The sequence below is a fragment of the Prosopis cineraria genome, unplaced genomic scaffold (assembly GCF_029017545.1).
Source record: "Prosopis cineraria cultivar Desert tree isolate PC_DT_omini unplaced genomic scaffold, ASM2901754v1 PC12, whole genome shotgun sequence".
Lineage (NCBI taxonomy): Eukaryota > Viridiplantae > Streptophyta > Magnoliopsida > Fabales > Fabaceae > Prosopis > Prosopis cineraria.
In genome coordinates this window covers 35,900,289-35,971,683 of record NW_026555343.1, presented here as the reverse complement: position 1 = coordinate 35,971,683, position 71,395 = coordinate 35,900,289, and the positions used below count along the sequence as shown (strand labels likewise).

The 71,395-nt window shown below is 32.0% G+C and overlaps 6 protein-coding genes and 1 long non-coding RNA gene across 9 annotated transcripts in view; 5 read left to right on the top strand and 2 right to left on the bottom strand.

Annotated features, from left to right (window-relative positions):
* The first annotated feature begins 3,603 nt into the window (after nt 1-3,603).
* LOC129288900 (uncharacterized) lies at nt 3,604-9,864 on the top strand. The gene is made up of 5 exons (XM_054925712.1): nt 3,604-4,015; nt 5,457-5,589; nt 6,464-6,684; nt 8,656-8,829; nt 9,592-9,864. The coding sequence occupies exons 1-5, from the start codon at nt 3,848-3,850 to the stop codon at nt 9,676-9,678; spliced, it is 783 nt and encodes a 260-aa protein (XP_054781687.1). The 5' UTR covers nt 3,604-3,847; the 3' UTR covers nt 9,679-9,864.
* A 15,443-nt stretch (nt 9,865-25,307) lies between these two features.
* On the top strand, nt 25,308-33,536 carry LOC129287500 (uncharacterized). Of its 2 annotated transcripts, none has more exons than XM_054923685.1 (11): nt 25,308-25,931; nt 26,470-26,538; nt 27,383-27,475; nt 28,313-28,434; nt 29,212-29,407; nt 29,994-30,169; nt 30,612-30,741; nt 31,633-31,793; nt 31,885-31,979; nt 32,831-32,951; nt 33,089-33,536. In XM_054923685.1, exons 1-11 carry the CDS (start codon nt 25,653-25,655, stop codon nt 33,114-33,116), a joined length of 1,470 nt encoding a protein of 489 aa, XP_054779660.1. In that variant the 5' UTR covers nt 25,308-25,652; the 3' UTR covers nt 33,117-33,536. The 2 variants fall into 2 exon arrangements, with proteins under 2 accessions (XP_054779660.1, XP_054779659.1); XM_054923684.1 differs by having other exon boundaries at nt 25,330-25,931; nt 33,078-33,536.
* A 139-nt stretch (nt 33,537-33,675) lies between these two features.
* Nucleotides 33,676-35,122, bottom strand: LOC129289546 (uncharacterized). The gene is made up of 2 exons (XM_054926323.1): nt 34,856-35,122; nt 33,676-34,150 (listed from the first exon to the last, which is right to left on the bottom strand). The coding sequence occupies exons 1-2, from the start codon at nt 35,084-35,086 to the stop codon at nt 33,956-33,958; spliced, it is 426 nt and encodes a 141-aa protein (XP_054782298.1). The 5' UTR covers nt 35,087-35,122; the 3' UTR covers nt 33,676-33,955.
* Nucleotides 35,123-40,608: 5,486 nt separating this feature from the next.
* On the top strand, nt 40,609-47,028 carry LOC129287855 (uncharacterized). Of its 2 annotated transcripts, none has more exons than XR_008587826.1 (3): nt 40,609-40,804; nt 40,890-41,005; nt 46,699-47,028. It is a non-coding gene; the product is annotated as an uncharacterized LOC129287855 (long non-coding RNA). The 2 variants fall into 2 exon arrangements; XR_008587827.1 differs by lacking the exon at nt 46,699-47,028 and adding an exon at nt 41,155-41,430.
* A 2,033-nt stretch (nt 47,029-49,061) lies between these two features.
* On the top strand, nt 49,062-55,999 carry LOC129287854 (signal recognition particle subunit SRP54 2). The gene is made up of 9 exons (XM_054924101.1): nt 49,062-49,421; nt 50,359-50,458; nt 50,713-50,866; nt 53,454-53,604; nt 53,696-53,844; nt 54,546-54,646; nt 54,823-54,980; nt 55,091-55,205; nt 55,333-55,999. The coding sequence occupies exons 1-9, from the start codon at nt 49,191-49,193 to the stop codon at nt 55,659-55,661; spliced, it is 1,488 nt and encodes a 495-aa protein (XP_054780076.1). The 5' UTR covers nt 49,062-49,190; the 3' UTR covers nt 55,662-55,999.
* A 432-nt stretch (nt 56,000-56,431) lies between these two features.
* LOC129287853 (PX domain-containing protein EREX) lies at nt 56,432-63,056 on the bottom strand. The gene is made up of 10 exons (XM_054924100.1): nt 62,601-63,056; nt 62,315-62,425; nt 61,193-61,291; nt 61,009-61,095; nt 60,763-60,871; nt 59,889-60,532; nt 58,851-59,015; nt 58,524-58,766; nt 57,960-58,175; nt 56,432-56,863 (listed from the first exon to the last, which is right to left on the bottom strand). Exons 1-10 carry the CDS (start codon nt 62,874-62,876, stop codon nt 56,585-56,587), a joined length of 2,229 nt encoding a protein of 742 aa, XP_054780075.1. The 5' UTR covers nt 62,877-63,056; the 3' UTR covers nt 56,432-56,584.
* A 7,492-nt stretch (nt 63,057-70,548) lies between these two features.
* The window catches only part of LOC129287782 (zinc finger BED domain-containing protein DAYSLEEPER-like), a 5,092-nt gene continuing 4,245 nt past the window's right edge, over nt 70,549-71,395 (top strand). The window contains exon 1 of the mRNA XM_054924028.1: nt 70,549-70,718. The gene's annotated coding sequence lies outside the window, so the exon portion shown is untranslated. The remainder of the gene's footprint in view (nt 70,719-71,395) is intronic.

The window sequence follows — 71,395 nt, the reverse complement described above, 5'->3', positions numbered from 1 at the left end:
CAATTCTAAGTTAAAATAGACATAATAAAAAGAAGAAGAGAGAGTTTATTGCTCAGAGGCTGAGTTAAAAGCAACTCCCTCAACAAGCATTACAACAGCGTCATCGTTGAACTCTTTGGTGTGGTCATCTTGGATTCCACATGCTATCTCTTTTAGTACTCTCACAGATGGCCCTGGGCCTAAATTATTAGGTTTGACTTTAGGGTTGGAAATTTTCACCCCTGAAGATAATTTGAACCCTCTCTTGGACGTCTCTAGATTTGGGGGTTTGGGTTGGATATCTTTTTGCTATATAGAGACGGGTTGGAGAATAATATCAGATCGGTGGGTTTATGACGAGTGAAGACCCGAAGTTGTGGGTTTGCTTGGTAGGATTCTTGCATCTTGAATAATGATAGCCTGATTGTGGTTTCGGTCTAGAGTCATTTGGGCTTGATAGGCCTGGTAGCTAAGGGTATTAAAGAGACAATCCTGGGTGATTTCCTTTGCTTTATACGCTGGTTCTACCCTCTTCTAATGTCGTACCTCTTTCCCTGTGTGTTTCATGGTATTGGCAGTACCATTAGTGGTCGGCTTGGCATTTCTGATAGTGTCATATACTGCTTGTTACTGCTGCTCATGCAGGTCTTCTACGTCCTTGAGTACGGCAAATCGTGAGGTCGTTGCAATACTCTTGTTGACATGAGTGACCTCTTTTCTACTTCCTTTCACATATTTGTGTTTGTACTGAGGTAGTGGGTGCATCCATGATCCGTACCTTGCTTGTGTACGTGTGTTAGGTCTGTTAGGTAAAGTGACCTCCAAAGGTGATTGTAGGTGTTGATTTGCATCGGTCACCGTGGACAGCATTTTTTTCGGGCAATGATCTTCTAAATGTCCATATCGGCTGCAGTGGAAACAAATTGTGGGGAGGTTTTCATATTCTATATAAATGGTTTCACCATCAACCTGAACTTTAAAAGTAAGAGGCTTAGAGAGATCAATGATGATAGTTAACCGGGCAAACTTGCCTCTTTCGCCTGAATCTGTGTTGTAGTCAACTCTTATAACATTACCGAAAATGCTTCCGATAGAGTGAATAATACTCTTGTGATAATAACGAGCCGGTAATCCAGGGAGTTGCACCTATCCCACCACATGGTTGATGATGTGGTCTTGTGGTTTAAAAGAAGGTGTCCAAGGCTATATCGTTAGGTAACGACCAAAAACGAACCAGGGGCTGTAAGTTAGCGCTCTCTGAAAATCTTCCTCTTCTTTGAACTTAACAATAAAGTATTCTTCATCAAGGTCAGTGAGCTGAAATTGGCCAATGGTCTGCCAAATAAGTTGAAGTTTTGTCTAAAGTTGCCTGTAGCTTATAGTTCTCCCTAGAAGTTTCACAACAATAGCATAGCCCATTCTTTTGTTCAGGATGTTCAGTACTTGAGTAGAGAAGTTGATTGTTGGGATGCCATCATTAATACCGATGATAACATCTCCTTCGCTAAGTTTGATATCGCCTTCTTCTTCTGTGTGATTACTATCATTGTTGAGTAGCTTATCCTTGAAGGATGGGAGCTTGGGTTTCAACTGGACCTCATTAGTGGGCATGGGTTGGATCTCGTTAGTGAACATCGCCACATCTATTTCTTCTTGTGTTTCAGGGACCATATCAGGAGAAGCATAAATGTGAGGTTCCTCCTCAAAAGACGAGGTGTGGTAATCGGCGTCATGGCTTCATCATCAACTTTTGGTTCCTCACGTAGTTTCACCTTCTTGGTAGACCGGTCAAAATCTGGTGGTGGAGGCGATTCTCCCTTATGGTAGCTTTCAAAAGATTTTGTTTTTTTTTTGAGGGGCCTATTCTTATTTACTTTTTAATGTATATGTTGTTGCCTTTACTAGCTTAGAATCCTCAACCCCACCACTAAGGGAAAAAATGTTTTTGACCATAACTAGAATATCCACTCACTGTCATGGGTAACAATCAATTATTAACAACTTGATTTGTTGATCTCAAGGCCCTAACAAAAAGAACAAATAACTTGTTTCCATTAAAAAAGAAAAAGAATTTTAAAGAAAAAATGAAAAATTAATATCTCAAAAATAAAAAAAAATGATAATTTGATTTTGAAAAATATGATAATGCCTTTTAAGTTTAAAGGATTTTATTATCATTAAACTTTTTAATGTAATGATAAAAATGCCCCTTAATTAAAAGAAGTACAACAATTTTTTTTCATTCACAACTTTAATTTTAAAATTCACAACTCTAATTCAACAAATGATTAAAATTGTTTAAATATTTATAATTTTCTCTCACCATTTGTTTTTCAATCAGCAATGTGCAATAATTTTTTTTTTTTTACAACTTTGATTTTAGAATTTATAAATTTAATTTAATAAAGGTGTGCTTGGTTCAAGGGAAGGGGAGGGCTTTTAATGGAAGGGAGGGTTGGGGTTTTAATAGAAAGAAGGGGAGAGGTTTGATGTTATTTTCATTTTATTTGTATTCAGATATTGAAAAAATATATCTATATTTTTTAAACTTATAATGGAGGGCATATTAGTTAAGGTATGAAAAATTTTATCCCTTAATCCTCCCAATTTGGAGGGGAGACAAAGGGAGGGGGCAAAATTCCTCTCCTTCTCTCCAACCAAACACCTCTCAAATAATTAAAGTAATTTAGGTATTTATAACTTTTTCTCATCATTTTTCTTCATTTTTTAAGTTAAAGGATTTTCTTACCATTTCATAAAAAACTTTAATAACAATTAATTCCTTTGGGACTTCAAAGATATTATCACATTTTATGGGACAAAATTATCATTTCTCTATTTTAAAAGGGTTTGGTTATTATTTTTCCAATTTTAAATACAATATTGTCTCTGGCACAAAAATATTAATAAATTTCATGTTATACCATGATGGTAAATGAATATCAATTGATATATTATAGTTATAATATTACTATAATAATATTAATATTCATAATTTAATATGAATTCGATATAAAATTTTAAAATAGAAGAGAGCTGCCTTGCTCATAACCCTGCCTTGCTCATAACCCTTGCAACTCTAATGCATGATAATTATTGAAACCATCAATATAATGTAATCAATAAATTGCAATCAATTTCACTATAAATTTAGTATTATTCATCATTTTTTAACTTAAATTAAATCAAACTTTTAATATTAATGAATAAAATACATGCATCAATTTTTTTTTTAGAAATGCGTCAAAATTAAATCTGGTATTGATTGGGTCTAGGACCTAGCAAACAGACTTAATCACTCACAATATAAAAAAAAAATTTAAATATTTATTTGAAAAAGTATTCACATTCAATATTTGAATATGCTATTACCTTTAATTAGAAAAGCACACACATTTTTTTTGTCTAAATATTAGAAAAACACATATGAGTACTCCAAAAAATATAAATCCTGAGCATATTATTATTTTAACTTTTTAAGATTGTATTCTATAAAAAAATTAATTTAAGATTCCATAAATAAATAAAAAACTAAATAGTTAAGTTTTTAAAAACACATTTATTGGTTTCTTTTTGCACAATTCAGAGACATTCTCTTTGGCCCAAAAAAAAAAAAACAATTCAGGGACATCCGTTTGCTTTGGTGAACGCTCTGATCCCTAAAATCAGTTTATAAGAGAGATTGTGGTAGATCAATTTTTCAAGTACTTCAAACTTCGCTGCTCCTCCTTTCTTGGACCCCAAAATTGTCTATCCTCAACCCTAATCCTAGCCCTTTCCTACTCTTTGTATCATCGGATTGAATTGGCATTCCGGAATCGGGGTCGGAGTAACCGTTAGAGGCACCGAACGGCTTATTGCTTCAACCATGTCTGCTGCAGTGTGTGGGAGCAAGAGATCTTTCTTTGAAGACCTTCCTCCATCACCTCCAGTATCCAAGAAGCTACGTTGTTCATCTTCAACTTCGCCTGTCCGTTTGTCGGCTCCCAGTCTCATCCATCAGCTTCGGGCTGTATTTCCTCACATGGATGACCAGGTATTTTTAAAGAAAAGAAAAGGAAGTAAAGATTGAAATTGTTGAGTATTTTTTTTTGGTAGTTATCAGTTCCTAGGACTTGGAACGGCTGAAGGGTTTCTCTCTATTTCCTGCTTTCTTCGTGGATGAAGCATGTAACTTTTGGCTGATAATGGTTTATTCATATATAACACAATGTAATTTTAACAATCAATGGTTTTGCAACGTTTCTATTAATGTGTGCACTTAACTTCAGTAGAAGACGTGATAATTTCTGTAACCTTATATATTATTTTCGGTTTATATGTTTTAATATGATTATTCAGTACTTGTATTCAGTGACACCAATGGCGGCAATGCCCTATTCATGATCAGCGCCTGTCACTCCTTGAGAGTCACTGTCTTTGATCAGGCACCACAAGGCCAGCTCCTTTGGAGCCTCTGTTTGCCAGCTAGAGAAGGGTAAACTTATAAGCCCAACCCGTGAATATTGAAAATAGTAATAATATAAAACAGAACACTATAGAATCTAATCCTAGAAGTCCAACCCAGCGTTAGATTTAAGAGAATAAGGTAGAAGTTAATCCTATTCTTTGTGCAAAATTTATGTCAAATTCAATTTCAAATTTACATGTTAATTTTTTGGTTTATATTTATATAATATATATATATATATATATGCTTCTTGTATAACATGCAGTGTTCCTTTCTTGTGCCTCCTGCCTAGAGCATTTTGAGAGGTCTAGCTTTGAATGCGTTGCTTGTATGGTTACGTAGGTCCTTGTCAGAAAAGGATTTCATGATTTATAGCGTGGGTGGCACTGCGGTGAGCGTGTATTCAGACTGCTAGTCCAATCTTAGAAGCTCATCCCAGTCATAGACATTTAAGAATAGGATAAAATAGGTTATCATATTATTTAGGCTACTTGTTTTCCAGAATTTTTTAGCTAATGCATAAAAACAGAGCCATCCACAAGGGACTACAGCCACATGCATTTGTTGACTTCATAAGTGCACTTAATGCTATCAATTATGACTTAATAATTATTTACTCGATTAATGATATTGTTGGCTTGATTAGTACATTTGATAATTATTACGTTTGAATAGCTAATTACATGTCAAATGTTGTTTAAATTTTATCTATTTTTTGTTCGCCTAGTAGGATAAGTTTTGTTGTTTTTTGTATTGCATATCTGTTGCATACTTGAACTCATTGCTTTATTGTGCACGTACTTTTTTAGTGCATCTCACTTATCGCATTTGAGAAGTCTGGTGCCACTTTCCTTTGACTAGTTGGCACTCTTCTTTTACCTACAAGGATCTTTTTTCATTAGATAGTTTACATTTTAGGTCCTTGAGGGAGCACTCGAAGAATGTGGTAATGGTATAGATGCTGCCATTAAGAACTTGCATGAACTTTGCTTGGGATCCTCAAATGACAATTCTGTTTACATTTTAGGTCCTTGAGAGAGCACTCCAAGAATGTGGCAATGACATAGATGCTGCCATTAAGAGCTTGCATGAACTTTGCTTGGGATCTGCAAATGACAATTCTGCTACTGCTGAAGATTCAAAAGTTAATGTGGAGACAGGTATAGTTGATATCTACTTATTAATGTTAAATGAGAAATTACTAGTCTTCAGACTTAAATGAATCTTAGGATGAAGTGAAATGAATTAAATTGTGCAGGAGTAGAAAATTTTATTTTCCATATTTTCTAATGGAAATTCTTACTTGCTATTCACTGTATGCTGTACAAACTACCATTCTTCAATTATTTTTTGTTTGAGGGCTCACAGATATGGAACTTAACTGCATAAATTGTCTTGGAGAAGTTTTATTTTAATATGACTGCTTATTTTGAAGCAAAATCTAAAACCAGCGTTTGTTAGTTTCCAAGTATTCTTAGCTGTAAGCATGGTTTTTTTAACGTATGTTTCTATTTAAGTTGGATGCACTTTTAGAATGGTGTCTGCCATTCAACATGATATTCTATCTTTGGCTGAATTTGCATTTATTTTGCTAATTATACTGCTTGAAAAGAAGAGTGTTGTAGGAAGTGTTCAATTTTCTGATCTATAGTTCTAAAATGAAATTAGGAACGGCAAGTGTTTTAGTATCCTTTCTTGGAAGTCTTGGTTGTTTAATGAATGAAATTGTGTGGATGGTTTAGCTACACCGGCATGTTTTATGCAACATACATAATATTATGAAGTACTTTCTAGCATAATTTCCTGTCCTCTTATATTTATTCTGTCTAGATGCGCATACAATCTGCTAAGAAATTGTATGGAAGACAGTACAATTTAAGTTGCCATGTATATAGCTTACCTTAAAAGAAGAGAGTTTCAAATTAACATCACTTCTTCATGCTTTCTTGCTATAGCTATATGCTTCAATTTATTTTTAATGAAATTTAGTATCTCTTATTTACGAGGCATTGATAACTTTTGAAAGACTTGCAGGTAAAGTGGAGTATGATTTTGATGCTTCTGCTTCTGAGAGTGAGACAGCTTCGAACAACCTTCCTGCTGATGGAGCTGAGTGGGTTGACCTTTTTGTGAGAGAAATGGCAGGTGCTACTAGTATTGATGATGCTAAAGCCCGTGCTGCTAGAATTCTGGAGGTTCTAGAAAAATCAATCTGTGAACGTACTCATGTGGGGGCAACTCATGTTAATCAGAAGGTATATAGTTCATGGTAGATAATAAATGATACCTGCACATAACTGTTAGAGTTGAGTCTGGAAAATTTTGGGAAGCAATTATTTGTAGGGTCTTAAAAACCAATTGAGATACTGGTTTAAGGGTTATTGGTTCAACTGGAGTTGAGCCGGAGTCAAACAGATCATAATTAAATTAATATATTTTTGTTTTTAGGCTAGATATTTTAAATAAGAAAGGCTAAAAATGATATAAAATTCCAATGTATTATTTAAAATAAAAGTCAGTCCAAGCAAAAAAATAATAATAATAATAATATAATTTCAAAACCTAGTACTTATTTCAAAAAATAATTTCCAGTATTGGTGGTGAAAAGATGTAAAAGTGGCTGCTGGATTTGTATTGATTAGCGTGATGTATGGGAAGATGAGAATATCCTCAAGTTTCCCACCAACCATTACAGAGGTAGCTTCTATCTTGCAGGGTCTTAATCTTTGTTGGAACAAAGGCTTTAGACGAATTAGAGTCTTTACTGATCATGTGGAAGCAATTAATCTCCTACTGAGAAGTGGGACTGACTTTCATCCTTATAGTGACTTTTATCAAGTTAGATTGCTTTAGAATTAATGTATAGGGAAGCCAATAGTTGTGCTCACTACATGGTTATGAACGCGTCTGATAGGATTGTGATCTCCACACTTTTGATCAACCACCACTTCTTTGGTAGGAAAGTGGTGGATGATGAGAAGCTGTTGAGTTAAATCTAGCTTTTTATTTGTTATCTCTATTTTGAGTTCTGAATCACTTTTTCATTCAAAAAAAGAATAACCTCAGGTTAGAAGTTGCATAGAGAGGACAGAGGATAGAGCAGGTTAGAAGTTGTATAGAGAGGACAGAGGAGAGAGTGGGAGCAGGCAATGACAGTGTTGGTTTAAAAAAAAAAAAGAAGAAGAGAGAATAATGGCAACGGCTCTTCTGGCAATGGCAATGCTTCATCCCTTGCACTTTCTAACTTCCCAATCAGCTTTGTTCAATGATTGTCTTCTTTCTCATGCTATTCACTGTTTTCTTCTTTTCTTTGTTTTCATTGTTCTTCATCCATTCTGTTCTTTGATGTGATTCTTCCTTCTTCCTCAATGTTTCTTTTCCTTTCATTCTTGGCATTTTTTAGACCGGCCAAACTGCACGAACCATTTGCTTCACTTGTTAATACCAAGTTGACCTGTCTACCATGAGTTGCTATAACACCGGTTCAAGCATCATTCTAGATCAGTCACATGACCTGTTCAATTGTTTGCCGGCTGGACTGGTCGGTTTTTCATGCAATGATTATTTGATTAACAAACTTGTGGATACAATTGAGAATGCTAACACCTTGCTATCTACCTCAAGATTCATGTTGATAATAATATTCTTGTCCCCTTATTGTAGCTAAATAAATGCCATCTTCTCATATGGGGGGGTAGCTTGGTTGAATGCTTTATGTTCTGTGCACGGGATCATTGAAGTAAAGTTGTGAGATACTTGTTGTTTGAAGACTTTTTATGTCATACAATCGTGTACCCTTTTTTAGTTTTCAGGCTTATATTGAAAGCAACATTGTGTTTGGGGTGAAGAGATTTGCTAAACTTGCTCACCTGATCAGACATTGTTTTATGATGATCTTCTATAGTAGGCATGCCAACTATATTGAGGGCATTGGAACCTGTTAATCCCTGGCCGATATGATTGGGTAATGTTTGCTAAGTTGAATAGGAGGTAGGAGCATAATGCTTAGAAACGCATCTTCCATCATTACTGTGCATAAATATGTTTTTTTTTTAATTGTTAAAATGCCAGGTTTTAGCTTTCACGTAGTTTTTGTGCTGTGCAAACAGTCGACTTCTATTCATGATACACATCAGTCAAATGATTTATAAATGGTAACCTAGCATTTGATTCTTTACGTTTGGTTGGGCTTGCATGATGATTGTTTTAAGATGTTTTGTTTTCAGGAAAATTTGGTGCTGAAGCAGCAAATTGAAGTGTTGATTAAGGAGAATAATATTCTTAAACAAGCGGTGAAAATCCAACATGAGCGACTTGCTGATTATGATAACAAGGTTCTAGAGTGTCAACATTTGAAGCAGGCGTTATCTCACAGCCAGGAGCAGTTGAGATCTCTTGAGGTCAGAATGAGCTTTGTCTCTGTTCTCTTGAAATGTTTTAGTAATTCTCATAATCGGTTCTAAAGCTTTTGAAAATGTTTGGTAACTCAGTTATTTTCTGCACACAATATGAAACCTTGAAAATGGAAAAGAGGTGATAAATTGAACACATGCTAGAAATGACTTAAGCTGAAAATAGGGACAGAACAGAAACAGTAGAAGAGTAAGGGGGGTTGGGGCCTTTAATATGCCCCTTGTAATGCCCTATCTTCTCAATTTTGTTTTTCTTTTCCTTTTATCATTAGCTTCTAGATAAAATGAAAGACATTCTAGTATCTAGTAGTGATGAAACAATGCAGTTTTATTTTTTTAAAAGGATTTTCAAAGAAAATGAAAAAAAAAAAACAAGAAGATAGTATTTTATTGTAGGGGAGGGGGAGGCTACGAACTGAGCTGGGATAACGGTCCAGGAAAATTTGATAGCTCCGGAATATGGGGGAGATGGGATTTATATCGAGGATGTTCATCATCCACCCTTTAACATGGAGGGCTATGCCTGTGCTTTGAGTTGTGCCTATTGGTAAACATGATGTCTGTTGCATCGTAACATACAAAATCGTTGAACATCAAATTCTTTGTATTTTTTTAATAAACAAGAATTGGCAGGCAAATGATGAAGGAAAGTCAGATTTTTAATGATTTTACTTTTCTGTGGATAAGGCTGCTTCTTGTAGTAATGATTTTATTTTTGTTGGAATCCTGCATGGATGGGCTTATTTGCAGGTGAAAAACTATACATTACTAATGCATTTGAAGCAAGCTCAACAGTGCAACACCTTTCCTGGGCGGTTCCCTCCTGATGTTTTCTAATTACAATCAGTATGGGGAATATAATAATATTGGCAGGCAGCAAAATGGCTTCTTCTGGTTTAACTCTGTCCCCTCGTGTCAAAGTTTGGGATAGCATTATATATATATATATATATATATATATATATAACAATGTGGTTGCTATTTTTGATAGTGTTCTATTTCATCGGTTGTCAATTAATTTAATCATGGTCTATATTCTTTCTTTTTACCATAAGGTTTTCATTTATTTAGTTGGCAACCTTAATTGTAGTAATTTTATTTCCTAAAAAAAGAGCTTTTTTTTTTGTGATAATCAATTTTACGTGTTTTAACTTTTAATATATAGGTTAAAATGTATAAAACTTATCTAAACGTTGAGGCAGTTGTATATGAATTCTCTTACTTTTAAAAGTTTTAAAATTAACTCTTAGGTAATTTTGTTTTTCAATGCCTTCTATTGTTAATTATATTATTTTTTTATAATAGTTAAAATGTTGTTTAGTTAAAAATGTTATTACATAAAATATTACATTGTAAAATTATGGCTAATTAAATTTTTTTATTTTTTGGTTAGTTGAGGCATTGATAGCAAAAGAAAATGTTATTGATATTGTATAAAATTTTAGATATATTTTTGTGATCAATGATGTATAGTTTTTTTGTATTAAAGGATCAATTAATCTAACTTGGTAATGTTTAAAATTTGAAATATTTTAATTATGTGCATTACATTAATCTAACCTAAAAATATAAATAAAAATTATTCTTTAAAATAATAAAATTATGCATCATTGACAACAACAAAAATGAATAAAATTAATATAAAAGTAAATATTTAAAATTTTATAGAATGATAATTTTTATGGCTATCAATGTTTTAAGTATTTAAAAAAATATAAAAAATTAATTATAAATAGTTTTACAACATAATATTTGTTTAATAATATTTTTTTAGTGAAATAATATTGTAACCTTTATGAAAAAAATAATATAATTAATAAGTGTTTTAAAAAATTAAATTAAATATTAAGGGGGTTAATTTTAAATTTTTAATAGATAAATCACATGCAAGTATCTTAAAATTTAAGAAAGTTTTATGTATTTTAACCTAATAAATTTATAATCCAAAGAATTAAATGACCACTGTTAATACTTTGGTGGTTTAATTTTTTTTTTGGGAATAAAAAATGGCAAGTACTGGTTTTGGAGCTGGCGATTTGGATTAGCTCAAATGAATTCAAAGTTTTTTAAGTGTTGGGGTTTTGATAATTCCGAATTTTTAAGCTCAAATAATATAATTAATAAGTGTTTTAAAAAATTAAATTAAATATTAAGGGGGTTAATTTTAAATTTTTAATAGATAAATCACATGCAAGTATCTTAAAATTTAAGAAAGTTTTATGTATTTTAACCTAATAAATTTATAATCCAAAGAATTAAATGACCACTGTTAATACTTTGGTGGTTTAATTTTTTTTTTGGGAATAAAAAATGGCAAGTACTGGTTTTGGAGCTGGCGATTTGGATTAGCTCAAATGAATTCAAAGTTTTTTAAGTGTTGGGGTTTTGATAATTCCGAATTTCATACGTTCGATCCTATTTGGGATGATGGGAATAGGTCTCAAACAAATTGGCTTACGTGCAATCGGGTTTAGGTGAATACTCAAATCTTTTTTTTTTTTATAAAAAAATTATAGATAATATATATATATATATGAAGTACAGTAGTATTTATTAATTTCTCACAACTTAGAACAGTTTTAACGGTCATATGTATACTTCAATATTATTATATATATTTTAAAATAATTTAGAAGATTTATTTGTTATATTTCTATCATTTTTATTCTATAAAATGCTTTAAAATAATCTTATTTTAATAATTATTTTAAAATTTGAGTCTTTAATACTTTTTAAGTGTCTCAAAAGATATTATTAAATTTAGTTTATTAGAATTATTAAAATAAGAACATTTATAATATTTTTTAAAATTAATTAGAATTTATTTTTATTTCCTTATTATCATTTTTTTAGAATTATTTTAGATTTTATTTATTTTTAATAAATACGATATCTATATCTGTGAAATTAGATTAGGATTTAGTGAGGGGGAAAAAAGAAACTAGATTAACATTTAAAATATTATTATTTAAATATTTGTAGGCTTTATAAATAGCCACTAGTTTCATATTTCCATTTCCTCTTCCATCCAGGAGGCTTCGTTGTTCTTCTTCAACTTTTCCCGTTCGTTTATTGGTTCTCACTCGCATCCATCAGCTTTGGGCTGTATTTCCTCAGATGGACGACCAGGTATTTTTTTTGGAAAAATAACAGTAAATCGTTGGAGAAAATTTATATCTATAAAAAATTAATTATTATTAAAATTTAAATGAAAAAAAATTTGAATGGACTGTTATTAATTTAAAATAAATTATTGTTAAAATTTGAATGGATACTTGTTAATAAAAGACTAACTTAAATCAATAAAAATCTATTCAAGTTTTAACAATAAATAATCATTAACTGATATAAATTTCTTCAATCACTCATTGATTAATATTTTCCCTATTTTTTATAAGAAATAAAGATATAAATTGTTCATATATCACCCAATATAATTATAAAGATAAATAAATGATTTTGCAACCTTTCTATTATGATGTGCTCTACATATTATATACTCCTTTTATTTAAAAATGTAAGACATTTTTAATTAAATTTTATCCCATTAAAGTAGTTAATTATTTTTAAACTAAGCCTATTTTTTATATTTATTTCTATTTAATAAAATGTTTCATCCTAAAAAAATATAAAGTAATCTGTTCAATAGGGGCATTTAAAAAAAAGATAATGATTACACTTTAAAAAACTCAAAATACTTTACACTTTTCAACATTTAACCCCTAAAAAATACCTTAAATTTTTTAATTGAGAGAGTATATATATATATATATATATATTCAAACTTCCTTGCTTCGTCCCCCCTTAGTAAAGAATATAAAGAGAAATACTTAGGTAGACTGAGTGCACCATATTATTTATGATCTATCCAATAAAAATATAACATTTAAATAGCATTAAATATAAATTAATTTTGATATTAATGATAGTATAAAGAGAAAAAAGTAATAATCAAATGTGCATTCTTTTATAAAAATAAAATTAATTTAAAAAATGTCATAGAAGATTTTATTTAAATTACTTGAAATATTTAATTGGATAGATCACAAATAACGTGGTGTGCCCGGGCTACTTAAATATTTCTTTGAATATATGATACCTATTATATATATTCATGGTTTTGTTAAAAATATTTATTGATTAACATTAACTTTTAATTAATAAAAAAGGACTGATAATTAATATTTGTATATACATGTTGGTCTATTTTTCTTTTCTTTTCAAATCAAATCATTTAAAATAACTCATATCAGTTTTATGATTATGCCAAACATTTTTTTTAAAATATAGGACACACGCACATTGATTTAATTTGTATAAACTTTGAAGACTTATCCCATCCTCTCTCCTCAAATCCTAACATTCAATATCATCTAATTTTACATAATTTATTATAAAAAAATTCGTGGAAAAAATTATTTTTAAAAACTTAGTTACTTAAATATATAAACATATTTAATGTATTTTTTCATTCAAATAAGAATGATTTGATTTTAGGGTTAAAAGTCATTTTTTAATTGAATACAAAAGGTCATAAATGCCTTCAAACTTAATTATTGGTCAATTTTATTCTTTAACTTTAAAAATCTTCTTTGTTATCATCCCATCATTTTTTCATCATTAGTTGACAGTTAGTGGGCCTCATAGTATATTTTGTGATATTTTTTATTATAAAATATTAGAGTTGAGGGCCAAAATTGATCTTTAATATGATAAAAAAATATTAAAAATAGTAGGCCACTGATGACTAATAGGCGTTAAATATTTTTAACGTCAAGGTGATGATAGAGGAATTTTTTAAAGTTAAAAGATATAATTAATTTATAGTTAAGTTAAGGAACATTTGTAACCTGTCATGTATAGTTCGGGAAAAAAATGATCCTCAACCTTTGATTTTATATCTATAAACAACCAAAAATATAATTAGCATGAGATATAGAGTAAGTGATGGCTTAAAAATTGATCTGATTTTATTAAAAAATATATTCTATATATAAGTTTAAATATTTAAAATTTTCTTTATCATCATCATCTATTTATTAAGTTTTTAAAAATTTAAATTAATAATATATATTAATTTCATAGAATTTGTCCCCTAAATATAAAGGTTAGTTCGGCTCCTATGGAAGACATAATAATTTATGTAACCTTATATGTTATTTTTGGTTAAAAGTCACATCCACAAGCAGTGGTGGATTTATGTATTGGTGACGGTGTACAAATGTCCCCACACACGTACACCACGTCAGTTATATTTTATCTAATAATTATTTGCTTGAATAATGAAATTCGTGACTTTAGTATATTTGATAATTATTACTTTTGAACAGCTACTTGCATGTCAAATGTTGTTCCAATTTTTTTTGTTTTTATTGCATATAAGGTGCCTACTTTAACTCATGGCTTTATTTGTGGTTGCAACTTTTTAGTGCATTGTCACACCTTATCTCAGGAAATAAAATGAATACAACAAAATATGGGAAATTCTTCTGGTATTAATCAGTAAATTGCATTGCGAAGTTCATCAAAAAACAATACAGCAGAAGTGTGGTTCAGAAAAGGAAACGATAACAGAACAGAATTACCAGAGAAAGGAGGAGGAATAACAGAAAGGAGAGAGAGACCAATTACAATCACACACTGTTTTCCACTCATTGCATGCACATGCATTTTATCCCTCTTGCCCCTCTCGTAACTTCCACGTGAGTGTTCTTGGACGAGTGCTTCTACGCAAAACAGCCAAATCCGTGTGACCGTCATTGGGTATCGCCACGTCATGGTTCAGCTCACCAATCATTTGCTGACTCGATATAGTGGACGTGACATGCATCTCACTTAAGCATTTGAGAAGTCTAGTGCGTTTTGCCTTTGACTACCTTGATTTATAGTTGGCACTCTTCTTTTACCTACAAGGATCATTTTTTCAATAGATAATTTTTCATTTTAGGTCCTTGACAGAGCACTCCAACAACGTAGCAATGATGCAGATGCTGTCATTAAGAGCCTGCATGAACTTTGCTTGGGATCTGCAAGTCATTAATGTGGAGACAAGTATAGTTGATATCTGCTTATTGATGTTGAATGAGAAATTATTAGTCTTCATCCTTAAATGCATCTTAGGATAAAGTAGAAGATTTTCTTTTCCATATTTTTTTTTTAATGACATTTAGTATATCTCATTCATGAGGCATTGATGATAATTAACTTTAGAAGAACTTGCAGCTGCAGATAAAGTGGGAGATGACTTTGATGCTTCTGCTTCTGTGAGCAAGACAGCTATGAACAACCTTCATCGAGCAGAGTGGGATGAGCTCTTTGTGACAGAAATGGCTGGTGCCACAAGTATTGATAATGCCAAGGCTCGTGCTTATAGAATTCTGGAGGTTTTAGAAAAATAAATCTGTGAACGTACTCATGTGGAGGCAACTCATAATGTTGATCAAAAGGTATAGTTCATGGTAGAATAATAAATTCTCGAAGACTCTTGCATTTCCCCCAAGATATGTTTGTATTTGATGGTAGCTTAGTTGAATGCTCTATGTTTTGTGCACTAGATCATTGAAGTCGAATTTGTGACTGTTAGGATATATTATTTTCAAAGATTTATTTTGTTTAGATTTGTCATTTATTAAGATTTATCCTGTTTAGATTTAGAAAATATTTTCTATTCATTAAATATTCTTAGATATTCATTCATTATTATTAGGTTCATCTATATATTGCGAGCTCTTTAAATTAATAAAGAATGACACTTTTCTTAGTTTCCTTTATTTTTCCTCTGACTTCTTTCATGGTAATAGACCCTGACATTTAATGAATAGAAAATATTTCCTGAATTTAAATAAAATAAATCTTCATAAGTAATATATCCTAATAGTGACATGCCTATTTTTTGTCTGAATACTTTTTATGTCATGCTATTAAGTTGTCTAAGTGTTAGTGAATTTAAATTGAAGTAAAAAGTCTCAAATCAAATAAAGTTAGATTTAATAATTAATATAAAATAAAGAAAAACGAACCATAACCTTAAGTTTAAAAATTGAGTAAAGATGTGATGTCTTTTCGTGATTTGATTGTTTTTCTTCTCTCCATTTCCAAGTGATCACTCCCTGTTCCCAACCTACACAATTGTTCTATGACTATCTTCTTCTGCAGTAGGCATCCCAACTATATTGAGGGCATTGCTCAATGTTTCCCTGGCCAAGTATGATTGGGTAATGTTTGCTAAATTGAATAAGAAGTAGGAGTATAATCCTTAAACCATGTAGAAATATGTTTTTTTTTTTTTTAAACCGCCAGGTTTTAGCTTGCACGTGGTTTTTGTTATGTGCAAACAGTTGACTTCTGTGCATGTCTAATGTCTATGCACATTAGTCAAATGTTTTGTGAATGGTAACTTACTATTTAATTCTTTATGTTTGGTTGGGCTTGCATGTTGATTGTTTTAAGATGTTTTGTCTTCAGGAAAATTTGGTGCTGAAATAGAAAATTGAAGTGTTGATTAAGGAGAATCATATTTTAAAACAAGCAGTGAAAATCCCACGTGAAGGACCTGCTGATTGTGATAATAAGGTTGTAGGGTGCAGCATTTGAAGCAGGCGTTGTCTCATAGCCAGGAGCTATTGAGATCTCGAGGTTATAATTAGCTATCTCTATGTTCTCTTCAAATGTTTTAAATGTTTGGTAACTTAGTCATTCTCTACACACAATATAAATTATTTTTGTCATTTAAAATGGACAAAGCGGTGATAAATTGAATTAAAAACTAAGATTTAAAAAAAAAAAAACAGACTAAAAGGAGCAAGTCAAGAAAGTAAGACTAAGAGAGAGCTAAAAATAGAGACTGAAGAACAAAATGGATAGTAGAAGACCAGAGTAATACAAAATCATTGAGCATTAAATTCTTTGCCTTGCTAACTTAATACAAAAGAACTGGCTGGCAAATGATGAATGGAAGTCAAAAAATTTAAGGATTGTTTAATAACCTGTTTTAGAAATAATTTTCTATTCTTCGAAAAAAAACAAAATCTGTTTAATAATATGTGTTTTTTTTAATAAAAAATGATAACATAATAAAATTAGATTGCATAAGGTTTCTGTTGTTGAGCATATCTTTTTCCCTTTCATCCTTCCCTACTAATCAAGGTGGAGAAAAGTTAAAGACATTACACTAATTACCCGCATCATGGGCATATCTAGCTAGAGCATTAACTATGCTAACAAATTCTCTATGCCTAAAGTTAATGCTTACAGACCAATTCCTAATCAATAAATTACGAGCTTCTTGAATAATATTTTGGAATGGGTGTTTTTGAAAAAAAAAAAAAACTACTCCCCTGTTAAAAATTATAAAGCTTATTTGTAGGTAAAAAACTATACATTAGTGATGCATTTGAAGCAAGCTCAACAGGGCAATTCCCTCCCGATGTTTTCTAATTACAATCATTGTGGGAATTTAGTAATTTTTCTTGAGAAACAAAGCCTCAATATAATCAATATTGTTGGACTTTTCTCGAGAAAATCCTTGCTGTTTAGATGGAAGATACCCAAGGTCTTTCTGAAAGCCAAGAAGCCATTTGCCTCCAGCTTCCCTAATGAGTTACTTAATGCTTTTTGATTTTCACCGGGGATCATTAAGGAACATTAACTATTGATCTTGACTAATTTTATTTTGATGTTATTTTTTGAGTCATTGTGAAACTACTGATATAATATGATAGTGAATATTATTGGGCATTGGAGAGACAATTAAAGTAAAAAAAGGTTGTCGCTAAAAATGTGTGATCATATAAGAAAAATCCAGTTTCAATGTTGGACAACTAAAATAATGCATTAATATGAGTCTCTCGTAACCATCTAATTGCAGTACAGTTCTAAATAAATTTTTAGAACAATAAATTCAAATGTGAAATGATCATAATATCTTTATTTAAAATATAAAACAAAATTCCTTTCTTCAACAGCTGTCGAAGCCACCATTGATGCTTAAGCTCTGGTTGTCAGTCACTTCTTGCTGACACTGGCAACCAAAGCTCCCATCAATTGGGGAGAGGGGTCCTCTTTTTATTTTCTCACATTTTTCCTCATTTTTCCTATTCCTACTATTGATTTAATTTTATTTAATAAATTAATTTTAATTACAAATTTGATTAATAGTAAGAATTGGGAAAAGGAGGGAAAATGAGAGAAAAGAAAGGGAGGAACCCTCTCCCCATCAATTGGTGAGTCATTGAAAATTAAAGGAGCGACTGTGATGAAAGTTGATCCTACAAAATTCTTTTTTTTTTTTGATGAGCCAGTAATATGAGACAAAATATTATATAATAATAATAATCAAGCTTCGTCATAAGAATAACAACTTTTGTCTTTTTCCTTGAAAAAAAAAAAAGAAAACCTTCTAACTTAGAAAGTGTCGAGTGACTTCATAAATTAATAATTGCTCCATGAAAGAAAATATAAAATTAAATAATTCAATACTGCGTGTATGGAATCCCACAGTCAAAACTGCGAGATGTCTTGAAGTTTTTTTCCCCCTTAAAAAAATATCGTCTTTTAAAAAAATGTAAATATTACATGTATTACAGCTGTAGAATAGTAAATGCAATAAATAAATAAATAAATAAATAACTTAAAGGCAAGAAATCTATTTAGAACAGTTAATATTTGTGATATATCTAATAGGCATGCTCTATTTCTTTTTTCAATAAAGCCAAATGACTTTAAAAAAAAAAACCCAAATCCCAATATTAACCAATAGATTTTTACTGGAAAAAAAGAAGAAGAAAAGAGAGGTGTTTTAGAATACCTCTATCATTTGATGCGATGGTTTAGGGTTTGGATGAAGAGCGAACACCTGCAGTCGAACCCGTGCCTTCGGAGTTTCAATACGACCACAGAACCACAGAGACACAGCAGCAGGTATGATGGCGACATAAAAATTTGGCATAGGGCCACATTAACATACTAATTTATTCTAACAGTTAACAATTAATTATTTTGAATACATATATGATATAATATGGGATAAAATATAATTACATTTTGTAACACCCTCAAAAAATATAAACCAATTTTTCACAAATTATTAATTCAACAAATCATTTTTTTGAACCCTAATTATGGTAAAAAAATTTCTATCATGATACATCCAAGACAATATATCACAAGTCTTAAAATATCTCAAAAAAACAATTAGAACCATAAGGGACAGACATGATCCTCACAGCATGTTATTTAAATCAGGTCATGAATCAAAAGGGACATATAATCCTCTTGGACATATAAATGCATTTAATAAAAAGAATTAGAGTTTACATGCTCCACAAAGAAGATATGTCCTAAGTTGACACAAGATACATTGTATAATTTAAAATAAGAGGCAACGTAAAAGATGGTGTCTCATACACCACAGTTACACCTCTGGTGCTTTCTCGGCCGGACTCACTCCTGTAAAAATATTAACCACAGGGAATGAGACTTAAAAGTACTAGTAACCAAATATTAATATGTAATGATGCATGCGGATGTAACTAATCATGCGATTGCTAAGTGGGCACATAAAACATTTAACCGAACAATATTTTCAAACAAACCGAACAAGTATTTAATTTGCATGATTGCACCTTATATCCTCCTTTCGCCATGCTCGGACGCCAAATCACCCAGCCAAAAGTGAGTTGAACTAAGCAACACACCACTCATTGGGTCTAATGAGGGCTTACCACGTGGTAATAATTAACCGAACAGAAATTTTCATTGACACCATATATTAAAATACCCTGACAAGCCATGCATCATTCAAATATCTAAACAGGAATATATCCGAACAATAATATCTCATCATGATAAATAAAAATAAATTTTTGACCCACTTGGCAATAATTTCAAACAAGTATATACAATATTTATTTTTAATAATTCATATGTTTTTCCAAACAATAAAAACAACATATAACCATTCACAAACACACCCATCACAACACATTAATAATGGTTACCTTGTATCTTGAATAACAAGTTCTCCTTCACAACTCCTTTTTCACCACTATCTTTGTCAATATAATCTACATAATTATTTCACAATACTATATACTAATTTTACATTAAAATAAATAACTCTAATTTAAAGAGTTAGAAAGTCTTAGATCTATAATCTATATTAACACTAATTTAAGATTTATGCCTCATTTAACTTCTCAAATTCTTTTCTAAAATTCTCATACTCTAATAAACTATTTTTTTATCCTCAAATCACTTCTAGTATCACAATTTCATTCTTCTATATTTTAAAAAAAATTTGTTCAAAAATAAATTAAAAATTTTAGAATTATCCTCAAGCCTCAAATCACCTTTCTATATCCTCAAAAATACCTATTCATACTTAAATAAATATTTAATAATCTGAGGTTCATCCCTACATCTCAGATTCGACATAAATTTAACCATATAGATCTAGAGTTTAATTTAAAAATTCTTAAACATGAGTTTCAACCTCAAGAAAATATTCTATAATATTTATTATATTATATCCCTTAAGAGCTTTAACCTATATTTTTAATCTATCAAATTATCAGATTAACTATCCTATAAAAAATTTTAATCAAAATATTTACTTTATCCTACAAAATAATCATATCACTTGAAAGCTAATACTATTAGAAAATAAATATAAAATTAATTTTATAATTAAATAATTTTTTAAATGCTAATCTAAATAGGAAAGTTAGAAAATACCTAAAGAAAAAGAAAATAATCCCCCCTTGCAAGAAGACGTCGAGCAACGTGAGAGGAAGAGAGAAAAATAATATAAAAATAGAATTGTGGGTCTCAAAATTATATTAAAAAAAACTATAGATCTGAATTTAATTATTCAAACCTTTGGGCCATTACTTACAATTTTCTCTAAATTGCACCTTGGGCCCTTAGTTGCAATTTTCACAAATTGCATTAACTTTCTTTTTGCCTTTCTCTGCACGCTCTCACATTCTTTTATACATGAGGAATCCTTTTCTCATCTCACATCTAACCAATGTGGGACTTCTACACCCCCCTTTCAATTTTTTTTTTTCTTTTCTTTTTTTAACTCATACACACATAATTTTTTTTTAAATCTTAAAATTATATCTTAATAAAATATTTCTTATAAAATTTTAAACCTAATTTTTTAATTCATAATTAAATTTCTAACCATATTATTATTTCTGAATAATCTCAAATAATATAAATTTATATTATTATTATTTATTTATTTTTTTAAATAAAAACTTAAATTTCACAATAATTTTTTTTTCTAAAAAAATCAGGATGTTACACATTTAATTTAAAATATTAGGGTTCTTCAATAAGAATATTTATATAAGGATATTGATCCATTAGATTAACTTTGATTATTTATTTTATTGTTATCTTAGATATCAGTATCTTTAAGATTATATTCAGATTTAAGATTTGGGATTTGACTTTAAATTATTATTATTTTAGAGCTCTATGAGTAAAATTAGGTTTTTTATTTGTATTTAACTTTAAGTATTATTGAAGTAGAGTTTTGGAGAGTTTCAGCCTTCCTTCTCCTCCTTTCTCTCTCCTCTTCCTTCTTTCTCTCTCCTCATCCTTTCTTTTTATCTTTCTTCCCCCTCTCCCTTCTTGTTTTATATCAATTTGATATCAAAGCTAGGTTTTTATAACACTTTTTTTGCCAATCTCACTTAGAAAGTACAACTTTTTCATTGAAATTCGGAAGTCCAAATAAGATATAACGAACTCACTATTCAACGCTACTAACTGAAGTGCCTTCATCACATCTCACAAGTTTGCTTGCATTTGGCTCTTTGAAGTTTGCAATTTCTTCATACGTTTGCGGCATTTTGAGTAATTTTTTTATTTTTTATTGATATGAATTTTTGTATTCAAAATAAAAAGAGAAAAAAGGGAAAATAAGAAAAAAAATTAGTTATGATGCTTAGTTGCCAATATGAGCTGCAACATACACACACAATTAGATTATCGATATGAATATGCCAATCTACCACTATATGCTCAACAACGAAAGGATTATGCACAACGGTATACCTATTCATCACAAGATACTTATAGGCAAGAGAGCTATTGGTATGGTTATGAAGAGAAATAATGAGTACAAAAGCCGTCAACAATATGAATACACTTATTGTGACAATTATAAGCATCGCTATCTCCAGTCAGAGTATGCTAATCATAAGCGATATGAGTACAAAGACTAATACCAATATGAGTATATTGAGTAATGACAATATGAGCATCTTAATAGCTATCAACATAATTATGTTTATCAATACGAGGATAATATCCATTGTCATTATGAATATGCTGACTTTCAAAAGGATATAAACAAAATTATAGTTAAACTTTCAACGAGAACATAATTGTTATTTTGATAAGTTTAGGAGGAATTGTGATGAAGTTAAGAAGGCAAAATATAGAATTAGGAGGATGGTCAATCAATTTAGGAAACAATGGCAGAAGCTCCTTCCTTACTAATAGAAATTCTTTAAACAATGATCAAGTTGTCCACTATACATTAATACAAGTGGCTCCTTCTCAAATTATTTCTAGCAAGGATCAATCTCATCATGCTATAGTTGTTATTTGTTTGCAGGCTACATCTCCCAAGGTCAATCCATTACTTAGTGGTCAAATCCAACAATCCTCTATCTATTTGAAATGTTTTCTAAAGATTTTGTAGGGTCAAACTACTCATTCTTGCCAAAGTTTTTTTGTTACCTAACTTATTGGAAGGGATCCTCAAATACTGGTCTATATCAAGTTACTTGCTCTTGCCAGAGCTTGTTTTTTCGATATCTCACATATTGAAAGGGCTTCTAAATTTGAACATTCTGCTAAAATTTATCCCGTCCTCCCTTCTTGGATTTATTCCTTAATTTTAACTCATTAGGAGCTGAGTTATTTAAACAGGAGAGAAATGGTGTAATATGAGATAAAATATAATTAGGTTTAATTTAGGATATTAGGATTATCCAATAGAAATATTTAAATAAGAATATCGATCCATTAGATTAGTTTTGATTATTGATTTTATTATTATCTTAGATATTAGTATCTTTAAGATTATATTTAGATTTAGGATTTGAGATTTGAATTTAAATTATTATTTTATTATTTTAGAGATTCATAAATAAAGTTAGATTTTTCATTTGTATTTAGTTTTCAGTATTATTGAAGAAGAGTTTTCGAGAGTTTCAGCATTCTTTCTCCTTTTTTCTCTCTCCTCCTCCTTTCTCTTTATCTCTCTCCCCGTCTCCTTTCTTGTTTTACATCAATATGCACCTATAACAAATATTATTTATATTAACAGTAAAAAAATTTAGTCCTTTTTTGCTACTTTTTTATTAACCAAATATTAAAATTAATTTTTATTAATAACAGAGGACATATTAACTATTTTAAAAGTTGAGAGAATAATTTGTGTAATATATGAATTTAAGATTTATGATGTCACTGGATCTATAGTTAGGGGGTTATTTATTCATTTATCTTTTAATTTTTTATTAAAATATTGAAACTAGAAAAGATATATTGAAGATACTCCTTTTGATTTTAAATTTAAGAGTGAGATAACTAATTCTTAAACATTACAAAAACTTAGTTAATTTAATTATCTTAGTATCTTAGTAACATTATTATCATGCCTTGTGGTTGTAATAAGCTAGCAAATGGTTATGTAGTTTAAGTTCAGGGTTAATGGTGACAACAATGTCTTTGCTTTACAAGTTATTAAAGCAATTTAAATTTAAATGTGTTGCTATAACTACGAAAAAGGGTTAAAAATTATTTTTGTCACTGAATTGTACATAAAATATTACATGCCTCTAAATTTTACTATGGGTCAGTTATTTTCTTCAGCTTTAAATATTTCTTCTGTTATTATCCTAACATTAAAAATACTTAACATCCATTAATCATCAGTGTTTCTCATTATTTTAATATTTTTATCAAGTTAAAGGTCATTTTTTCCCCTCAATTTTTATTTGAAAGGTCATTTTTTTCCTTAACTCAAATATTTTACAATAAAAAATATTAAAAATATAATATAGGGTTCACTAACTGTGAGAAAATGATAGGGTGATGAGAAAAGAAATATTTAAAGTTAAAAGATAAAATTAATCTATAGTTGAGTTTAAAAATATACGTAACTTTTTGTGTATAGTTTAAAAATAAAAATGACCTTTAAGCTCTATGAAAAATGTTGGCTTTATCTATAAGGACTACAACATTACTTATTGTCTAAAGCAATCGTTTTTCTAAATCATGTCTAAGGCAGCATTAGGTGTACTAAATATGATTACTTCTTTTAACAAGATTCAAATATTGTTTTGCAATATTGTGAAAGAATAGTCCAGTCCATTATATCCAAATCTGATCTGGTTGATTAGTATTTAACACTTTTTTTTTGGTATACTAATTTTTAACACATTTAATTATTAACAACTATAAGTTTAAAATTAACAATTACTTAACATAAATTAGCAAGTACTATATTATAAGAAATAGTAACTTTTCATTCCATTATTAATAAGTACAAATTTAAATTTAACAACTACTTCCCACAAAAATCAATTTTAAATTAGACCTTTTGAGGAATATTCTCTTTAGTGTTTATTATCGGACATCTTTTAAAAAAAAATCAATTATCTTCAATATAAAGTATTTGGTAAGGTATTAATTTTATTTTTTCAATATTACCTTATTTAAACTACTAATTTAATCCTTATTAAATGTTAAAAAGATTATTAAATGCTATAACATTTTAAATTTAAAGCATGCAAATTTAATGAGAATAAAGTTAAAAATTTGTTGAATTTTTAAACCAAATTAGTGAAGTTTAATATTTTTCTTGATTCAGATAAAATATGATAGAAATAACTTATAAATAATACTAGAGAGAGTAATAACTATAATAGAAAATGTAATATATATTTAAAATTTTTTTATTTAAATATTAGTAAAATCGGAAGTTTATTTTTTTGATATAAAATTAAAAACTTAACCATCTTACTTTACTATTTTTCCTTGGTTTTGTGAGATGGTAAGATGTTTAAAGCAAAGGTGCCTTATCATGAAAATTGGAGCGGTTATTTTTTAACTTATTGTTATTAATAATTGAAAGTAAAGTTGTTATCCTCCCCAGAGTCATCGTGTATTTATCATTTAGTTTCAGGCTTTCGGCTTACTCATAGATACCAACTCAATTTTTGAAATTATTTTTTTTTAAAAAGTTTTAGTTTTTAATAATTTAAAAAATTGTTGTTCCTTAAAGTACGTAGGAGTAGATTTCTGGAACACCTTTGAAAGAATACCTTTGCCTCTCAAACTTCATGATTTTAAAGACGCGTTCCAAAATATATGTCTCTCTAAAATTTCTTGGACAAATTACAGAGTCTGCGATTTTCCTCATGAATTTGGCGTTTTCTTCCTTCTGTTTTGTTTCCCCAACTCTGGTCAGCGAGACCTTTGCTGTTTGATTCTCGTAGACGTGCATTTTCAGCCACCACAACTTTCACTTCTTGGGTCCCATTCTCGACTGGTGCGTGTCATCCTCGCTGCTAGGCTAATCCAGTAATCCTCTCATATCGTTCCAATTTTATCGGATTTAGGGACTGGGTCCCATTCATTCTTCGCTTCTGCTCTTGCTTTCATGCCCTGCAACTGCAAATCACAATGAAAAGCGATCGTTTCCAACATTTCCAGTAGCAGATCGTTTAGCAAAATCGAGCCCTATATATATATATATATTGTAGCTTCATATTCCACATTTAATGGCCATTACATCTCTCACTTTGTCTTCTCTGCTTCGACCCTCCACTTCTTCTATTTCTTGTTCTTCTTCTTCTTACTTCCTCGGTGGGGTCCATCTCCGTTCCCATGGAAGCTTCATCTCTATCCATTCGCTTTATTCGATGTCAAATACGGAGGCCCCTTCTAGGCGCCTGCGAATAGTGGCTGTTGCTTCTGGCGACTATTATGCTGCTCTTGGAGTCCCCAAATCCGCCACAAGCAAGGAAATTAAAGCGGCCTATCGAAGGTTAGCTCGCCAGGTATCGAGTTTTCCTTCGGGGAATTGGGATTCTTTATTTCATATGGAAGTAATTAAGGCTAGGCCTGTGGTGCTAGTACTGTGTCTTTTAGCTATAAGACACGCCCGTCTTCAAATTGTCCTTAAAATGTTTGAGCATTAATCTCAACAAAATACTTTCAAAATCATTATTTTAAGGATCATTAAAATTTACGCTTCTTAAAATTATCATTTGATTGATTGATTTTCATTATGTTACAAAATTATTGTTACCTGTAGATTAAAAACACTCTTTAAAAGATCATGCCATCATAAGTATTAGTGTTGTTTCATGAAGCTCAGTTAAAATAAAAGTTATGAACCATAACCTTTTTCTTTAGTTTCTTTAGAGAATTTTTTTAAATTATTAATAATAAGCCGTAGCTTCTTAATTGTCATTTTTCTATATTTAATTGGGCGACCTTCTCAATATTGAGGTGTCATTGGTTGTTGTAACTAAAAGTGATCTCCTGGAGTAATTTTTTCTTGGTCTAATTTTGCATGTATTTTTTCCTCCCTAGTACCATCCTGATGTGAACAAGGAGCCTGGAGCAACTGAAAAGTTCAAAGAGATTAGTGCTGCATATGAGGTATGCACAAAAAAGTGTGAAGCACTCGTTACTGGGCCACTACCTTGGCTGATTTTTAAAAGTAATAACTGTTTTATTGAGATAGAATTCGATTAAAAATATTTTATATTTTTTAACAAAGAGGGTATTAGTTTTTGAATATTCTTTTGATGACGAAAACTAATAATTTATTAGATATTTATGATATAAAGATATAATTTCTGACAAAGGGACTATCATATTAGTCTTTCATTCGATTGAATTATATATTATAGTACCTCTATATGTAATTTCCTTTGATCAATTTGATTTTCATACAGCTGTTGCTATTCTCTTCTCTTTGATTCATATAACAATGCAATGTATACTCTGACAACATGGGGTTTTTTTTAGGTTATCCATTATTTGGTTGCTTAAAATGCGAGCATAAGTAGGATGAAATATCAAGTGTCCGTGATATTTGATATTATTATAGTTCCTCTTTCAATATATTAAATGATAGATATTTTTAAAATTTTATATTTTTATTTGAGAAAGATAAAGTTGTTAAGTGTATTTAATGAAGTTTATTAGTATGTAAGATTTTGTTTAAAAGTGTCTTATAATTTAGAATAGAGAGAGTAGTAATTTGTAGATGATGGATTTTTATTAGATGATTGTATGCCTCATTTGCCATGCTAATTCTCAAAGCAATTTGTTATCTTTACTTGAATACAACAACTACCTTATTTCACTTGATGGGTTCGATTATATGGATCACATTCACATGGCGTCACTGTGGTCTATCCAAAACCACCTTTTCTAATAAAGTATTAAATGGTGTTCATGATTTTATCTTTTGAATTCTCAAGCACAACACTGTCAGGTACTATCGGATGATAAAAAGAGGGCTTTATATGATCAATATGGAGAGGCTGCAGTCAACGGCACAATGGGAGGAGCATCTAGTGCTTATGCGGTATTCTTTATTATTTAATGTTTAATATTTACTTTTCTGATTAACATTTAACCGGGATGCCGCTCGATTTCTTTTTCTATATTTTTTTAATAAATTCATCAATAGATGCTCATCAATGCTCCTTCCGTTCTTATTTACTTTTTAAAAGTAATTTTTAATTTAAAATATAGGACATTTTATAATATTTAAATTACTTTTTTTAATTTTATCTTTTCTTAATTAACTTAAAGGTATTTAATATAGTTATATCATTATTAAAAGTTAAGGGTAAAAAAGAAAATATGTATTCATTTTTTATAACATTAAGAAAAAACTGATTTTTTTTTTAAAGATTTGTGAAATGATTGAAGTGTTTTACAATAACGACTAGAAGGAGCATATGCTTTGAAGAAGTTGAAAAAAAAATTACCTTTCAGATGGTATTACGTGGGTTTTGAATTATATTAATGGTGGTTTGAAACGATTTATTCTTTGTTGTGAATTTGTAAGAATAGATTTCTTGTAAATAAGTTTCAACTTGAGATAAACTTATTCATTTTGGAAACCTTCTGGGCAAATGGGTCTGGGTCCGGAGATTCAATGGCAACGAGAGATTTTATACCAGATAAATACGGGTTTAGGATTGAGAATTATAGTACCCTACCTGTGATCATCTCTGTCTCTGCATGTAACTTTTAAATTTGAAAGGATGATATAATTCTCTTGTCAGGAATCATTGGTTATATGTATTGTATTTTGTTTCTTGGGATGCAAGTTTAAATTCATGCTGACTGGAGTTGTCTATTCCTATTTCTCTATGGTGAACTTAGTTAAATGTGACAATCTTTTTTCTTACAGACTAATCCATTTGATTTATTCGAGACATTTTTTGGGCCAAATATGGGTGGTTTCCCTGGAATGGATCCAGCTGGATTTGGAACACGTCGTCGCAGCACTGTTACTAAGGGAGAAGATATCCGGTGAGTTATGTTATCGTTTCTGTTAAGGAAGTAAACATTACCACTTGTTGTACCAGAAATAAGATACTTCGGTTTTTACTTATCTATATCATCAATCTGTTGCTCGGTCTGATGCTTGAACTGTATGACATTTTTCTATATGTAAACAGAGTATGCTTTTGCATATTTATTGCATTTAGGGTACACAGATGCTATTGTGATTCCCCCTTTAACTGTTGGTTCATTGCATGGGCAGGGGGAGAGGTTAAGAGGGGTGGTTCAACGTGAGGCAATAGGCTCAGACATGATTACTTTTTATATCAATTTTTTTCACAATATGACAACGCAATGGAAGTAAGAGCTTTTTGTCCGGAAGATACTTCATGCGGCATTCCATGTCTCTGGACATTTCAGTTTGATTGATAGACCTTAGTGTTGGAATTGAAGTTTGATGGAGAAGGATAGCAATTTTTTCATTCACAAAAATATCTGAAAGGACAAATTTTTCCAGCAAAGTTCATGATTAGCTGCACTTATTGGTGTGTTTTGTATTTTGTCCTAGAACAAGCAAAAGAAAATGTACGTGGTTATGATGAATATTGAATATTTTCTCCAAGCTCATCCAGAAAGAATTATTCGAGTCAAACTCTTTAGTTGTAGAATTATGTTTTACTAATACTTTAATCAGAAGATGTTGCTTAACAGTTGGCATTTCTAGATTTAAAACCTTGCAGTCTACAAACTTCTTATTCGAGTTTGATGGAATTTGGAGTTGACTTTTAATTCCTATGTCAACAGTTATGACATGTCCTTGGAATTTTCTGAGGTAATTTCTGGAGCAGAGAAAGAATTTGATCTTTCTCATTTGGAAACGTGTGAAGTTTGTGTTGGTACTGGAGCAAAGATAGGTTCCAAGATGAGAGTATGCTCAACTTGTGGTGGTCGGGGTCAGGTGATGAGGACTGAACAAACACCTTTTGGAATGTTCTCACAGGTAGGGTTTAGTTCTTTTCCGGATGAATGAGAGTATTGTCACTCTTAAGTCTCAATCTTGCGTTCTCTGCTTAAGTGAAGAAAAAGAAACAACTCTTCATAAGTTGGGAAGTTCTTGGTACTTGGCACATCTCTCTGTAAGTGAGTCATAAAATGCACAATTCAATGAGGTTTCTCCTGCGTGGCTAGAGGAGGAGCACGATATGAATACTTTTCTTGAGAAATTAGTATTGAACCGATCAATTAGAAAAGTTCTGTTTGCCATTAGAGACTTCATGGTGCCATTCAGAGAGCACAGAACAACAATGAAAGTAGTTAGTGTTGTCAAGAAAAATGATATTGCTTTGGTTAAAAAAAAAATGAAAAAATTTGCATGTGTTGTTATTGTCACGACTTGTGTACATTTCCATGTTATTACTGCTGGGAATTGGTCGACTTTAATTAACTGCATATGCAAATAGTCCTTCATTTTATTTTGTGCCTGGAATTATTACATGAGGTGCTTATGGAATTCTAGACAGTTTAAACTTGACAAGATATTTCCATTTCTCATTTACTACATGCTATTATCTCTGTTGCAAAATTAGGTTTCGGTATGTTCAAACTGTGGAGGGGATGGCGAAGTCATATCTCAATACTGTGGTACATGCAGCGGGAAAGGACGTCTACGAGTTAAGAAGAAAATTAAAGTCCAAGTCCCACCTGGGGTTAGTTCAGGCAGTGTATTGAGAGTTGCTGGGGAGGGTGATGCTGGACCAAGAGGGTATGCCTTTCTCATAATTTTATTGCCTGTGCAAAATAAAATTACCCGTTTCTATCCGTAAATTTCCCCCCACTTTGATGATAAAAGAAGATTTATTAGAAATAAAGAAGGAATACAACTGAAGAGGAGTTCCATACAAATATCTTACGATCTTGAAACTTTGAAATGAAATAACGAAAAACATCACAGATGAGTAACCGCCCACATTATCTCTCTTAATTATTATGTCCTTGCTATTTAATAATGAATATTTAAATGTTAAATTTTAAATCGATACACGTGTGCGCACACATTCAACTTCTTCCCCAACAAAATTTCTTGTTATATTAATGGTTTACATGTAGTCTAGTATCAAAGTAGCACGTTTGTGCATGTGAATTTTGACAATTTTGTTGCTTTGTGCATGTTTAACAAGCAGCTATTGATCTTCTTATTTTAGCAGGGGTCCTCCAGGAGATCTTTACGTATACCTTGATGTGAAAGAAATACCAGGAATTGAAAGAGATGGTATTAATCTCTGTTCGACAATCACAATCGGTTACCTAGATGCCATACTTGGAACCATTGTCAAGGTAAATTCTTTTAGAGCATTTGTGCTCATAGCTTGAGTTTCACCCCCAATTAAATTCAATAGAGTATTTCAGTGGAGGGGACTTATCACCTACCTGCACATTCGAATAAAGTGAGAGCTCAGAACGGTGTTCCTATTGCAAGTAGATCTCATGCACAGACTGAGATGCAGTTAAAATCCTACCTGGTAAATAGTGACCTATTATCTGGTAAAGAGTGACCTATTCCCTGTAGGGGACTTGTGCAATGGTTGGAACAAAGACACTTCCATTATGAAATCAAATGTGACATGTGACAGATAGAACAATTTTAGCAAACTGCTGTTGAAAGTTCCTTTAAGACATATCGGACCAAAAGAAAAAAGAAAAAGACATCCCTTAAGGCGCAAAAAATAATATATTTCATTATTGTTATTTACAATTGACTTTTAATATGTTTAACTGAAATAAAAAAAAACTTTAAAATTTATTAATTCTATCTAAAAATTTAACAAGTTGTTAACTTTATTCATATTAAATATACATACTTTAATAATATATTTTCTCTCCATAACATTAAATAGAGGGTAAAAGAGGAAATTTGTGTTGAAAATTTAATAAGATGGTTTATAAATAAGATTAGAAAAAATTCTCTCCCTCTGTCTTATAAATAAGATTAGAGGGAGTAACTCTAGTGTGAATGTGATTGTTCATTGAAAGGTCACCTAGTGCAGTCTAAGCTACGGATTTTATCGCACATCTTTCAGTAGTTGGTTTGAGGGTCCCAATTTACACATCTGCAGTAGTTGGTTTAAGAGTGCCCGATATTGAAATTTTTAAGAATTATGGCTCTGTGTCAATGTTGATGTTATTATTTTATACTATTAATCATTTAATTCTTTAGCACCTGAACAGGTGAAGACAGTTGAAGGCATTTTCGAACTGCAGATACCCCCTGGTACCCAACCTGAAGATGTCCTTGTTCTTGCCAGAAAAGGCGCACCAAAATTAAACAAACCATCAGTACGTGGTGATCATTTGTTTACTGTCAAGGTTACAATACCAAAACGTATCAGGTAATGACTCAATTTGGAATTTTGATTTCTAGTTAAATCTCCCTTTATACTGGTAGTTTGAAGTGAATTTGCCTCTTCCTTGCATCTTCAGTATGAAGGAACGTGAGCTTCTTGAAGAACTTGCTTTGCTGGGCAACAACACTACAAGCAACCGATCAAAATCCCGTCCTAAAACTCAATTTGCTGGTAGGCGGTTTCTTTATGTTTGCAGCTTTATTGCATGGTCTCTCCAACAATGTACAGAATTAACTAGTTATTTGATAACTTCTTGAATGCTTGAATAAGTGAAAATAGATGCCATTTGAGATGGTCTTACTTTTACCACATTTGCAAAGTTTAGGAGGCTTATAAGTCAATTATATTTGAGTGGTGAACTGATACATGAGAATTAAGAATATAAAGTTAGTTTGGGTATCTGGCAATATTTTCAATAAATAGGGTATTACGGATGGAATGGGGTTCTTGTAAATGAAATTAGAGAAAAATTATTTGATCCTTGTAGTTTTAACTTAGTTATGACTCAATTCATGAAGTTTTGACTCAATTATAAATCAGTTCCTGAACTTTGCTTCTTACAATTTAGTTCCTGAAGTTTTAATTTTTTAAATATTGGTCCCCATATTTTAAAAAAGATAAAATTATAAAGATTCAAAATATTTTAAAATTTATTACTAATATTTTAAATTATTTAACATTAAAAGTTTAAAATATTTTTAATTTTCATAATTTTATTTTTTAAAATATGTATTTAAAAGGTTGAAAGTTGAAACTTCAGAGACTAAATTGTAAGAAGCAAAGTTCAGGTATTGATTTATAACCACGTCAAAACTTTAGAACCGAATTATAATAAGTTAAAATTGAAGGATTGAGTTATAATTGGGTCAAAACTACACTAATGAAATAATTAATTTTTTCATGAAATTATTATCTCCCCCCTCTTTTTCTATCTCTATCAAAGGTATTATATTCTTAATTCTCCTAATTACCCCTCTTATTCCTAATCTCCCCGTATCATAAACCATGTGTACCTTCTGCAGCAAGCAGTACAGAAGGGCCATCATCTCAAAAAGCTGAAAGTCCGGCAGCAACGGTTGCAGAAAAAGCTGAACAATCAGAAGATCAAAATGACGTATGGAAAAAGTTAAAGGATCTTGCTAGGTAATAGCTTTCTCTCCTTTGATATTCGGTTTTTTGTGTGCAAGTTTCCTCGTTGATCAGCTTATTCATAGTGCCTCACTGCCTGCATTGAGTTGACTTGGAAGTATTTCTGAACTGAACTTGTAGACCTCTCACAGATGGAGCATTGAAGTGGCTAAAAGATAATCTCTAGTTCAATGGCTTCTTTATATAAAGTCGTCCCAAGTCTCGAGGATGCATTTTATCTTGTTGAGTTAGATCTTTATGATTCCAGAAACCACTAAAATCAAAAGGGCTATGCAGACATTTTAATCACATGCTTGAAGTGAAAATTGTCGGCATTCTACAGCAAAATCAAGCATGAAGTCTTGCATATTTCTTTACTCTCTGTGATTGTATATTTAGGCAATAGGCAGTTTATACAGGATCAATTGTTCAAGGATTCATGGTGTATTCCATTAGCAATTGACTCTAGGAAAAGATGTTGTATGTTTGATAGGAAGTTTAGGCTCTATTTAAGAGAATCACCGAAAACTAACTGGAATTATATAACCTTGTGATTACTCTGTAAATATATATATATATATATATATATATTCTTGCACACATTTTATGCAAGCCAGTTCTGTTGTTGACAACATTTTTTACGTTGGACTAATGCAAAACATTTCATCACTCATTATGTTAAAAATAAGATGCTCAAGAAGATATAAATATTACATTCCTTTACATATCATACGCGTGGTTTTGGCTTTACAAAGTCGAGTTTCAATGGATATCAACATATCACGTTTCTTACATATTAATAAAGAAAGAATGTGCCTTTCAAAGCAGAGTACAGAAGATCATTTGTAATCCGTAGTGCGATCTCTATGATAATCTGAAGATTTTATTAATGAATGAAGAGAAAGAAAATGCTAATAATCAATTATCACAAATTGGCACAACAGGAACCACTTTCTTTCAGGGTTTATACTAAAAACTTGTGTAGAAGCAGGACTCATGACTAGCACAGCAAAAGCTTCCTAATCTTCTTCTCTATCTAAACTACTTTCCTTGATCAAAAGGAAAACAGCTACAAGAACAGGAATTACTATCATAATCAAAGCCTGCACAATGTTGGGTCTGGTTATCACAGGGTAAACTGCACTTCCATACTTGATTGCAGCAGCACCCAGAACAGAACCCGCCAGCAATTTTGCCAGATACCCCCAATCCTCCTATTTACAACATAGAATAACTTAACTCAGCAAAATCTACAATGACAAGCTCATCTCAGAACCTTTTACATTTTTGGGAAATTATAACTTAACCCCACAAAAATAGTGGGATCCGGATTCAATGAGTATTCGAATCCTTTCTCACCTAGTAAGTGTCCCACGTGTTGCTAAGAAATCGTCGATTCTATCGAATGGTTGTCGGAAATGTTAATACATAGAAGATACTGAGAGAACACCAATCTACCTTTTTTATGTCCTATATTTTAATCTAACTGCAGAGAAATGGTTAAAATGCATCTCATAAATTTACAGGTCAAGGATGAATTTTTAAGCATGAATGAAATCTTAGTGCTACGTTGTGGACACTCCTTAGGGGAGAGAATTTGAAAACTCGTAGTGTCCAAATCCAAAGTAATGTACATGCTTTAAAATCTAAACAAAGACACTCCTTTGAACTAAAATAACAAATTTAAATCTCATTTAACCTGCCATGGAAATTCAAATTTTGTTCTTGCTTCTAATTTTGATTATGTAAATATATTGTTATATCGGATATTGTTGGACATCACTTCAGTGCAAGGGGTGAAGCAGAGTTTCCTTAATTTCGAGCCTTTCACTTCAAAATCAAAACTCGAGGATGACATTAGCGTCTGAAAAGAAAACCCGATTGAAATCGAGAAGAGAAAGAGAGAGGAATGTATGTACCGAAGAAAGGAAAGTGCCGGAACTGTTTCTGGAGTTTTCTTCTGCTTCATTACTTCCTCTCTGGGGATCGAGAGCTCGAACAACAAAGAACCTCACCGACCTCGTCGCTGAGAATTGAATTGGGTTTTGGTAAGTGTAGTTTGCAATTCCTGAAAGCTTCTTCCTGGGGCTAACCCTCTCTGAAAAACGGAAGCACCAAGCTGCGACGGTGGAAACAGCTGAGACTGCCATATCCGTCGACCACAATCTCCCACCGTTGAAAAGAAATGTAAAAAATAAAAAAAAGCAGGATCAATCACTACTAAGACGTCGTCGTTTTTGAAAGCACGAAATCAAAACACAAAACATAAAAATAAAAATTGTAATTTAAATAGTTTTAAAGAAATTATTTTCTTAATAATTATTTGATTGATAAGGAAAAATAGGTATAATGAAAATTTTAATATCTCAAGTTTGTCTCAATTATCAATTTTATCCTTTAAGTTCAACTTTTATTGATTTGGTCTTTCATATTTTTTAAAATTATCATGTGAGTCTAATCAATCACATATTTTATATACCTTTTTTTTTAACATTAGTAATCATATTTCATTAGTTTGGACCCTTATATGCATGCTTTTAATATTGAATTTGGTTATTGATTCATTTGCATTGAATTTTAGTATTTGGAGCATTTTGATCATTTTACATATTTTATTAGAATTAATAATTGTTTTTAATATGAAATTTTAATTTCTTAATATATTTTATTATTTAAGTAATTTTTATTTTTATTTTTAAGACGTAGATTTAATTTTGTTGCTTTATGTTTTTAAGGATTAATGGGGCAATTCTCTCATTTTTTTAAATTAGTATTTGACTTTTCAAAGAGGAGGGACCCAGAATTGAAAACGAAAGAAAAGCTCAAACTCGACCATTCACGAAGTCGCTCATCTTCATCACTTCTTCAAGGGTCCGAGTTCGATCACCATCGTATATTCATCTCCTTTAGCTTCGAGTTCGCCACACGCCACCGCTCACATCTCTCCTAAGTGTTCAATCATCATACATCTCCTTTGGTTCTTCTCTTTCCTGAGGATTCATGCCATCGCTCATCTATCTGGGAGCTCACACGCACAGGATTGGTTATTTCCTCTAAGGTTTTAGATCATCACATGCTTGGACGCTCATCTTTCTTCGGTTCAGCTGGTTGCACTTCATCGCAGCTCCTCTTTTCAGTTCTCTCTCTCTCTCCCCTCATTCTTGTCGGTTACAAAGTTCAGTCATAGCATTCATTCATTCATAGATTCTTCGAGTAATTGTCTATTGGCAGCTTCTTGTGAATCTTTTCTTCAGTCAGTAGCTATAGAGAGTGAGATGAGAGGCTAAATCTTTAAGGATTCTCAAAAATGATGAAGTTTCACTTGAGTTTGAGATTCTCTTGATTTCAATTTTGTGTAGCTCAAATATAATTTTAGTTTTTGTTATGATTTTGAATTTAATTCATTGATTCTTGTTAGATTGACTGAATTAATTTAATGTCATTTTTCTTGTTGAGGATCATATTGCTTTGGTTTGCATTTCCATTGAATTTTTGCATTTCAAGTGTTTGATGTAATATTCCAAAAATTATTCCCTTGTTTAATTAAACTAATGAAGGGTAAATTTATAAATTTAAGTATAAATGAGTTTGAGAATGGTTAGATATGGCTAATAGGCTTATTGAGTTTGGTTTTAGTCATTAGATTGGATTCAGAAATGAATTGGGCCACTTGAGCTCAAATTGAAGAGAGAAAAATCAAAATTTGGCTAATTGTGTGTTATGCTATAGCATAAATGTTGCAAATCTGACTAAAAAATGACATTTATGTGTGTTAAAAACAGAGAAAAAAGAGGAGCATGAATGGGTTCATGATCCTCTTTACTAGGACATAATTTTACTGGTGTTTTGGGAAGATTTAGAGTTTATAATCACTAAGGTAAGCCTCCCTTACCATTCCTTTTTCTCTCCACGCCATTTTTAAGTTAAGGTTTGTAGTTGAAAAATGATTTTTAGACCTTAAGAGTTTTAGGTCCGAATCCATTAACTTAAATGGAGTTAATAAAAGTTGTTTGAGTTATTTAGAGATAGAGGTTTTATGCATCCATGAGAGTGAGCTTTTAATTATGGATGAATTTGTGCATTTAAATGCCATAAATGGGGGTGCTTGAGATAGGTGGTTGCCATTAATATTGATTAAGGATAGTGTTAGTGTTAGTCAGAGCTAATGAGAGCGAATGAACCTAATGTGGTGATTAAATTCAATAGTTGAGAACTTTAGGTTATTAAAGTGTTGAAATTTGAGAGTTGAAAGTTAGTTAATTTTGACATTGATGATAATTTTAGGTTGTTGGATGATATATTAGTGATTATTTAAGTTATTGAGAGCTAAATAAAGTTAATGAGAATTAAGGAACTCATAGGATATGAGGTTGATCTTGTAGTTGAGAAATTTGGTTATTAAAGTATGAAATTAGATGTCGAAAGTGATGTTGCTAATGATTAATAGTGATGCGTGTTAATGTAATTGTAAGCTAACCTCACGAAGCACCGATGAGCTTGAATTTAGCTTGGAAAGCAAGTTGTGATTAAGGAGTAAATCTTTAACCTTTTATAGGTTTGAGGTAACCAGGAAAAACATGTTTTATATAGTTATATGTTAATTAGATATTTGTTGAACTCTATGTTTTGAACTCATTGATATATGAATATTATTTGATACAAATTGGCAATATGATGAGTTGTGAAAGAATTTTAAAAAATGAACCTCATGTATGATGTATATTGAGATTTAAGATTATGATTGATGGTATATCATTATGAAATTGAGAATAATATGCTACTTTGATGCGTGGAGTGCGATAACCATGTGAGTGAGAATATATGCATCAACTATGTTGGAATGACATTTAGTGTTGAGATATGCATATTGTGTTAAAATGGCATAAAGTATCAAGTTTGTGCATAGCATGATCATTGACAGGAGTTCGCTTAGGGAGAGAAATAGTTGATTAAACCCACGTAGTATTGGCGGCGACCGTTGGAATCGGGAGCTTTCCTTGGCATCGATTGTTAGAATCGGGAGGTGGCCCTTATCCCATGATTGATTCGGGGCTATCCTACTTGTTCTATAAGGGACTCAAATCTAACTAATCTCCACTGGTTTATGAGGAGGCTGAATTAAGGGTACGATACTCTATGGTTGTTAGCATTAGAGAAAATTGAATTACACAAGGGAGTTGACCTTGCTTGGTAACTCTTCACAAGTGGAAGGTTGGATTAGTTCGTGAAGTTTATAGCCACTGAATAGCCATCGGTTTCATGTTGGAGGTAATTAGGAGGGTATAAGGTTGGTATATGATCATGCATTTAGTCCCGACTATATGATTGTTAGTATTGTGATCCAATACATTTAAGGGCTCATGGTTGGTATCATTACGACATTAGGTTGTACATATGATATATATATATATATATATATGATTATGTGTTTGAAGCCTAATCACATGGTTGTTATTATTATAGACAAGGCTCTACATTGTCATACATACTTTATATATGTGTTTATTATCAATTGTATCCGTTTTTGATTGATATGCAACTATATAAATTAAGCGAAACTTGACTACCGAGTGGTTATACTCACCCCTCTATTTAACATTTTAGAGGCACTAGTTTTGAGCAGGACAAAGGGAAAGCACTAGAGACTTACTCAATTTCCTATTGTAGGCCTCTCGTAATTTTAGTTGCATATATGTAATTAATTGATATTGTCAATTAGGATGATTATATTTTGTTATTACTTGCACTATTAAATATTAAGTATTGAAAGGTATATTTTAGGCCTAGTGCGTGTGGTATTTTTTTAGTTGAAATACATGAGTAAGGTAAAAATACTAGTGCAAGTATAAATTTAACCATATACATGATTATATTGGATTATATTAAATTTTGAAGTCAAAATGTCTCCCCCTGTTATTTCTTAAATCAAGGGGTTGAGGGTTGAAATTGTGAAATATGTGACATAAGTTATCCTAAGTCTATTAAGTGTAGTCTAAGGGTTAGGGTGAGCTTTTAACACTTGGATTAAGTTTTGGATGCCCTAGTTGTGTTTTGAAAGCATAAATGAGTAATTTTGTATTTTAGTGTCCAACTTTTGATTGAGAAATAATTTGAATGCAGTTAGCTAAAGCTCAAAGAAAGCTTTCGTAGACATCTAGATCATCTCAGTCAAACGTCGGATGAAGATTTGGTATGTGTCAAAAGTTTGGCCAAAAAATCTGCCATGATAACTTGTTGCTGTCATGGATTCTGCTGTTTATGCCACAATATAAAAATTTATACTACAACATAATTGTGCCTGAATTAGTTTTTTTTCCTATTTTGACCCTAGTTTGATTTTATCTTACCTTGTATGATGTCTATGCTTTTGTATACAGGTTTTGCTTTGATTTTAATTTATGAAATGATTTTATATCATTTTAAGTTTTGAAAATTTGGGATCCCGTTTATGAAAATTTTACAAACTTGGTAATTCATTTGGATTATTCCTGTGATTACTTTAATTTTGTGAGGTTAATTGTGGATAAGTAAGGGTGATGTTACATTTAAGTATTTGCTTTAATAGTTATTACTTGTTGAATTTGAACTCTTCTTGATTCTTGCTTGATATTTTTGATTTATTTAGCTTCCATTAGGTTTTAATGAGGAGGTGATTGTTTAGATTCAATCGTTTTAAGTGTTAGAGCAAGATTTTAGCAAGATAAAAATTCATTTATGAAAATTTGTTTTATCAAAGTTTGACAACAATCTAGGGATTATGTTTCTTGGTCTAAGCCATATTTACCTAGTCTTAGTGGTTATTAGGCTTTTATTTTGTCAATTGAGTCACATAGGAACCGAGCTCTTGGAATTAAGGAGTCTATGATAGTAGAATGGATTTAACACTTGAAGAATTCACTCATTTGCTTGTTTGAGTCAATTTTCCTTCCATTCATTTTCACTTTAAATATAGAAAATCAAAAATACTTTTCTTCTTGATTATGTTAAACCAACATTATTTTTAACTTGTGAAAAATGGTTTATGAATTGTCTTTGGTTGCTTAAGCTTGCTCTCTTAAGATTTTAATGACTTAAGGTGTATTCAACTACATTCTAGTTTCTTTAAAAAGTTTGATGTGACTTAGAATTCTTTAATTTTTTTTAAAAAACTAACTCTCAAAATAATCTAATGTGTAAAGTATATTAATAACTTAACATGTATTAGGTAAATGAAAATAAATTAACCCTCAAATTAGTTTAATTTTTATCAATATAATCATTTACATTGTGTTTTGTTATCTTGTTTTTAAAATTTTTAGAATTTTTTTACCAAAAGAATTATATTTATTATAATGACCCTAAATTTTAAATTAAATAATTTTCTTCTATTTGATATTTTATTTATTTATTTTAGTTTTATGACTAATAAGAGTATTAGTCTAGTAGACTTTATACTAGATACTTACTCGAAGATTTAAAGTTCAAATTTTACTTAATCCAAAAATTAGTTTTATTTTGTTTTATATACTAAAGTGCCCTTACTTCTTGTTATAAAAAAGAATGATAAATAAAATATTATAATAATAATAAAAATCTGATGGGGTCATTACATGTAATTTTTTCAAGAAGTTTTTTATTTTATTCTCTTTCTTCCTTATTCTTCATTCAGACACAGAGTGGGTAGAGAGCGAGAGAGAGCATCGTTCTTCTATTTCCTTCTCTTCCCTGTCGCACTGCCTTTCTGTTCTTTAGGGTTGATTTTCTCTGCTCACTATCAGCTATGTCTATTCCTCGCTATTACGTACCGCCGTTGGAAGTGTTGCTATCACCAGATCCTCTTCTTGCCACCGCTCCTGTTTCGTCCTAATCTTCTCTGCTGTATCGTTAGTGTGTGTGAGCTTTAACTTCCTTTCCTATTCAGTTATAGGACACGCCTATGTGTGTTTGATAAGCTTAATTCTTTTCTTTTGCTAGCCAATGATTTCTAATGTTCTTCCCTCTCATTCGTGCGGCACATTGAAGCTTTTCCTTTCCTTCTTGGAGCCGACCATGTGCTGATTATAACTGTCACTACTGCACTTTGGGTTAAGGTAAATTGTCGGTGGTTTCTTCTCTTCCTTTGATTTCAACAGTTACACCAAATCATTTTCTCTTGCTCCCCTGGCCAAAGATGAGTTTTTGCTCTTCATTGTTGCTATCATGATTTTGAGGAAATTGAGGTGTTGTTTGGTTTATGCAGGGTGTTATTCATTTTAGTGATGAGTTGAATCTTGATTGTAGAATTAAACATTTGAAGAAGTTGGAAGCTTGGATGCTGGGTTCATAATTTAATTAGTTGTGAATGTTCTTATAGTGCTTATAGGAATGCTCAAAAGAAGAAATTGATGGGAATAAGATTTTTAATTTTCATACTAAAGCTTAAAGGAATTATATATGCTACTTGAGGAAATATATGTCTTCATATGAATTGTAAAGTTGATCTACCCATTAGGATTGTACAGCATCTAAAAGGAAATTGCTAGACTATATAATAATTAAGATTATGTTAAGCTTGGATTAAGAGCTATGTCGATGATCAAGATTGAATGCTTCCAAGTATTGTTGATTACTTGATGGAATTTATTGGAGGATTTAGTGAGAGTTTAAGAGGTTAATAATGTTGAAGAGCTTGAATATTAGTTCACTTGCTTATATTAAGAAGGAAAATAATAATGACATAAGAGTTGCTGGTTTAAATGTTAGGTTAATTTGGGGCATCATTAAAGTAAGCGTAAAATTGAAGGAGTCTAATTATAAGATTATTGAAAACCTCAGGTAAGTGGGTAGCATTTTGAATAAATTTCTAGCAAAATGTTTATAAAATTTCTTTATTTAAATTTTAATATTATTCTTTTATAGGCGGTATAAATATTCTTGCAAATGCAATCTTTATAATAATTGATTTATAAATGATGATTTCTTGATTTTGCCCATAATTTATGTTATTGCCAAGTAATGATTGAAGTTGATATATGACAAATGGTATTACGTCTCAAAAGTAACTTAATAAATTCTATGTTTGATATGAAAATTTTTAATATGACAATTTATGCATGAAGGATAGGAAGATGAACTTAAGAAATGGAAAATGATTGTTGAATAGCTTATTTGAAAGTGAAAAATTTTAAAAATTTTATTCTTACTCCATACATGCTTGATTTTTAATTAAGGGGACTGAATTTAGAACGCTAGATGGTAATGGTAGTTCTGTTAGCCCTTGGCGTGTCATGGTATACCTAGCTAGCAGGGTGCATTAAAGATGCTAGCCTTATGTACCGGTCAACACACGTGAAATGGAAGATGTAGTTTTGTGAATGTAATCCATGCCTATTATTCGTGAGTTTTATGCTTGAGCCTGTTTTTCATGGTTCCTTGCCACACCAGATATTTACTTATCCTTATGGACTGTGTATCCATGCCTATTATTCATTTTGATAAAGCCTTCTAGATTAGACTTAAAACTTATTGTTTTTATATTAATTTCTTTAAAGGCATTTTTTTAAAATTTCACCATTACTTGAAATTTTATATATATTATAAATTTTTTATAAACTTATTTGGTTCTAATATTGTTGGTGGTTCCACGATTATACCATTAAGCAAACTTGTCATTTATTATTAATTAAGGCAAGTGCTTCATTATTTCCTTAATTTTTTTAAATTAAATTATTAGTTACCATTTTCATATTTTTATTTATTTATTTATTATAATTTACACACTTGATTGGAAAGCTATTCACAGAAAATTTCTTTGATCTCAAATATTGTAGTTGACCCTGCACCTTTTGCTGGTCATTAAGGGGCAGTATTACTTTTTGGATAGTGGGAGCAATCTTTGACAATTTATTTCGATCCAATGATATATTATATTAAAATTATAAATTTAGCATTCCACTAGTCTTATTTTGTTGTTGTGAAATATATTGGCGCGGAGTTAAGCTCCTTTCTGATTTGGTTGATCGGTTTTGCTATTGTAGAAATTTTGAGAGGTCTCAATTACAGGGGAGATTTTGTTGAAATTTTTTTACAAAATGTTTAAAGTTTTACCAACTTTATAATTATATATATATATATATATAAAGACTTTTTGACTAGTAGGGTTTATTTATTGATATTTTATTTTTATATCTGGTTAATTAAGGTTAATGAAATGTGAGTGTATCTCATATCCTGTGCCGGTCACACCTTTAATACCAGGGTGTGACACTTATTTTCATTAATTTACATAGCTAACATCAATATTATGTTATCCATGTCAGTAAATTTTAACAATGCAACGTCACTTTTAAACAATAAGAACCAAACTGAAAAATGAAGTAAGCTTAAGGGATTAAATTGATAAAAATTAAATGTGAGGGACCATATCAATAACTAAGATAAATTTAAAAAACTAAAAGTTGTATTATCCCAAACAAATACTAAAATATTTCTACAAAATTATTTAATTTGTTGTTGTTTTTTCAATTGTTCTTATTTTTTATACAAACAGTTCAACTTAACTTGCCATGCAAGATATTTTTTTTTTAGTGAAAATGATTCAATTGCTAGAATAATAACTATGGACTCACTAATGTTGGCATGAGTGAGTAGGAGGTTCAAACTTCAACTATTATGTACTTCCTTCAATCCTATTTATAAGATATTTCTGTCAACTTTATCAATGTCAATACAATAAAAGTATAAGGAATAAATGAATGAAATTTCAAACTTAATATTTAAGTAAAAAGCAAAAAATGAGCAAACCATATAATATTATTTTTATATCTCTCTCTTACTTTGCAATGGAAAAGCAAACTATTGGTGGCGAAAGTAAAATGAATGAGAATTGCTCTAATTAGGCAAGGGATGAAAAAAAATGAAATTTATAGCCCTTTACAAGGGAGTCCTTTACAAAGAAATAGACAGTTACAGCCCTTTATAAAGAAACAAAAGGGTGACCGCTAGTAGGTTTTCCATTATGGAAAGTTGGTGCTTCTCTTTTGATTTAAATGCTCTAGCCATGTGGGAGAATTAGGAAAATAGTGGGGATAATGAAGTAAATAGGCAGATGGAGTCAAGCAACAACATTTCGTTGGACTTAAATGCTCCTTCTATGTGTGAGAACCTCTACTTGAACAGCAATCAAATTGAATATCAACATATTTCAATGAATGGACATTTGTCTTTTTTTTTAAATGCATGGCATATCATGAAAACTATACATCATCTTATTTAGTAAAAGCACTGAAGGGATGGTACAAAACAATATGCATGTCATTAACTTGTAATAAGGTGCTTCTTTTTGCCCCTGATGCCCTTAAGCACTTCATCTCCTGCCAATGTGTCAACACATGAGTCCAAACCTAATATCTTTGTCAGAACTATTTTAATACCTCAGAATATTTATGAAGACCTAAACAGGGAAATAAATACACAAATAAGGCATAATTCTTATATCCTTTTTTTTTAAAAAAAAAACAGATACTAATATTTAGGAAGAAATTTCTTTCCCATTAAAATTGATTGCAAAAAATTTAGAAGAACAATATTAATTTGCTTCAGTAACACAAAAAATCTACAAAAATATTTGAGTTGGTTGATGACATTTGAGCTTTAGAACCATAATTATCTATTTTTAATTTTTTTTATCAAACTATGACCCATTATTTTTCTTAGCCATATGAAGGAGAACTCTAATCATAACCCTCTATCTTGAACATGATTTTTAATTTTCTGTTGTCAACCTTTGTCTTTCATTTGTTTCTTGCTTTTGTAACTGTCATATGGTCTGCAATGAAATGCTAACATCAATAAACTTTTGTACATTCATCCCAAATCATATGACATGTCATCACATTGAAACATAGGCAAATATGGAAGACAATATAAATGAATCACCAAGGTAGTCGCATGTAAAAGAAGAATGTTCTTATCATATGAAGGATGTGTAGCCATTTATAAAATTTTGTTATACTGAAGAAGTCATGGTAAGTTGAATAGTTTTATAATAAGAGAGATAGCTTCAGCGTATTTAGAGCATGCTTGGTTTTTGTTCTTATTTTTTTTATTTTCAAAACTTGTTTTGTAATACAATTTTTAAAATTGTTTTTAAAAACAAAATAAAATGAAAATCCATTTGGTTATGTCAATTAAAAAGCAATTTTAAAATTAAAAAATGAACTAATAGTGATAATTATAGGCAGTTAATAGTAGTTATTAATAATAAAAATTGATCAGCATAACTATAATTTTTAATAATCAAATGTAGCGTATTTTAAAAATAAGAAAAATAAAACGAAAACAACTTGAAGTTGTTTATATTTTTTTGTTTTTAAAAACAAAAAATAAAAATAGTTTTAAAAATAATTAAACAAAAAACACGTATCCAAATAAGTTTTTAAAATTTTCTATTTTCAAAAACAAAAAACAGTTTTTAAAAATAGAAAAAAAATAGGTCCTTAGTTTCAATGGGAGTCATTAAAGACATTTTGTAAGTGTATCCAAATATTTATAGGGGATTTGGAGATGTTTTGAGCTTGTTACACTTTAGGATAAGCTTCATATCCTTCCTCCTTCCTCTCTATGCAAATTTTCTATGGTTTGAAGGTGTTTGAGATTTGATTTTGTCTCTCCTTAGATCTTGACCTAATCCATTGGTTTAGTTAAGATCTTGGAAAGCTAAATCAAGCTTCTCAACTTAGGCTTAAGAGTTTTATAATGATTTGAAATTTTTAGTTAGGGTTTGGAAGAACCCTAATGAAATTTGAGAGATTGAGAGCAATGTGGGTGGAGGATTAGTGTTATTAGTGTGTTTAGGTATTAAATGAAATTAATAAAATGTATTGGAAGTATTAAGGGTGTTAAAATGAGATTTTAGGTATAGTGGGCAATCAAAATTATGCTAAAAAGGATTTAATAAGAGTAATAATTGACGATAATTACTTAATCATGTAGATTAAATATTGCATGGGTGTTGTTATATGTGTAGACCTTATGAAGTAAATATTAGACAACGATAACCTTTTTTGTGACAAAAGGATTGAGATAACCGAATAATTCACTCTATTTGATTAAGCATTTAACTGTTTATAAGTAAATATGTAATTTTGCATACATGTGTTTTGAATGTTGCATATTGCAAAAGAGGGATATTGTGCATTGGAAACGATTTTAAAACAATGAATTTATAAAAGTTTCTCTATATTAGTAATTTATGGTTTTGATATAAGTTTGTGATAATTATGAGAAGTGTGAGCATGATCATGATAGAGGGTGAGAATTCACCTGTAGGAAGGAGTAGTGGAAGTATATATGGCAATTATCTCCTTAGTGCCTTGTAAGATGCTGTTGAAGATTATCTTGTTAGTGTCCATGTGGGTACAGTATTATAGATTTATGCTCCTTGACATTAGTGTAATGCGATTTTGGAGTGACGACACTACGAATAGTGTATGATAGGGAAAATATAGTCCACAAATGAGATAGAACACCTTTAGCTAAGTGATTTTACTACTAAAAGTGTGCTTGGGCCATTATGTATGTGCGGTTGGCCTAATAGAGCTTTTGATTTTAGTTAGGGTGATGTGGAGGTTTAGATAGGAGAATGATCATGATAAAGTGTGAAAGTGACTTATGGATATGAAAATGGTGTTTTGATACACACACACACAGAGCTTTACTTGTTTACAGTTATGCATGTGAATTGATAGTGATAAATTATTTTGTTACTGAAATGTTTATTTCATCCCATGATTACATTTTATAGGTGAGGGCTCTGATAGGGGCAAAGGGAAGGAAGGGACTATTGAGTCTTGAAGAGCTTTGTTTGTATAGTTCTTCTCCTTTCTATTTTGGTATTGTAATGAATTTGTGTTAATTATGCCAACTTAGGATCATGCATTTTTTTTATAATCACTTGCATAAGAACTATTGTGTAAGGGTGTGTATCTTAGCCTAGAATGTTGTATCTATGTTGAAATTATTGTGAGAGGTCTAGATATTAGCGTAAGTGATATTTTTGTGTTGTTTATGTGTTGGAATGGCTAAAATGATATTTGTTGTGAATTGTTAGCAACCCTTTGAAGTCAATGTTGAATTGGGGTTTTGATGGTCAAATTGTGAATGGATTATTTTGGTTGTTGTATAAGTGCTCTATCAGATTGTTTGTGGTTTATTTGAGTTAGTCTAAGTGGTTCAAAGGCTATTAATACCAGGTTGTGGGTTTTGGACACTCTTGTATGCATTTTAAATTAAAAATGAACTAATTTGGATTCAGGTGTTTAACTTTTAAATAGTTAAGCATTTGGGTATGAGAATTCCAATAACTAAAGGGTTTAAAGAGCTACATGTGGATAGTTGAATTGTTCAAATCAGACATCGAATAGTGAAATATTGCATTTTGAAAGTTGGCCGAAAGAGCTATCATGACAGTAGGAGTGCACCACGACGCAAGGCTTGTGTGCCATAGCGTACTGCATAAAGAGGGATGTGGTCCCTCTGTACCTTCCGCCACAGTAGGTGATGCCTGGGTCGTGGTGGATTGTGCATTTCCGAAAATTTTTCTAGAGTGCTTGTTTGATTTTTTTTTAATGATTGTAATTAATTTTTATACTCCTACTTCATTGTTTAACTTATTTTAAACTATGGTTTGAGTTCAAACACTTTCAAAAAAAGTTTTGTTGGGATCCCAATATTTAAACAAATTATTTTTCTAAACTCTTGTGTTGTGATAACCTTATGTAGAGAATTTAATTAATCTTGATTATTACAATGATGTTGTTATGGTAATGTCAAGGTAGACATTACACCTAAACCTTAGAACTATGCTGTCGTGTTGCCATTGCTCACTTTTTCCCCATCATTGATTGCCTCTTCATTCAAATCAAATGAGTGGACTTTCTTTTCATGCTCCACCTTGACAAAGTCTAAAGATGCAAGTGAAGCATCGTTTAAATGAGATGCTCAAAAAAATCTTCTGATTTAGAGAGATTACCTCTTCAAAGAAGTTGAACGAAGAAAAACCTTCTTCCCTATTGAAAGAATCATAGACCATACACGCCCTCAATTCATGCCATGATAGACTTTCAAAACTAAGGTTTTAAAAACCGAATTGGTTATTGAACTGAACTTGCCACTGGTTCACGATTCATTAGTTCAACCATGCCATGGTTGAATCGGTTAATATTAAATTAATATATTTTTAATTTATGTATCATAATTAAATAAGAAATATATGTAAATATTTATATTTTTCAAAACATATTAATAAATGCTTAGTAAAATGATATATTATTGATGAATACCTGATTAATATTAATTATTTTTGGTTGTTCTTTGTTTTTAATTAAGTTTTAAATTAATTTTCAAAAAATTTTAATTAATTCAAACCGGTTTTTAAGGAAATCAATTCGGTTTTCAATCGATTTTTATGGTTTTTCACCAATTTCCTTGTGGTTGATTTTTAGGGGTTAATCGAACAGGATCAAGAATTGGTTCTTGGTTCAACCAGCTGAATTGATTGGTTCGGTCCAGTTTTTAAAACATTGCTCAAAGCCCTTTTCCATCAAATACAAAGCACAGTTGAATGGTGAGATTTTAGCGAACAGTGACAAAAAGAGCTTGATGGAAGAAGAGCGACGATATTGAATGACGAGATTGTAGCCAATGTTAACCAGAAGATAAGTGAGATTGAAGTGAGTGATAGAGAGAAAGAGAAAAGATGAAAATAAAAGTAAGGGAGAGGCTATCGTGAAAAGAGAGAGAGAGAGAAGATGAAGAGAGGGGACATAATGGTAAAGTAAAGATAAGGATAGTTTAAAAATTTTAATTTGAAACAAAACATCTCCATTAACTAGCGGCTTATAAAATGGATCATTTTGAGCTTCTAGAAACATCTAATAAACTGGATTGGAGGGAGAAATTTATAACAACTAAATATTTATGGAAAAAAGAATAACAGTAGATGAACAACAGAACAAGTACGGATCACATCAGTTATTAAAAGGTTACGCTGTGTTGTACAAAAAAATAAAAGGTCATGCTGTAATGGGCCATGGCCCAAGATGAGCTTCAATGTTCGCGTATTGATTACCGTTTGACGTCATCTTGCCACCGGTTGAAAGGCGAATCTCACCCCCCCAAAGCTTCAATCAACCTCTTTCCTCGTTGTAGTTCTCCGTTTTCATCCTCCAAACCCTAATTCTCCAATTGATCGCAAACTCTGAAGTTTATCTGTTGTTCCTTCTTCAAGCGGCCAAGATGGTTCTAGCTCAGTTAGGGGGGAGCATATCTCGTGCTCTCCAGCAGATGAGCAATGCCACCATAATCGATGAGAAGGTTCTCAATGAGTGTCTTAACGAGATCACCCGTGCTCTTCTTCAATCTGATGTTCAATTCAAACTCGTACGAGATATGCAGACTAACATCAAGAAGATTGTCAACCTCGACGATCTCGCTGCTGGCCACAACAAACGCAGGATCATTCAACAAGTACGATTTTCTGTTAAATTCGGTCCTTTTTGGTTCCTTTCATTAATGAATATAAACTTTTCAAATTCTTAGGGGAATAGTTCTTAGAGGATATTTACAAATTTTGCTTGGCTTGATTTCTACTGGTAGATAATCCAATTGTATTTTTGAGGCAAAGTTTGATGCCCGTTGTCTGCATTAAAATTTATAGTGAAGCAAATAACACTTCCTTGAGTATTCATCTGTAAAATTGTCAATACTTTTTCCCCTGATAGATTCGGTAGGATGCAGTTTGAAGGTTGTGCTGCTTGTTTATATTCCTGCTGCATGGCATAGTGTTGATTTTGTTAGTTATTTCGTGGTTGGAGGTGGATTTATCAGTTATGGTTCAAATCTCGTCAGTTAGTTTATTTCCTCATTGGGAGAGGGCTGCTTGTTTTTTAATATTTCTTTTTAGGCCTATGAACAAAATCATCAAGTCATCGAGACATTATTTGTGACTTTTTCCCTCTACTTTCGGAAGAAATGAAGGACTTAAAGTTCAAAGGACTATGTTGCCTTGGGGTGACATATTGGCTAACAACAATTGTGTGCGCGTGAAGCTATTTAGATGTTTGTTTGATCCGGAAAACTATAAACTCAATGCTGAAAAGTTGGTGGTCTCTGGCTACTTGAATCTGTCAGCTCTTTCGGTGTGCCTTGTGGCTGATATAATTTCTCTATGTCAGCAAGTCCCTGAGATCTGTCTACTTGAATTTGATTCTTACGGTGATGAATTAAACGTTTATTGTTCACCTCTTAACTCTTTCCACGGGCCATTTTTTCTGTTGCAAATGCTACTCTTTGAGGGCTGGTTGGGTTGCATGCTCAATTGTAAAGCTATGCTAGTTTCTTGTAGTTTGATATGCAGTTGTTTCAGTATGTTATTGATATCCTTAATGGGCTCCTTTGCTTCTAGGCTGTTTTTAACGAACTCTGCAAAATGCTGGATCCTGGGAAACCCTCTTTCACTCCAAAAAAAGGAAAACCAAGTGTCGTCATGTTTGTTGGATTACAAGGTTTGTTTCCTATTGAATGGCTTTGCCTTCTTCTTAATCAAATTATGCTTCTTTTTTTTTTTTTCAGTCGATTCAAATGATATTAGTATGTATAAGAACCACCTTCAAGCATGAATGTCCAATTTAATAATAGACAATTATACATATATCTAAGCCACACATGTTTTAGCTTTATTGCTTGGTCCTTATCCTTGTAAAGAAAAAAAAATTGCAATTATTATCTGATGTTTAAACATTTTAAAACAATGATTCAGGATCGGGAAAAACCACAACTTGTACAAAATATGCATATCATCATCAGAAAAAAGGCTGGAAGCCTGCTCTAGTTTGTGCAGATACATTCAGGGCAGGAGCTTTTGATCAACTGAAACAAAATGCCACTAAAGCTAAGATCCCTTTCTATGGGAGGTACTCATTTATTTGCCTTTTATTTTTTTTTATTTTTTGCAAAGGGGGAAGTTATGTTGACTCAACATTTTATTTTATTTTTTGGAAAGGGGTAACTTATGTTGACTCAACATTTAGTATGGTCATGTCATTGTTAAAAATTTATAGAGTTGTGGAGCACAACCACTCCTATATTTTTGGACGTCTCATATCTTATCTACTTATTTGTTATCTTTTACACAAGTTGATAGAGGAAGAAGAGAGATATAGACGAAAAGAGAGACTGATTTCATTCACACCCTTCATTGTACCCTAGATACTCTATTTATATAGAATATACCCAAATACCCAGATTACCCTTTTATCCCTAATTTCCCTAATTTACCCCTTTTTATTTCTAATTCCCATATTCCCATGTATCAATATATTCCCCCCTAAAAGAGGTCCTTGTCCTCAAGGATCATACAAAGATGAAAAGTTAAAACCTATATCTAATATACGACTTGTTCTGGTGCCATCTCCTCTTGAGTGTCTGCAAATATCTCTGCTCTGTTTTCAACAATCAAGGAAAATACCTGTGAATCTTGGCAAAGGTGTGCACTGCTGTATTTGTCGTCACACCAATAACACAAGCCCTTACACCTTTGATCGTCCATTTCACTCTTTGAAAGTTGTTTTGAGGGCCTAGAGCTAGAGGACACCAAATTAGAGGTGCTGAAGGATGGGTTCTGTTTGAACTTGCTAATGGGCTTGTGGTGGATATGGCCTTAGTAACTGGGTCATTAGTGGATATGGGTTTAGTAACCGGGTCAGACCTGGAACTTGATAACACTGGAGGAGGCAAACGAGAAGACCCAGATGAGTAGAACAACGAGAACCTAGAGGAAGGCTTGTGAGTTGGCAGCGCAAAAGATGGAATGTGGTCATGAATCGCTTTAATGGCAGCAAGTTGTTGTCTGGCCATTGTCATCACACTGGCCAGTGTTGTTGGTTGGAGACTAAGGATGCCCTGTTGCACGTTGCTGTGCAAACCTCCGATGAAGCAGTGCATGGCTACTGCCTTTGATAAGTTGGCTTCGGTAAGCAACTTGTCAAATTTCTCCCCATATTCTTCGACAGAGTCTTGCATCTGCAGTTTCTTTATCGCAATCATAGGGCTTTCATCTTTTATATCCCCAAATTTCCTTTCCATTTCGTGGAAGTATTCTTCCCAAGATATCTTGTCCAAATGCCTCTGTTTAGTAAAGGCTAAGTGCTAACGCAGGGCATGTTTCTCCAAGTGGATGCTAAGAAGATGAATACACTGGTCAACGGGCATTCCATCCACATCAAAAAATAGGTGATAGCGGTAAGCCCATCCTCGGAAATTAGTGCCATCAAATTTAGGGAATGCAACTTTGCTACTCTTGGTACAAACAAAGTATGAGTTAGGTGGTGTGGGAAGAAGACCTTGGAAGGACCTGAATTGAGGCAGTGGTGTGAAAATGGGGAGAGGCGGTGCTGAGGCAAAAGGGGTCGCTGGTCGAGAGAAAGGGGTGGTGGTGGTGGGATTGCTATTAGGGGCGGAGGGAAAGAGGTTGTAGGTCGAGGGAGAGTGACGGAGGGTGCTTGGGGAGGTGGTTGGAGGGTTCACCGACTTGAAGTGGAGGGGAATGCAATAGTTGATTTGCTAGCGTGTAAGCTTATCAGAAATCGCCTTCATAAACTGAGATAAGGTAGTTTTAATCCCAGATATATTGTTAGTATGTTGGTCTAGATCCTGTTGAGTACTTTGTAAGTAATGAGGATTGCATTTCCAAGCAATGTTCCAAGTCGCCAATGCGTTCAGTCAAGGGCCGCATCTCCGGTGGAGACATGGCCGGAGAGCTGGCTCTGATACGTTGATAGTTAAGAAGAGAGATATAGACAAAAAGAGAGACTGGTTTCATTTACACCCTCCATTGTACCCTGGATACTCTATTTATATAGAATATACCCAAATACCCAGATTACCATTTTATCCCTAATTTCCCTAATTACCCCTTTTTATTTCTAATTCCCATATTCCCATGTATCCCAAGTTCTTTATTCTTGATACTATGAGGTGAATAATCTCCACTAGGTTTAGCTCTTTCTTTCTGGTGATAAAATCTGAAGATATCCTTCCAGAAGAATGGTGCATGGTTGCTGGTAGGGATCAATTATTTATTTATTTATTTTAGGTCTTGTAGTTTATGATATTCTGTTGTCTCATAGTTTGGTGTATATATCTTGGTGAAAGGTTTGTTTTCAATTGTGCAATAGGCCAATGACACATGCATTTTTGAAATCTATCTAGTACCTTGCATTTTGTATTTGTGAGAAGTGAGGGTACGGGTGTGTTGTTCATGGTGCAAGATGGCCTTTAGCATTGACTGAGCCAGGGGCCTACAGCTTTGGAAGTTATCATCTAGCTTGTAAACCCTTTAATTCCTACTGCCATATTTTCATTCTTTACAAATGAGTTAGGACTTAGGATCTGCTAATCTTAATACAATTTGTTTATGGCAACCTTTAAATCAACTGTATTTCATTGCATTTGACCATAATGCTTAATTATTCAGTTTCGTGCTCCCAATTCTTCTCACAGCTACATGGAGTCAGACCCTGTGAAAATTGCTGTTGAAGGTGTGGAGAGATTCAAGAAAGAAAACTGTGATCTCATAATTGTTGATACCAGTGGACGGCACAAACAAGAAGTTGCCCTTTTTGAAGAAATGCGCCAAGTTTCAGAAGCAACGGTGTGATTTTTGTGTAATTTATGGACGCATTTTTATTGTTCCTGCTTATAAACACTGATAACTGCTTGTATCTTTTCTTTGCATTGTTCAGAAACCAGATCTTGTTATATTTGTTATGGATAGCAGCATTGGTCAGGCTGCATTTGATCAGGCCCAAGCATTTAAACAAAGTGTTGAAGTGGGAGCTGTAATTGTTACGAAAATGGATGGCCATGCAAAGGGAGGTGGTGCTCTTAGTGCGTAAGTGCCACTGGAATGACTTTGTCATATTATTCAATACCAACTGATCTCGTCAATTTTGGCAGTAGTGGAAGGAACTGTAACCATTTCATTAATGAAGGATTTGGATAAGAGTTATGAATGTTCATCTCCTTTTTCCTTCCTCCTCAAGCAATAGAGCATTAATGAATGATATATTTGTGGCTTTCATCTACAGTTTGTTCTGCACTTCATATCATGTCTGCGTGTCTTTTTTCTCTGTCCTGCATATTCTCTTGATGAAGTTCCTGGAATTGTATTATGTTTAACTTCTAGCATATGCATACCCTACTTTGCAATTTGCATTATATGCTGAAGATTTTTAAAAGATTTAAAGATTCATATCTTCATTACATAGAAGTAGGTTGAATCTACTGCAAGGCTTTCCAGTCAAAATTTTTATTAGATATTTTACATGAATATTTGTACTTCCAATTGGTGTTTTGTATTTAGATTAAATCATATATGTATATATATTGCTTTTCTGAGATATAATGAAGAATGTGTAGTGAGATGCACCAGGCTAGACGTAGTTAAGCAGTCTATAGAACAGAATTTCTGATGGAGAGTGCTGTATGAACTGCATTCCTGATATGAATTATTAGCCTTTATCTTTTGAAAACGAATGTGTATTTTAAGTTTTGTGGTTTGAATGCTTAATCCTATTAATTTTGTGGGTGCAGTGTTGCAGCAACTAAGAGTCCGGTCATATTCATTGGAACTGGAGAACATATGGATGAATTTGAAGTTTTTGATGTTAAACCTTTTGTCAGTCGTCTGTTAGGTGTGTGCTTTTTCTGGTTTTTATCTTGACTGAATTTAGGCTATACCCTACTTTATATTTCTCTTCTTTTCTGCCCTTGATATCTTAATGTTTTCTATGGATGATAAGTCATGATTGCGCAATTTCTTGAAAATATTTACTGATTGTTATGTCATAACTAATGTCTTTTTAATTAGGCATGGGTGACTGGTCTGGATTTATGGACAAGATTCATGAAGTTGTTCCTATGGATCAACAGCCTGAACTGCTTCAAAAGCTGTCAGAAGGGAACTTCACCTTGAGGATTATGTATGAGCAGTTTCAGAACATACTTAAAATGGGTCCAATCAGCCAGGTTATTGCCTCCTTTTGTTCATTTTATTTTATCTGATGGTGCTACTGCGACGCAGATTAGTAACGAGTGTTTGGTTCCCTTGTATTAAGAGATTTGGTTCATTCATGTAGGTGTTCTCAATGCTTCCAGGATTTAGTGCTGAATTGATGCCAAAAGGCCGTGAAAAGGAAAGCCAAGCCAAAATTAAGCGGTACATGACAATGATGGATTCAATGACAGACGAAGGTAATCAGCAGTATGAATTAATAATTTTTGAACTTCAGCCTCATAATTACAAATCAACTTTAATATAATTGGAATTCACCCTCATTGAAACTATGCACTTTTCCCATTAACTTTTGATAAATTGCAGAGTTAGATAGTTCAAACCCAAAGCTGATGAATGAGTCGCGCATGATGCGAATAGCTCGAGGATCTGGTCGTCATGTTAGGGAAGTAATGGAGATGATGGAGGAGTACAAACGTCTTGCAAAGATTTGGAGCAAAATGAAAGGGCTTAAAATACCAAAGAAGGGAGATATGAGTGCTCTATCCCGAAACATGAATGCCCAGCACATGAGCAAAGTCCTACCTCCACAGATGCTAAAGCAAATAGGGGGCATGGGTGGGTTACAGAATTTGATGAAGCAGATGGGTTCTTCTAAAGAGATGATGGGAATGCTTGGTGGTATGGATAAGTAGGTTGAAGGTGATTATGAGCTGAGGTATGTCACTGGCTGCAACTATACATCATGATGCCTAAGAGCGAGGCACATCGTTGCGCATGTTAGTGCAGCTACATTTTGGCCAAAACAAGTGCAGTTACATTGATTGACCTTGGATTTATTGGAAATATTGTCTACCAGTCTGCAGAAAGGTATCCTGAATGGAGAGAGAAGTTTCTTGCTGTAAAATTATAATTATTTTTCTTTTTCTTGTACATTTAAGATGTGATCGAAATATCCCTGTTAAAGCAAATACTGCTGTAGCCATAATTTGTTTTTAAACTGGAGAAGAAAATGCTGAGTTGCTTCTCTCAATGGTGAGATTGCAAACTAGTCAGAGATATTTAATTAGGAGAATGATGATTTAGGATATTGTGAGAAAATTAACACAAAATAAGGATTTTCAAGTTGGAAATGTTGAAATTTGAGTCGTAAAATTTTGAAGTCTTAAATTTTATAGTTGTAAACAAGTCCTTATTTCGTATTCATTTTCTAACAAGGTTGTTAATTATCATTATCATTCTCCTTATTTGGTGTTGTGTTGCGAGTACTTTTTTTGGGGGGCCAATATCCATGGTAACGAGATTATGCGCCTCATATTTTATATCAAGTCTATGACAAATCCAATGTTAATGGTTTATAAGTAATGACATACTGTAAGTATGAATTAGCTTCAGCCTCTCCCAACTGAGACATGTAAAGCGCATAATCTAGATTAAAAAAGATGTCGCAGCAGTGAAGAATGGCTTTATGGTTGCGACTAAAGTTTTCATTTATTCTGGAATTTACACAAGGGATGGCCAAAATAAAGAAAAAATTATACAAGGGACTGTGGGAAATAAAAAATATAACAGAGAATTGACCAACTAATTTGCAAGCATACATGTAGAATCAACTGTGTTATTTTTCTAAGAACTGGCTTAAAACAGTTTTTCTCAAATTAATTTCCTCTTCCTCATCATCCTCCTCCTCCTCCTCCTCGTCAGATTTAGCAGTCGCATTCAGAGCTAGACGAAGTACCGAATTGATCTGCTTCCTTAAACTGGCATTGTCTACAAACATGTGTGCCAGAAGCCTCCTCAGCTCATCGTCAGTTGTCACTGTATCACCTGAAGTTGTACTGCGAGTCTCATCTACAGCACCAGCAGCATTTTCTACATCTTGTGCCAAGAGTTGCGCCTGTTCACATTTTGTAAATATGCACATGAAAAACAGCAAGTGGACGGCAAAAAGAAACCACTGAGAAGGTAAGTAACAAAAAAATTGATGATCGCTCCATTGACAGTAGAGTCAACAACATGGATCGCATGAGTCAACCACGCTCAAATTTTTCACTAAAATACATTCAACAAAATGGGTAGATTACAAAAAAACAAAAATCTGAGTATCATAATGATGCCAAAAGCAGAATCTAAATTGTACATTTTGGTGTATGGTTTTATGCTGTAAGGCAGCCATTGTGTTAATTTTGCCTCATCCATCACTTCTCATAGCAAGGTAAAACAGATGCAAATGAAAGTGGTAACTGGGGAAAGAAAGTATTGTGAATAGTGCAAGGAGTATGGAAAGTACAAAATACAAGAAATGAAAGCTTTCAAAAAATAAAAACTTTGTGAACGCAACTTGGGAAAATCATGAAGCACCATTAACAAGTGAACCAAATAGGTATTAGTTAAGGTCAATATAATACATATGAATTGAATTATCAATTCTATGAATTAATATTAGAAATGAGACAATTCCAAGGCAACAACTGAAGGGGACCTCTATCAACTTTAAGTCTTCCAGCAGAGGGACTGGAGTCGGAGTATACAAATTTCTCACCCTGATATATGTAAGGAGGGTGTCCGAGGTAAACTCCATTTGGTCTACCCCTTTAATTAATGTCTTGGAGTAGGAGAGTAAGACAGAAGGGAGAAGGATCCACGGAATATAGGTTACCCAGTCACACTAATTATTAAGAAATTTGGAAAATCACTGCGGCATGAATCTAGGGAGGAAAGAAAAAAAAGGAACAAGCTAGCCATGGTCTTTAGAAACAAGTTCTTGCACCATTGCATGGTTGGATCCTAATAAAACAAAGGTTCACCAAATCAGGCGGGACTAAAGAGTTCTTACACACCACCTAGACTAGGCCATTAAAAAAGCATACTGTATAAAAAGCCAATTAGAAAAAAAAAATGACAAAAAATAAGTGTAGGTATAAAAACTCCAAACTTAAGTACACCAGAACGGCATTTCTAAGGACAAAAATGACTCAAGATGAAGAGCACACCTCAGCGAGTAGGAGACCAATTCGATTATCTGACATTGCTAATAAATCCAAAGCATCAGACGGAGAAGTATCAACAATTAGTTTATCTTCCTCCTCAACAAGAAAGTTAACACTGCACTCTTGAAGCCTCTTTTGAAGAATTCCACACTCACGCAGCAACTTTGCATTGGCTTCATATGAAAGTTTCAATCTTTGCTTTTCTTTATGGAGACTTCTCTGAATTAGAAGTAAAACAACAGCACGAAATTAACTGGATTTAGCAACACACCAATGGAAGAAAGTCCAAAATGTTAAAGCCATTTCTTTTTATTAAAAAAAAAAAAAAGTCAAGAGAAAGAGGAATGTTAAATCTTTATCTGAACGGTACTTGTAAATCAGAGGAACTAGTTAGAAGAGGATAACTACATCACTCTGTCTCTTCTCTCATGTCTTGCTCTTTCTAGATGCCCATGTACAAGCAGACCCACGGACCCAGTGAAGTTGATAATTTCTCAGACAAGAAAATGCGTGAATTGATACTGCAGTAGTTAGTTACAACGTACAATAACTAGAAAGAAGCCATACCTCAGCCTCTAGTTTTTCCTTCACCAATTCGCTGAGTTGCTGCTTCAATTCTGACTGAGAACTTCTAAGGGATTTGACCTCCTTTATTAGCACCTTCACATCTGCCTTTGATTTCATCTCAAGCTCATCATGACACTTCTGCAAGTTCTCAAGTTGTTCTCTTGCAAAATCAAGCTCTTGCTGCAATATTTCATTTTCTTTAACGACAGATGCTTTCACTGACTCCACTTGCAGTCTTTCATCCTAAATTATTAGATTTGTTCAATAAAGGGCCTCCAAAACAGTATGATAAGAGATGTTAATGAAGATTAGTAATCCAAACAACACCTCTTCAGACTTCCATTTGATTTCCATATCCAGGCACTTCCTCCTAAGTTCCTCAATATCCCACTGCATTTGTGTAAACCTTTCCCTTTCAGCTAGAACAGCCTGGTGCATATTCTCTCTACAGTTCAGTTGAGTTGTTTCAAGTTCAACTTCCAAATCTTTAACCTATGATACAAATGAATAGATAATTAACTTACAAATATATGAAGTCCAACAAAGTTCCAGAATTTCTATCTAGCATTTCAACATTGAGATGGCCATCATTTCCATGTACTTAAACATAAATTAGCAAACAATTGGTTCAGTCACCATACACCAATAACAGTAATGCAATCGCACAAGTCATAAGCATATTCCATCTTTGTTTTGTCAGCCATCCTCTTCCAAATAATGCTACTCAATCCATAAGAACATAAGCATGCTTGATGGTAGATAAGGATGCATAAAGAAATACAGAGCATGAGCATGATACCTTCAAATTCAACACTAAAATACTATCACCATCTAAATTCCAAGCATTTATCCAATATTAATTATGCAAGATAAAAGAAAAAGAACTTCACCACATTATAATGATTTTACTCAGAAATGGGGAAAGGCAGAGCTGGCCAGGGTCTCAGGAAAATACTGGCTGATTGATAAATCATTTAAATTTAGCTGGAATTTAAACCAGGGTAGTGGCCTTCCATTTTGGATATCCTAAAGACAATATTCTGGACGGTTCACTACGTAATACTCAATCAAATGAAAGTTCTACCAATTTTACTTACTCATAGTATGGACAGTTCTAAAAGCTTGTTGTAGTTCAGTAGACAAGACACTTTTTCAATGTAATTTATACCCCTGAAAAATTCACCAAAGTATTAACAAGTTGTAAACTGACTCCATGATAGCAATGTCTTAAGATATGATAAACACATACAGAATAAAATCAATAGAATGGCATTGATTTTAAGTCTAGAAACAACATCTTCCAAGGCATAATATTGGTGCAAGTTGTGAAGAACTAATCCTATTTTATGACGTGCATTTAGATACCTTTGTTATGAGAAATTGTCTAGCAGCCATTTCTTGATTTAATCTTGCTAAAAGATCTTCCACATCTGTTTTTGCTGTTGTCAGTCTCTGCTGCAGGGTAACAAGAATTCTGTTTAACTTGTGTCGCCCCTCAGATGGAAGAGTCACCAACAAATCCATGCTTAGATTTGATATTTCACTATTCCTTATAGAACTTAAGTCACTTCCAATGCTGTCTGTTGACAATCTCTTAACATGGCCATCCATCTTATCTTGTAGTTTGGGAACAAATTCAGTTCCATCTAAGCGGAGAACTTTAATATCAGTAGCTTTCTCAGTGACTTTGTCTATAGCACTATTGTCAGTTTGCATGTTATCCAGGGAAAATTTTGACGCATCCTCCTTAATAAATTCTTTGTTGGATTCAGCACGCCCAATAGTTGTTCTTGCTGAATTAATCAAGTCATGTTCTGCTATTGAATTGTCCAGATCAGAATACCCATCTTTTCCATGCCTTGGTGTTCCAAGCTCAGATACTTCATAAGAAGTATCATTGCCAGAATCTGATGCAACAGATGCAGAACCATGTGGATCGTCTTGGAGAACATATGATGTAGTACCATTAACTGAAGTTCCACCTGACATCTGCTGTGAATTATGGAATGCTGGAAAAAACAGCAACGTAGAGGTCTTAATATGTTTGTGCAACATTATGGAATATATTTTATTTCATTCTTCTCAACAATGGAGGAGTGTGTTTTTTGCTTAAAAAACTAAGGAGTATCTTAGAGGTTTACAATAGATGATGGAAATTTCTGTCAGGCACACATGGTGCATCATTCAGCTGGTAAACTGGAACAGCGTGGAGCACGTGTACCTAAGAATAAGAATATACCTGATCGAGCAGCAGCTTCCAGTTCAAGGAATATTGCTGCCGGAGCACTTCGCGATACATCAATATCTGATAACAGTTTTTCCATCCAATCCTCTAACAAACACCTTCGCTGAAAGTAACAAATGCAATCATTTAAAAATAAAAAGTACGGGCTAAACAAAATTCAAGTTTAATAAGATTCACGGACCAGTTACTACTGTTGTATTACATGGTAGACAAGTGGAAGAATTTGAGTAAGTGATCTACCTCTTCCAACACTTTCTGGCTTTTAACTTTCAATAACTTCTTTGGTGGAGCCGGGGGCAAATTTTTCACAGCAAATTCTTTTTTCAACTGGAAAAAAGTGAAAATAATACTTCCTTGTCATTATATAAATGAAATGTACTGCAGAAAAAAAAAATTATTCAAATGCATTGAAAACAACAATTACATCTGAAAACAGCTTCAGAAAATCATTAAATCGGCGAAAGATAACTCGTGTAGTGGTGATTCCTTCAGGGGATTGTATGCCAACTTGAACCCTGTAAAACTGTTACTTTCAAATGTTAAAGCAGAAATGATGGCCAAAAAATTGTTAAAGCATATAATGACTTAACAAACAAACAAACAAACAACAACAAGCCTTTATCCCACAAGGTGGGGTCGGCTACATGGATTGCAAGACGCCATTGTGCTCTATCATTTATTATATAATGACTTAAGGAGAAGAATTTTATACAAGGTTAAATAAATATGGGAAGAGGCTTAATGCAGAATGACTAGAAGTCTGAAACAATTCACCAGCCTCCTAATAGAATACAATAAGACCTCACACAACACAACTGCATTATATTTAGGGAGAATGACATTTAAGGCCCTCTCAAAGGAATTTACCGCCATAAGGACCCATAATTTTTGCATTGGATATTGTCTTGTGAAATATACATATGTTGTTGTTAAAAGCTGAACTTTGTTAAATTTTTAAGAAAATCCTAGCAAAAAACACAAGTTAAGATTCATCCTTTAACAACAATATATGCATGTTTTTATAAGACAATATCTGATGCAAAACATATACACCCTTATTACGATAAATTTCCTAGAGAGGGTCTTAAATGTCATTCTCCCTTATATTTATATATGTATAAAAAGGGAAACAAAGTTCTTCCTGTATTTCAGAAGACTAAAAATAGATTCTAGATTCGAGTAGAGGGAAAAAAAAAAAAAAAAGCAATTTCCACAAAACAAAAATTGCAGTGTGAGAATGTAACATTGTTAGGAGAAAACATAGCATATGACAACAATCATTATAGCAAGTGCGTCTCATTCCACTTGAATTTGGGGGGGGGGGGGGGTAGGTTTTCTGTCTCGTTACTCTATAGAAAGGGGAAAACGAAAAAGAAACTTTTTCCTTGAACATATTAGCCTTCTGCCATAGAAGTAAGAAAAGAAAAACACAGTTTACAGAAAGTGTAGAGGAAATGAACCCAAACATTGAACCTGCCGTATGTTTGAATATTCGATTTCAGCTATCCTTTTCCTTTAGTTTTCTTAAAAGGGAAAAAGCACTTACTACAACGGAATCAGAACCTCTTGATTCCGGCTGGACAACCCACGAAGGAACTGTCACGCAATAACTCCAACCCCCGTGAGGATCATTAGGCCAAACAGAATTACGTCCATCCTAATGGCAAAAATCTAAGTCAATGGTTGGCAAAAGCAAACTCACAACTTATTAATGAAAATTCAAACTATAAAAGCTTCAAAGTTCCAACCAAAAGAAACCACTATCTATATCTTGAGTTCACCGTAAACATTAACAATTTACTCAAAAATCGATCAAGTAGAAGATAAAGTACCCATTTTCGAGGAGGAAGACTCCAATCCATTCCCAAAGGCAGAGGCGACGTGCCATCATGGCGATGCTTGGGCGGACTTGGATGTTGTACCTCCGGCTTTTTCTCATCAGAATCGTTCCTTCCATCACCGGGAACATCATAATCATCATCAATATCATACAATGAAGTCGAAGAGCTTGTCAAATAAGAGCGACGATATGCATAGGGGTTGAAAATCGGATCCGAATAACTGAAATTAAAGTCGAGTACAGAAAGGTCGTCCGCGTAAAGATTCATCTCCGAATTTCTTCGTGTTCGATCTTTGGTTTTTGAATGGACAGGTTGCTAAGATGAGCTATAGCTCAAGCTTGAAGACGAGATGCAACATCAAATTGCAGAAAAATACCATAAATTCTCTTGCATTACGATCCTTTGCCGCAAGTAGCAGAAGGCCAAGACAAGTTTGGCCGTATCTATTTTTTTTTTTCTCCTTAGCTTAATTAATTAAAACTTTAAAACTCCTGCACGAGGAAGTATATGAGTTTATCTTTTTTTTTTTAACATATTAATTTGACTAAAATATATAAAATTTTATTAAACTTTTAAAACAGTTATATATAATTTCATCACCTTTTAATATTTAAAATTAATTTTTTAATTTTTAATTTTTTTAAAAAATCCCTTATCATTATTTAGTTTTTATTTTATTAATATAATTATTATCATGTAATATTATAGCAATACATATTACACATGATATGAAAAAGATATTTTTTTATTTTTAATATAATTTAAGGAGAAATAAAAGCATAATTTCTACTTTTAACACCTATGATGATGCTTTTATTTTTTTTCGTTGAGCAATTTTATTTTCATTGTTTATAGGAGAAAAATTATAATTTTATTATTTTTTGTCAATTAAAATAGTTTTTATATTAAATAAATGAAAAAAAATATAAAAGATGTGTTGACAGAACTCCTATAAATTTTGTTATATACTTTGTTCATTTTTGTTTATACTCTTATTTGTTTATGGCGGACTAACGGTTATTTTTCCTTTAAATAAAATTTTCAGTACTTATTCAAATCAAACAAATTTGTTACTGGTACAGTAAAAATGGAGTATGTGCAGCTTTAGAATAAGATATATTTTTAGTTATTAGTGTTTTGTATCAATTTTGTTAATATTATAGTTTTCTTGTATTAAAGGATAAATTTTTATTTATATGATTCTTATTAATAATAATTTTTAGATATTTTTCTTTTCATTTGTATAGTATAAAAGGCTATTTTAATTAATAAAAAATAATAAACTCATAATTTTCTATTAAATTATGTTGTTTGTGAATAATGAGAACAATATCGCTAAATGAAAATAATAATAGTATTGTTAGTGTGTTAAAAGTAAAAATTATATTTTTGTCCCTCATTAAATTGTGTTAAAAATAATGAAAATATTTTTTTCATATCATGTGCCATGTGTATTGCATTAATCTAATATGACAATAATTATATTAATAAAATAATAGTTAATTAATGATAGGAGGTTTTGAAAAATAAAATTAAAGGTTATGAAGGTTAATTTTAAATATTTAAAGGTGAGAGGAGTAATATACAATTATTTTAAAATTCAGAAAAGTTTTATATATTTTAACCTATTAGTTTATCTATCTAGGCATAATCCTTCATTCACCTACCAAAAATAAAAAAACAAAAACAAAAACTTCATTTACCACGTTTAAAAAAGTGTGAGTTTTTTTGTTACTACAATGTCATGGGCAACTAATTACAATTTTTACATCCAGAGGATGGTTCATAAAAAATTTTAAAGCTTGTTTGACAACATATTCTAAAAAAAAGTTTTTTAATAAAAAAATCTGTTTTGTAACATGTGTTTTAGAAAGTGTTTTGGAGAATAAAAATAAAATAAAATATTGTTATGAAAAATAAAAAATCAATGCAATAGAGACATATTTTTCCAAAAAAAAAAACAAGAAGAAGAAGATTTGTATTATATGATTAAGAGCAGTGGCTAACAATCTTTTTGGGTGGCTAAAAGGTTTAGAGTCAAACCCCCTCTTTTTTTGGTTGAAAGGAAGTCCCTTACATTAAACAGACGCAATGTACAATGGTGAACAAATTACAAGGTAAAAAAAAAAAACAAAACCCAGTAAAAAGTAAAGGGAAAAACTAGTTCTAATCAGCAAAATCAAAAATAATTGTAGCATTAGACGAGTTGCAATCTCCACTAGCATTCGAGGTCGGAATGGTAGGCAAAGGAAGTAATGGTTCATGCACCCACCCTATTTGGTACACATCCTTAAAAGCAATAGCTGCAAGTAGGGGTATTCAGTTTGGACCCATTCCGATTGGCCCAATATCATCCCAATTATCTCGAGACGGATCTTGTCTCGGCTAGAAAATAATTGAAACGGGACTTTACGGGACGAGATAGGAAAGGGTTCGGGACGGAACGAAACATGTGATTACCATTGAGACGTCCCGTCCTGTCTCGAATATTATATATATATATTTTATTTTACGTATATTAATTATATTAATATAATTTATACTTATATTAATTATACAATTATAATTTCCATACTTACAATTCTTATTTAAAACTAAAGTTTTTTTATATTGATAATTTTAATGACATTGAGTAAACACAGTGATATCTTTCTTTATAATATATTAATTATATTAATACAATTTATTATTATATCTATCTATTTAATAACTTTTATTTATAACGTATTTCTTGCTTTATTTTCAAAAGAATAATTAGCTTAGTACAACTCCACTAAAATAGAAGAACAATGATTTGATGTTGTGCTTGACTTGCCTATTGTTATTACTCTTATAGCCTAAAGATCACTTGTATTTGATATTATAATGTGTAGTAGTGATTAATGTAATTCAATAATTGACTTTAAATTGTTGTGATTTATGTACTTGTGTTGTTTTGATGTTAAACTTAATAAATTATATGATTTAAAATTTTAATAAATGTTATTATTTAGATATTTCTTCAATATTATCTGATTTTATCGAGACAGCGGGATGTCCCGATTTTGTCCCGATCCTATCCTGACTCCTAACAGGACGGGATAACTTTCGAAAGGGACGGGACAGGACACAAGACCAAAATTCAGTCCCAATCTTTTTTACAAGAAGGACTCGGGACAGGAGTGTCCTGGTCCCGTCCCGTGAACACCTCTAGTTACAAGTAGATTAGCTGCTTGATTACTTTGACAAGGAGTAAAGTAAAGAGAAAACCCAACCATGGAGACAAGAGCTACAATACACTCATAAATGTTGCTTCTGCATCCCCAATCATGCATATCAGGCTGAATAAGAGAGATATAATTGACAAGCAGTAAACAATCATATTCAAATATAACCCTATCATGTCCCATATCCATAGCTAACATCAACACTCATTTTAAAGCCAAAGCTTTGGTCATGAAAGCAAAAAGTGACTTTATTTTATTTACAAAACCCCATTTAAATAAACCATCAGAGTCCTTACAAAACAATTCTAATAGTAGTGTGTTCTGATTTCTCATCAAAAGCAACATCTATATTTATCTTAAGAATACTTACAAGAAGGGTCTTCTATCATTCAACAATAGTAGGTTTAAGAGAGGAAGTGTTACAAGTTGATACAGAGCATACAATCCAGAATTCTTAGTGTGAAAATTTAGCAAGCTTAGGGACCCGCTTAGGAGCTAAATCTATTCTCTTAAAAGCTTTAGCATTTCCACTCTTCTAGATGTGCTAAAGAATTCAACAATTAAAGGGCTAATTGGCAATTTGAACCATAAATATAGGCCCAATGGTGATTTAAATCCTAAATTCATATTTGGTACATTTTGAACCTAAACAATCAAATATGAGATAATTTTGCCTCTATCGTTAATTTAAAACTAACTCTGTTACTTTTATTCAAAATGAGGCCCACATTTTCTTTGTCATATTCTCTCTTTGCCCAAGACATTACTTCTCTTCTCTTTGCCATGACATTATAAATATATGACCATAAAAAGACAAAGAATTAAAGAACCATACACTATATACCATTCTTGTTCCTTATCATCACCTTCTTCAACCTTCAACTTTTACATTCTCTCCCTAATAAGATGTAAAACTCTCTTTAGTGTCCACATGCACAAGCTTCAACCTCAATTACATGCACACTCACACATGTACTCTTTACTTATCTAGGTGTCTAAAACTTTCTTCAAATTCATACCTCCATCCTTACTCGATGATGATCTTTACAAATGTAATTCTCAAATTTCTTATCTATTTTTGAAACAAAACTCGTCAAGCTGCATGATGCTCTAACCTAAATGTCGTCCATGCATTAAAACCATACCTTAAGCTCCTTTACCTTCTTCTTCTATAAATACCCAATGGATCTCCTCTCAATTCAACCAGCATTCATTGTTCTTTGATTTGTGATCATCAATCATGGATTTTATCAAAGTAAGCTTCCTTTTCTCTTGTTTCTAGGTTATGTTTACCTTATAGTTGCCTTTGTTGGCCATGCTTGCTTAGATGAATAGAATTTCAACTACCAAGTCTATGTCAAAAGCTATGCCTTCCAAAACAGTCTCACATGCTAAGCTCGTTGCAAGCTGAAGAACAATGCTAAGGAAAAGAAAAAACGAATGAAACATGACCCCCATCATTCTGACTCTCGTTGTCATCAATGGCAACTAGAGGAGAAGGAAGAAAAAGGATGCTAGGAGGTGGAAAAGGTTGATCAAAAGACTCACTATTGCTATCAACTCATTTAGATAATCAAATGCAAACAATAGCGACGATGAAGACAATGATGATGACGACGACAATCATAATAAAAGTGATATTGAAACAAAGGGTTTGATAAAAGAGAGATGGAGAGAAAGAGGGGAGGAGATTACTAGAAATGCAGAGAGAGAAGGTGGCAAAGAAAATGTGAACCTCATTTTGCATAAAGTAACATACATTAAATTCAAATTAATGGTGAAGGTTAACTTGTCCTATATTTAATTGTTCAGAATTTAAAATATATCAAATACGAGTTCAAGGTTTAAATTGCCACTAACTTTATAATTTAAGATTCAAATTACCATTTAACCTAATAAATAAATGCTATATCAAAATCAGTAAAGTCATTTTTAAAGTCCACAACAAAGTTCCACCACATTTTAAAGCTATACTCATTAAAGTCATCAAATCTGATTCTTAAAATGCATCCAAACTAGATTGGTCTAACCCAGCTACAAAGAAGGAATAAATGTTCAATGGCTTTTGGGTTAAGGTCGCAAACAAGATATGCCTTTTCTCATGACCTTCTATGAGAGTAAGCATTTATAGTCATTACATTTGATAACACTCTCCAAATAAAATATTGAACTCTTGGTGCACATTTACTCCAAATACTTCATCAAACATATGCCATGATACTCTAAGAAGGACCTAACTTAGAAGAAGACTTGATAAGCTGATTCTTGTCCACTTTATAGGCAAGTTTAACTTGACACACTCTATTTTTTACTTCTGCCCAAACTAACTTGTTAGGTATTCCACAATTAGGTAATGGAATATTCATAATAGCATTCGTAATGTTCTATGGAAGAAGTTCTAGGATAGGAGAAAGATCTCACTTGCTATTCATAATAAGATCATTAATTTTTCCATGCTGCATAATGAACGATTGGTTCCCTTGTGGTTTCCTAAGGAAAGTGACATTTGACACCCAATTATCACTTAGATCCACAATACTAGACTAGCACCAAAAGGCTTTATACCTTTTTTTCGCATCAATAAACTCGCCTTTAAGGAAATAAATACTAATGGTAACATGAGCTATAGTTCATTTGGCTTTTAGATCAATCTCCAAGCTGTCTTAACAAGAAGAGCATCATTCATCATTTCAAATTTTCTAAATCCCATACCATCAGTCATTTTGGATTTGGTTTAAAAAAAAACCCAAGATTTCTAATGTATACCTCCCTTGCCAACATCACCTTCCCACTAGAAATTTGAGATAGTGTTGTTGATCTCCTTACACGTCTTTAATAGAACTTGAAACAATGCATTGGGTAAATAGGAATAGCACTAAGTACTGATTCAATCATCACTTTGCATCCTACGTAAGAAAGCATGGCCCTACTCTATCCTTATATTTTACACCGAACTCTTTCTTTTATGTAACCTATCGCTTGATATTTGGTTTTACCCTAAATGTTAGAAATGACAAGGTATCTCCAAAGTCTTCCAACCAAGAATTTGGCAAACATTGTTCCTTACCCATACTAATGTACTATTAAGAAGAAAATGCTGGACTTATTGAAATTTGCCATCTAACTAGAGGTTATACAGTATCATTTAGAATTCTAGCAAGAGCAGGACAATTACTCTCCTCAGCATTCATGAAGAATAGAACATTGTTCGCAAAGAAGTTGTGGGTTAGAATAGGGTAAGAATTGCTAAGTTTGATCCCCTTAATAAGCTTGACATGATGGCTTTTATTCACCATACAAGAGAGGACTTCTGCTACCAGGATAAGTAAATAAAGTGATAATGGTTCTCCCTGCCTAAGACCTCTGCCTGGAGTAAAGGATGCTACCTTTTCTATAACATAAACATTAAGACCTATAAAGCCTAAATAATGCATGATATGATTAACTCATATGAGTGAAAAGCCAAACTTTAAAAGAACTAGCTCCAACAAATCCTATTTTGTTCTATCATAAGTTTTACTCATATCCATTTTCAAATTAAATTAATACTTAGCCCTTTTTTTCTTCCTCCTTAAATAGTGATAAACTGCATGATGATTTTATCATGAATAAATCATCCAAGTACAGATATCCCTTAGTTAGGAGAAATACAAGAATCAAGCAAGGATCTCATAATGGTTAGCACTAATTTTAAATACAATTTCATAAGAAAAATTGTAGAGGCCAATAGGCCAAAATTGAGACAGATGTTCAAGTTTATCAATCTTGGGCAACAAAATAATATTAGTTTAATTAATTTGTCATCTTTGTCAAAACTCTAGCAATAGCTAGTGGTTTTTGTTTGCTAATTATAGTGGGGAGAATTTTTTTTACAAAAATAAAGGTTAGTTTTATCCTTTCACATTAAATTTTAATTATATTTTGATCTTTTAGTTTTGCAGAGTGATTTCAAAATCTTTAGTATTTTTTTGTGAATAACACACAATAAAAGGTCCTTGATTATGATTTTCCCAAAAAAAAATGTTATGCACTTGTGCCTCATGATTCTACCTGTTAACATAAATTTGAACATATGAATTTTCACATCTATGCCTCCAATTAAGGGGGAAAGTTTAAAAGATATCAAAATTGCAAAATTATTGTATTTTCCGTATGTGCAAAATACTTGTTTTTTAGAATTAATGGATAAAATTGCACCATAACATAATTTAGGATGCTTGCAACTGTTTGAAAAATACTTTTTGAATATCTTTATCCTCAAACCCTAATTTTTTATTTGTAGTTCCCTATACTATTTATTTGAAAAGATATCAAAATATATGGAAGAGTAATTAATATTTTATAAAAATAATTGTAATCCATTTAAAAGACTTCAAATTTCAATTATAATCAAATTAGATATTTCAAAAATAAAAATTTAAAAGAGTCTTTATTTAATAATAGACCTGTATAAAATAAAATATAATAATAAAAAACTAAAGATAAGATTTGATAAAATTTCAACATAATTTATTATTTATTTGATATTTTATACGATAATGTAATGAAAAAGATAAGAAATTTTATTTTTAAAATTTTAAATATAAATGTAAAGTGGGAAAGAATTAATCTTTCTAATCTTATTTATGCTTGTATCTGCTTTTTTTCAATTTTTTTCGGATCATTATTTCCATATCCCTTTTCCTCTTATAATGCAATGCATACTTTTTGAACCCTCAATTTGGCTCGTTCAGTTCGCAGTTCCCACACAGCCGCTCGTGAAACGTCAATCGTAGTTCTGTTCTTTTGCCGCATCTCTCTTTCTCTCTGACTCCTTCGGCGCTCTCTACTAAACCACTCTCACTATACTCCGTGTCGCAGTCGCCACTCTTAGCATGTGGTCTTAGAATTGCGGCTTCCTAAGGTTTTATCTCTCTCCCGGCTTAGTGCCATTCTGTAATACTCATACAGACCGTATTTTTCTCTCTCTTCGACCAATAAATGCACTGGTACTGGTCTTGTCAATTCCTTTGGCTATGCTTTGGTGTGCCTGATTTTCTTTGACAGATTCTTGTTCCGCTCTTTTGGAAGCCCTTGGACTGTTTACTAATAGTATTTGGAAAGTTTAAAACTTTTGCCAACCGGTGATGATTGACCTAAGATAGATGAATATTACAGCCTTATGAAACTCGATGTTTACACATTGCAATCGGTAGTTCTTTATTATTAAAACTTGTAATATGGGTATTATTGGCGATTGCATTCTAGAAATAATCACAATTAACAAAATATAATCATTATAAACTTTGACTTTAGCACAAAAGGCAAAACTATGCCCGTACCCTGGGGGGCGGTGTGTGAAGTGTGATGGGGTTTTACAAATACAATTATATTGATGCAATACAGGTATGGTAATGGTGTAGACATGGCTACAGAATGGAGCATTGATGCTTAATATTTTTTTGTTTTGTGCTGTGGATTTAACTCGGAGTTTTTTTCCTGGGGTCTTAAATTACATTGTCTGATATGATATCTAATTACAGATTGATTGTAATGCTAGATTCATCAATCTAGCACTCCAAAAAAAGATAAACATAGTTG

Bases quoted from the DNA above. Each gene is read 5' to 3' on its own strand.
- LOC129289546 (XM_054926323.1), bottom strand. From the start codon at position 35,086: ATGGCAGTCTCAGCTGTTTCCACCGTCGCAGCTTGGTGCTTCCGTTTT. The intron at 34,151-34,855 runs GTACATACATTC...TGTTGTAAATAG, and splicing joins CCGGCACTTTCCTTTCTTCG to GAGGATTGGGGGTATCTGGC.
- LOC129288900 (XM_054925712.1), top strand. From the start codon at position 3,848: ATGTCTGCTGCAGTGTGTGGGAGCAAGAGATCTTTCTTTGAAGACCTT. The intron at 5,590-6,463 runs GTATAGTTGATA...AAAGACTTGCAG, and splicing joins AAAAGTTAATGTGGAGACAG to GTAAAGTGGAGTATGATTTT. The intron at 6,685-8,655 runs GTATATAGTTCA...TTTTGTTTTCAG, and splicing joins CAACTCATGTTAATCAGAAG to GAAAATTTGGTGCTGAAGCA.
- LOC129287853 (XM_054924100.1), bottom strand. From the start codon at position 62,876: ATGAATCTTTACGCGGACGACCTTTCTGTACTCGACTTTAATTTCAGT. The intron at 58,176-58,523 runs GTATGGCTTCTT...CTTCTAATTCAG, and splicing joins AGGAAAAACTAGAGGCTGAG to AGAAGTCTCCATAAAGAAAA. The intron at 56,864-57,959 runs GTGTGCTCTTCA...AAATGTGAACAG, and splicing joins TTGGTCTCCTACTCGCTGAG to GCGCAACTCTTGGCACAAGA.
- LOC129287500 (XM_054923684.1), top strand. From the start codon at position 25,653: ATGGCCATTACATCTCTCACTTTGTCTTCTCTGCTTCGACCCTCCACT. The intron at 30,742-31,632 runs GTAAATTCTTTT...GCACCTGAACAG, and splicing joins TACTTGGAACCATTGTCAAG to GTGAAGACAGTTGAAGGCAT. The intron at 32,952-33,077 runs GTAATAGCTTTC...CTGAACTTGTAG, and splicing joins AAGTTAAAGGATCTTGCTAG to ACCTCTCACAGATGGAGCAT.
- LOC129287854 (XM_054924101.1), top strand. From the start codon at position 49,191: ATGGTTCTAGCTCAGTTAGGGGGGAGCATATCTCGTGCTCTCCAGCAG. The intron at 50,867-53,453 runs GTACTCATTTAT...TTCTTCTCACAG, and splicing joins AAGATCCCTTTCTATGGGAG to CTACATGGAGTCAGACCCTG. The intron at 53,605-53,695 runs GTGTGATTTTTG...TGCATTGTTCAG, and splicing joins GCCAAGTTTCAGAAGCAACG to AAACCAGATCTTGTTATATT.